We start from the raw sequence: 72,089 nt of genomic DNA, 5'->3' as shown, positions 1-72,089 counted from the left end.
AATCTCCCTAGATGCTGAAAAAGCATTTGACAAAATTCAACATCCATTCATGTTTAAAGTATTGGAGAGATCAGGAATACAAGGCACATATCTAAACATAGTAAAGGCGATATACAGCAAGCCTATAGCCAACATCAAACTAAACGGAGAGAAACTTAAAGCAATCCCACTGAAATCAGGGACAAGACAAGGCTGCCCACTCTCTCCATATCACTTCAACATAGTGCTGGAAGTCCTTGTTAAAGCAATAAGACAGTTGAAGGAGATCAAGGGGATACAAATTGGAAAAGAAGAAGTCAAATTATCACTATTTGCAGATGATATGATAGTATACATGAGTGATCCCAAAAACTCTACCAGGGAACTCCTACACCATCATCCAAACAAAGTGACTGCCTACAGATTGGGAAAGAATCTTCACCAACCCTTTATCTGACAGAGGACTCATATCCAGTATATATAAAGAACTAAAGAAGCTGAAAAGCAGCAAACCAAGTAATCCACTTAAAAAATGGGGTACAGAGCTAAACAGAGAATTCTCTGTAGAGGAATATCGAATGGCAGATAAATAATTAAAAAATGTTCAACCCCATTAGCCATTAGGGAAATGCAAATCAAAACAACCCTGAGATTTCACCTTACACCCATGAGAATGGCCAAGATCAAAAACTCAAGTGACAACACATGCTGGAGAGGTTGTGAAGAAAGGGGAACCCTTCTCCACTGCTGGTGGGAATGTAAACTTGTACAACCACTCTGGAAATAAACCTGGCGCTTTCTCAGACAACTAGGAATAGCGCTTCCCCAAGATCTAGCCACACCACTCCTAGGCATATATCCAAAAGAGGCTCAAGTATACAAAAAGGACATTAGCTCAACCATGTTTGTAGCAACTTTATTTGTAATAGCCAGAACCTGGAAACAACCCAGATGCCCCTCAACTGAAGAGTGGATGCAGAAATTGTGGTACATCTATACAATGGAATATTACTCAGCAATGAAAAATAAGGAAATCATGAAATTTGCAGGTAAATGATGGGACCTGGAAAGGATCATCCTGAGTGAGTTGTCCCAGAAGCAAAAAGACACACATGGTATATACTCACTCATATAGACATACAACATAGGACAAACCCACTAAAATCTGTGCATCTAAAGAAACTAAGCAAGAGAGAGGACCCTAACTAAAACGGTCAATCCCCATCCTGAAAGGCAAAGAGGATGGACATCAGAAGAAGAAGAAAACAGGAAACAAGCTAGGAACCTACCACAGAGGGCCTCTGAAAGCCTCTGCCATGCAGACTATCAAAGCAGATGCTGAGCCTGATGGGCAACTGTTGGGCAGAGTGAATGGAATTTTATGTAAGAAGTGGGAAATAGTAAGAGCTGGAGAGGACAGGGTCTCCACAAGGAGAGCAACAGAACAAGAAAATTTGAACACAGGGAACTTCCCAGAGACTCATACTCCAACCAAGGACTATTCATGGAGATAACCTAGAACCTCTGCACAGGTGTAGCCCATGGCAGTTCAGTGTCCATGTGGGTTACATAATAATAGGAAGAGGGATTGTCTCTGACATAATCTGATTGGCCTGCTCTTTTATCACCTCCCCCTGGGGTGGAGCAGCCTTACCAGGCCACAGTAGAGGATAATGCAGCCACTTTTGATGTGAACTGATAGACTAAGATCAGAAAGGAGAGGAGAACCTCCCCTATCAGTGGACTTGGGGAGTAGCATGCATGCAGAAAGGGGAGGGAGGGTGGAATCAGGAGGGCAGGAAGGAGGGGCTTATGGGGGGATACAAAATGAATAAAGTGTAATTAATAACAAATGACCCTGAGATTTCACCTTACACCCATCAGAATGGCCAAGATGAAAAACTCAAGTGATAACACATGCTGGAGAGGTTGTGGAGAAAGGAGAACTCTCCTCCATTCCTGGTGGGAATGTAAACTTGTACAACCACTTTGTAAATCAATTTGGTGCTTTCTCAGACAATTAGGAGCAGTGCTACCTCATTATCCAGCTATACCACTCCTAGGCATATATATCCACAATTGCTGAAGTATACAACAAGGAGATTTGTTCAACCATGTTAGTAGCAGCTTTATTCATAATAGCCAGAAGCTGGAAACAACCTAGGTGTCCCTCAATGGAGGAATGAATACAGAAATTGTGCTTCATTTACATAATGGAATACTACCCAGCAATTAAAAAAAAAGAAATCATGAAATTTGCAGGCAAGTGGTGGGATCTAGAAAAGATCATTCTAAGTGAAGTATCCCAGAAGGAGAAAGACAAACATGGTATATACTCGCTTATATAGACCTACAAGATATGATAAACATAATGAAATCTACACACCTAAATCTACACATAATCAAGAAAGTGGACACGGGCGAAGATGATCAATCCTCATTTAGAAAGACAAATGGGATGTGCATTGAAGGTATGACAGGACTCCACTGCAAAAAGCATCTGAAAGACTCTACCCAGCAGTGTTTCAAAGCAGACACTAAGACTCATAACCAAACCCTCGGCAGAGTGTAGGGAATCATATGAAAAAAGGGGAGTTAGTATGATATGGAAAGGATAGGAGCTCTACAAGGACCAAATATATCTGGGCACAGGGTCTTTTCTGAGACTGACACTCAACCAAGGACCATCTATGGATATAACCTAGAACTTCTGCTCGGATGTGACCCCTTGGTATCTCAGTAACCAAGTAGTTTTCCAAAGTAAGGGGAACAAGGACTATTTCTAAAAGGATCTCAAGGTCAGGCTCCTTGACTGCCTCCCCCCCAGGGGAGGACCAGTCCTGTTAGGCCACAGAGGAGGACTCTACAGCCAGCCCTGAAGATACCTGATAAAACAGGGTCAAATGAAAGGGGACGAGGTCCTCCCCTATCAGTGGACTTGGAAAGGGGCAGGGAGGAGACCAGGGAGGGAGTGGGGGTTGGGGAGGGAATGAGGGAGTGGGATACAGCTGGGACACAGAGTTAACAAAATGTAACTAAAAAGAAAAATAAAATTAAAAAAATCAGGACATTATGGCTTCACCAGCAATCCCCAAAATCAATGGATATTTTAACTCATCAGAAACACAGTAAAATTATTTTAAAACTATGCTTATCGAGTTATTAGAGTCACAAAAACAGGAAATGAACAAAACTCTCAAAGAATTAGGCACACAAATAGAGGCACATAAAGAGGAAATGAATTAAAAAAATAGATGCCATCATAGAGAGACAGGAATCCACATTCAAACAGATGAAGGAATGATGCAATACATGAAAACAGAATTAGAATCAGTAAAGAAAATGCAAACAGAAAACCCTGGAGTTGGAGAACTTAGAGAAAAGATCAGGAACGACAAAGGTAAGCATCATCAACAGAATACATGATATGGAAGAGATAATCTCAGGCACTGAAGATAAAATTGCAGAAATTCACCCATTTCTTAAAGAAAAAGTAAAATCAGAAAAGTCCCAAACACAAAACATCCAAGAAATCAAGGACACCATGAAAAGACAAAATCCAAGAATGGGAATAGATGAAAAAGAAGATTCCAGGCACCAAAGTCCAAAAAATATTTTCAAGAAAATCATAGAAAAAAAATTTCCCAACTTAAAGAAAGAGATGTCAAATATACAAGAGACATGCAGAACACCAAATAGACTAGACCAGAAAGGAAACTCCTCATGTCACATAATAGTCAAAACACTAAATCCACAGAACAAAGAAAAAAATATTAAAAGCAGCAAGGGAAAAAAGGTGAAGTAACATACAAAGGCAGACCTATCAGAATCACACCAGACTTCTCAACAGAAGCCATGAAAGCCAGAAGCTCCTGGAAAGATGTCACGCAGACTCTAAGAGAACAGAGATGTCAAACAAGACTACTATACTCAGCAAAGCTTTCAATCAACATAGACGTTGAAAACAAAATATTACATGACAAAACTCAACTTAAAAATTATCTACCTAGCAACCCAGCCCTATAGAAGATACTAGAAGAAAAACTCCAATTTAATGAAATCAATTACACCCAAGAAAACACAAGACATAGATAACCTCACAACAAAAAAATCAAAAGAAAACAAGCACACAAACACACTATTACCACCAACTCCACAATAAAAGGAACTAATATCCATTAGTTACTACAATCTATCAACATCAATGGACTCAACTCTACAATAAAAAGACACAGATAAACAAAATGGTTGCAGAAACAGAATCCAACATTCTGCTGCACCCAAGAAACACACCTTTGCAACAATGACAAACACTACCTCAGAGTAAAGGGCTGAAAAAAGATTTATCAAGCAAATGGACCCAGAAAACAAGCTGGAGTAGCTATCCTAGTATATAATAAAACAGACTTTCAAACAAAATTAATCAAAAAAGATGAGGAGGGACGCTTCATTCTCATCAAAGGAAAAAATCACCATGAGGACATCACAATCCTGAACATCTGTGCCCAAACACAAGAGTACCTGCATTCATAAATGAAACATTATTAAAGCTCAAATGACACATTATTCCCAACACCATAATAGTGGGAGACCTCAACACTCTACTCTCACCAAGGGACAGATCATCTAAACAGAAGCTAAATAGGGAAATAATGACACTTACAAAGATCCTGAATCAAATGGACCTAATAGATGTCTACAGAAACTTTCACCCAAACTCAAAAGAGTATACCTTCTTCTCAGCACCCACGGAACCAACAGATACAAGAAGATTGAAGTAATCCCTCGTATCCTATCAGACAACTATGGCTTAAAACTAGACCTCAACAATAACAGAAATAACAAAAAGCCTATGCATGCAAGGAAACTAACCACCTCTCTACTCAACTATAGCTGGATCAAGGAAGAAATAAAAAAGAAATTAGAGACTTCCTACAATTCAATGAAAATGAAGGCACAACTTACCCAAATTTATGGGACACAATGAAAGCAATGCTAAGAGGAAAGTTCATAGCACTAAGTGCCTTCAGAAAGAAGTTTGAGACTTCTCATACAAGCAACTTAACAGCACACCTGAAAGCCTTAGGGAAAAAAAGAAGCAGACACACTCAAGAGCAGTAGACAGCTGGAAATAATCAAACTCAGGGCTGAAATCAATAAATTAGAAACAAATAAAACAATTTAAAGAATCAAGGAAAACAAGAGCTGGTTCTTTGAGAAAATCAACAAGATAGACAAACCCTTAGGCAGATGGAAACTATCCAAATCAGAAAAATTAGAAACAAAAAGGGGGACATAATGGCAGACACTGTGGAAATTCAAAGACTCATTAGATCTTACTTGGAAAGCCTATACACCACAAAAATTGAAATGGACAATTATCTTGATAGATTCCATTTACTGAAACTAAACCAAGATCAGGTAAATAGATTAAATTGTCCTACATCCCTCAAGGAAATAGAAGCAGTCAACAAAAGTCTCCCTGAAAAACAAACAAACAAACAAACAAACAAACAAAAAACCCAAACAAACAAACAAACAAACAAAAACAAACCCAGGGCCTGATGGTTTCAGCACAGAATTCTACTAGACCTTCAAAGAAGAGCTGATACTCTTCAAACTATTCCACAAAATAGGAACAGAAGGAACATTATCAAACTCATTCTATGAGGCCACAGAAACCTTCATACCTAAATCACACAAAGACCCAACAAAAAGGGAGAATTTCAAACCTATTTCTCTTATGAACATTGATGAAAGAATACTCAATAAAATACTTACAAACCGAATCCAAGAACACATAAAAGATACCATCCACCATTACCAAGCAGGCTTCATCCCACACATGCAGGGGTGGTTTAATATATAAAAATCCATCAATGTAATCCACCACATAAACAAACAGAAGGAAATAAAACCACATGATCATCTTCTTAGATGCTGAGAAAGCATTTGACAAAATCCAACCCCCATCCATAAAGTTGTGGAGAGATCTGGGATACAAGGTACATGCCTAAACAAAGTAAAGGCAATATACAGAAAGCCTATAGCCAACATCAAACTAAATGGAGAGAAACTTAAATCAATCCCACTGAAATCAGTGGGGAAGGCTGGTCACTCTCTCCATATCTCTTCAACATAGTACTTGAAGTCCTAGAAAGAGCCATAAGACAGCTAAAGGAGATCAAGGGAACACACATTGGGAAAGAAGAAACCTAAGTATCATTATTTGCAGATGATGTGATAGTATACACGAGTGACCCCAAAAATTCAAGCAGAGAATTCCTTCAGCTGATAAACACCTTCAGCAAAGTAGCTGGATACAAAATTAACTAAAAAAAAATCAGTAGCCCTCCTGTATACAAAAGACAATAGGGCTGAGAGAGAAATTAAGGAAACATCCTTTACAATAGCCACAAATAACATAAAGTACCTTGGTATGACTGTTACCAAGCATGTGAAAGACCTGTATGAAAAAAACTTCAAGTCTCTGAAGAAAAAAATTGAAGAAGATATCAGAAGATGGGAACAACTCCCTTGCTCATGAATCGGTAAGATTAACATAGTGAAAATGGCCATCCTACCAAAAGCAATCTACAGATTCAATGCAATTCCCATCAAATTACCAACAAAATTCTTTACAGAACTTGAAAGAACAATTCTCAATTTCATATGAAAAAAAAGTCAGTATTGCTAAAACAATTCTGTACAATAACATCATCTGGAGGCATCTCCATCCCTGATCTCAAGCTGTAGTATAGAGCAACAGTAGTAAAAACTGGCATAGACACAGAATGGCTGATCAATGGAATCAGATAGAAGACCCAGAAATAAACCCACACACTTATGGACACCTGATTTTTGACAAAGATGCCAAAACCATACAATGGAAAAAAGATAGCATCTTCAATAAATGGTGCTGGTCTAACTGCATTTCTACATGTAGAAAAATTCAAATAGATCCATACTTATCACCCTGCACAAAACTAAAGTCCAAGTGGATCAAAGATATCAACATAAAACCAAACACACTAAATCTCTTAGAAGAGTAGGGAAAAGCCTTGACCTCATTGGTACAGGAGACCACCTCCTGAACAGAACACCAACAGCACAGGCTCTAAGATCAACAATCAATAAATGGGACCTCATGCAACTGAAAAACAAAGGACACTATCGTCAGAACAAAACAACAGCCTACAGATTGGGAAAGGATCTTCACCAACCTTATATCTAACAGAGGGCAAATATCCAGAATATACAAGGAACTTAACAAGTTAAACACCAACAAACCAACTAATCCAATTAAAACACGGGATACAGAGTTAAAGAGAATTCTCAATAGAGGAACAGCAAATGGCAGAGAAACACTTAAGGAAATGCTCAATGTCCTTAGTCATAAGGGAGATGCAAATCAAAACAATGCTAAGATTTCACCTTACATCCATCAGAATGGCTAAGATCAAAAACTCATGTGACAACATATGCTGGAGAGGATGTGGGGAAAGGTGAACCCTCCTCCATTGCTGGTGGGAATGTAAACTTGTACAACCACTTTGTAAATCAATTTGGTGCATTCTCAGACAATTAGGAGCAGTGCTACCTCATTATCCAGCTATACCACTCCTAGGCATATATATCCAAAATTGCTGAAGTATACAACAAGGAGATTTGTTCAACCGTGTTAGTAGCAGCTTTACTCATAATAGCCAGAAGCTGGAAACAACCTAGGTGTCCCTCAATGGAGGAATGAATACAGAAATTGTGCTTCATTTACATAATGGAATACTACCCAGCAATTAAAAAAAAAAGAAATCATGAAATTTGCAGGCAAATGGTGGGAACTAGAAAAGATCATCCTGAGTGAGGTATCCCAGAAGCAGAAGACACACATGCTATATACTCACATATAAGTGGATATCAGCCATATAATACAGGATAAACATATTAAATCTGTACACCTAAAGAAGTTAAACAACTAAGAAGACCCTAGGGAAGATGCTCAATCCTCACTCAGAAGGACAAGTGTGATAGGCATGGAAGCAGGAGAAGACAGGGAACAGGACAGGAGCCTAACACAGACAGCCTCTGAAAGACTCTACTGATCTAAGTATCAAAGCAGAGGCTGAAATTCATAGCCAAACTCTGGGCAGAGTGCAGGGAATCTTAAGAAAGATGGGGGAGATAGAAAGACCTGGAGGGGACAGGAGCTCCAAAAGGAGACCAACAGAGCTGTAAAAATTGAGCTCTGGGGGCCCTGAGGAGAATGATACCTCAACCAAGGACAATGCATGAAGAGAACCTTAAACTCCAGCTCAGATGTAGCCCATAGACTCAGTCTCCAAATGGGGTCCCTAGTAAGGGGAGAAGTGAATTTCTCTGGCATGAACTCAGTGGCAGTCTCTCTGATCACCTCTGCCTGGGGTGTGCAGCCTTGTCAGTCCACAAAGGAAGACAATGCAACTGGTCCTGATGAGATCTGATAGGCTAGGGTCAAATAGAAGGGGAAGAGAATCTCTCCTATCAGTGAACTTGAGGATGGAAATAGGGGGAGAAAAGGGAGAGGGAGAGTGGATTTGGGAGGAGATGAGGGAGGGGGCCACAGTCGGCATGCAAATTCAATAAAGTTTAATAAATGATAATAATTTTTTAAAAATATGCTAACATGTACCAAAAAAAAAAAAAACCATTCAGAGATAGCAGATAAGTACATGGGAGGAGACTCTATATCAATGACATTAGGAAAACAAAAGTTCAAATAACAGGACATCACTACAGAAACATAAAGCAGAATAGCTGGAGTCTAAGAGACTGTTACCACCAACTGCTGAGAAGGACATGGAGCACCAAGACCCTCATTCCTGGAGTGTGGGAATGAAAATTATACTTTCATCTTAGAAGATAGTTTGGCAGCATATTGCAAAATCAAGCACACCCTTGCTATGTCACCCAGATGTCACTGTTTGTTAGTATTTATCAAATGAGCTGAAAACTTAAGTCCACACAAAAACTTGGACAGGAGTGTTTATTGCAACTTTTTACATCACTTCTCAAAACCTGAAGTGATGGAGATCCTCCATTTCGTGAAGCTGAGAAGGACTGATGCAACCACAAATTAGAATATTAGTCAATACCAAAAGAAAATGATCATTGAAAACCCATGAAAAGGCATTGAGAAAACTTAAACACATTCAGCACAGAATCCAAGTTGGAAAACTCTTACTTTACAACATTTTGAAAAAGCCAAAGCATGCAGACAGTGAAAAAATTAATGATAAATGATTTTCAGAGATCCAGGGGGAAAAAGAGGGAGATACATAAATACATTGAGAACATTTGGGGTCCAGGGAACTACTTTCTGGTACTCCAAAATGGATGCATGTCACAATAAATTGATCTAAATATCTATAGTGTAGAGTATATAGAGGGAATCATAATTAAAGTGATGGACTAAGGCAAATGTTTAATACTGAAGCTCAGTAAGAAATGGGCGACTCTGGATGTGGTGATATTGAGGAAAGATTTGCACAATTGTGAGAGTACTCTGTGCCTTTTAACTTTTTTCCAGTGGATTTAAAATTATTTTAAACTCAGCTTTTCAGAGGACCACTTACCCTGAAGATGATAAAACCTATAATAGAGTTAGGAGAAGTAAGAGAGCACAGTATTATTTGATACTCAAAGACAAATGGAATCTTAGAGATGATTCTTGATTATCTGACTTGTGACCATTGTGGTAGCTCAGAAACAGTGGGGAATGGATCATCTTTTTAGTCCAGAATGTAAAAGCATTTGGGAAAATATGGGTCCCAATCTAATGCACTTGAAAGTTTTTATGTTCTTTATAGCTTTAAATGTGAAAAATAAAACAGTAATTCAAAATACATAATAATGTCTATAAACTTGGGAGTGGAAATATTTAAATAAAAGAAAAGTGCTACCCAGAACAATGGAAACTATTAACAGATGAGGCAAAGTTAAAAATTAGTAACATTTGTTTCACAAAGACAATATAATAAGGTAAAATAGAAGGCATAGACTGAAAAAATTATCTGTAATATGCATATGCAAAAAGGGTGCTATACTAAGAATATAGATTCTTCTGCAGACCAACAAGCCACCAGACAAAAAGCCTCAGACAGGAAAATGTCTAAAAGAGCTCACCATGAGAATGCATGTGAATGGTCATTAACATGTGAAAGTTTCCATAGTTTCATTAACCACCAGGGAAATGCTAACTAAATTTATACTGCAGTACTTGTACCAACTAGAGTGGTTAAAACTGGAAAGACAACATCAAATGTTGACAAGATTATAGAGCAACTGGAATTCTCATGCACTGCTGGAAATACTTCTTCATATTCTTGGGAATGGAGCTCAAACCACTGAGTACACCAGGTAAGCAGTCTATGGTTGAAATGTATCACTATATCCAACTTTTAAAGAATTGTCTTAGAGACACTGACAACTCACTCTCTATTTCACACAGGCCAAGAGTTTGTGATCTCCCATATGTGTCTTCCCAGAGATGGGACTACAGGGGTGAACCACCAGGGGTGGCTCAGTACAGCATCTACTTTTGAAAAAAAAAATATTTCTCAGTGTTTGTCAATGCTAAATGTATTTTCACACTTTGACCTACAGCAAGCAACTCTGATACATCTGATATATGCATATTTTATGAACAGGAACTGTGAAAGGTTGTTCATAGGAGAGAGATTAAAAATTCAACCCTGGGCCCCCGCTGTGGTGGTGCACCCTTTTAATTCCAGCACTCAGGAGGCAGAGGCAGGAAGAGTTTTGTGAGTTCCAGGTCAGCCTGATCTACACAGTAAGTTCTGGGACAGCCAAGGCTATGAGGAGAGATCCTGTCTCAAAGAAAAACAAACAAACAAACAAACAAATGAAACTCAAACCTGGAATCCTCCAACTTTCTTTGATGGAGTATATGCATACAAATACTAACACAAGCACATGGAGCAATGATACAAACAATGGAGACAGCACACCATAGATGAGCTTACCAGAAAAAAAGTAATGTAGAAGAATACTGTAGCACAGAAATATTCTGGTTTCACTTTATGGAGTTTCTAAGAAAGACAAAATATCCTATGGTAATAAAAGTCAGTACAGTGCCTCAGCAGTAACTAGTGAATGACAAGGGGAACATTTTTTTATTTAGTTATTTCTTTATCTAGATTTTGCTTGTTGGACTGTATTAAATTGCTGATCCTTTATTATTTTGTACACATAAGACAGGGGCCCTATTTCATATGTGTGTTACATTTCAAGAAAAGTAATTTGGAAATATCCAAATATTTTGTAGATATCCATAACATTGGATTTATGTATGCAAAACGGCTTTCTTTAAGATCAATACGCCATTTTGTTTATGTAAAAAGCTACCTTTCACTGACAATTAGCTTAGCAAATGTGTTGGAATTTTGGGTTGCAAAGACCGGAAGATACTTCTGTATCTTCAAGGGTGTTTAAACACAGCAGGGCTGGAACTGCGAACAAAATGTACATTATGTGCAACACTAGAATAGTACACACGGTGGCGCTGCAGTCTAAGGATTTGTATAACAGGGGTCTCCCAGGATGCCCAGGACGCCATTCCTGGGAATCAAAAGGCTGGGTGTTCCCTGAAAGGAGGGGGCATTTACGTAAGATCTGGGGGAAAGGACTCCTGAAAACAATTCAGTAGGATTTAATTCGCGATTATTTCACCAAACCATCTGTGTGGATTGATTCAACAAGATTTAGAAGCAGCGTCCTCTGGATCGCAATGGAGGCAGCACCAGCAAAAACGCCAGAGACAAGGCAAGTTGTTTTTCTCACTATGTTGTTGCTATGGCGGGGATATGGCTCTGAGGCAATTCGATATTCCATGCCAGAAGAGACTGAGAGTGGCTACTTGGTGGCTAACCTGGCAAAAGATCTGGGGCTCAGGGCAGGGGAACTGGCCACTAGAGGGGCTCGAATCCATCACAGAGGAAGCAAAGAGCACTTGCAGCTGGATGCTGAGACTGGGATTCTGTTCTTGAAGGAGAAACTAGACCGCGAGGTGCTGTGTGGGGAGACAGATCCCTGTGTGCTGCACTTCCAGGTCATTCTGGAAAACCCTGTGCAGTTCCTTCAAATGGACCTGCAGCTCACAGACATAAACGACCATTCTCCAGAATTTCCTCACAAGGAAATGCTCCTAAAAATTCAAGAAAGTGCCCATCCAGGCACTGTGTTTCCTCTGAAGGCAGCTGAGGACCCTGACATAGGGAGCAATGCTGTTCAGAACTACACAGTCAGCCCCAACCTCCATTTCCACGTTGTTACTCACAGTCGCCCAGATGGCAGCAAAAACCCAGAGCTGGTGCTGGACAGAGCCCTGGACAGGGAGGAGCAGCCTGAGCTCACTTTAACCCTCACTGCTCTGGATGGGGGGACCCCTCCCAGGTCTGGGACCACCACAGTGCGCATTGAGGTGGTGGACATCAATGATAATGCCCCCCAGTTTGTACAGTCGCTTTATGAGGTGCAGGTCCCTGAGAACAGCCCCCTCAATGCCTTGGTTGTCAGGGTCTCTGCCACAGACTTAGATGCTGGGATACATGGTGATGTATCCTACTCTCTGTTCCAAGGTGGTAGAGCATCTCAACCATTTGTAATAGATGAAACCACAGGAGAAATCCGTCTTAAAAGGGCATTGGATTTTGAGACAACTCCATATTACAACATGGAAATTGTGGCCACAGACCCTGGAGGCCTTTCAGGCAAATGCAGTGTAGCTATACAGGTGGTGGATGTGAATGACAATGCCCCTAAACTCACCATATCGTCGCTCACTAGCTCCATCCCAGAAAACACTCCTGATGCTGTAGTTGTTGTTTTCAGTGTTTCTGACCCAGATTCTGGAGATAATGGAAGGATGGTGTGTTCTATTCCGAACGAACTTCCATTTCTTTTGAAGCCAACTTTTGAGAATTATTACACTTTAGTGACAGAGGGGCCACTGGACAGAGAGAGCAGAGCTGAGTACAACATCACCATCACTGTCTCCGACATGGGCACACCCAGGCTCACAACCCAGCACACCATAACAGTGCAGGTGTCCGACATCAACGACAATGCCCCCGCCTTCACCCAATCCTCCTACACCCTGTCTGTCCGCGAGAACAACAGCCCTGCCCTGCACATAGGCACCATCAGAGCCACAGACTCAGACTCTGGCTCCAATGCCCACATCACCTACTCGCTGCTGCCGCCCGATGACCCGCAGCTGTCTCTCAACTCTCTAGTCTCCATCAATGCAAATAATGGGCAGCTGTTCGCGCTCAGGGCGCTGGACTATGAGGTCATGCAGAACTTCGAGTTCCGCGTGGCCGCCTCAGACCAAGGCTCCCCTGCACTCAGCAGCCAGGCGCTGGTGCGCGTGCTGGTGCTGGATAACAATGACAATGTGCCCTTCGTGCTCTACCCTCTGCAGAACGCCTCTGTGCCCTGCACTGAGCTGCTGCCCAGGGCAGCGGAGCCTGGCTACCTGGTCACCAAGGTGGTGGCAGTGGACCGCGACTCTGGCCAGAATGCCTGGCTGTCATTCCAGCTGCTCAAGGCCACGGAGCCAGGGCTGTTCAGCGTGTGGGCGCACAATGGCGAGGTACGCACCACCAGGCTGCTGAGTGAGCGCGATGCCCCCAAGCACAGGCTGCTGCTGCTGGTCAGGGACAATGGCGATCCTCAGCGCTCTGCCAGTGTCACTCTGCATGTGCTGCTGGTGGATGGCTTCTCCCAGCCCTACCTGCCTCTGCCAGAGGTGGCGCTCGACCCCACAAATGAAGATGAGGTGCTCACACTCTATCTGGTCATAGCCTTGGCATCTGTGTCTTCTCTCTTTCTCTTGTCTGTTCTGCTATTCGTGGGGGTGAGGCTGTGCAGGAGAACCAGGGCAGCGTCTCTTGGTGTTTGCTCTTTGCCTGAGGGAAATTTTCCTGGCCACCTGGTGGATGTCAGTGGCACTGGGACCTTGTCTCAGAGCTACCAGTATGAGGTGTGTCTGACTGAAGACTCTGGGGCCACAGATTTTAAATTCCTGAACCCCTTTAGTCCTAATAATCTGTTTCAGGACCCCTAGCTAAATTTCTGTGTCAGGAAGACCTGGGATTCGATAAATGAATCAGAATTTGTTTCTTGGTTATTGTTATTTTGCATTCAATAATCTTTTCTTGCCACATTATATTTCCAAGGTTTTTTTTTTTTATTATTTCATTATTTCTAATGGTGAATTTTCCTTTTTTGGTTCTGTGTTTCCTATTTTATCAATCCAACTTTAATGCATCATTTCCTTTCACTAAATTTGGAGGAGAATAAATAACTTTTGGTTGTGTTTCTATGGTCATTTCAAATAGTTCTTGGGAATAATTTCTTCCTCTGCCTTTATAACTATATTTGGAAATTCACCCTCCTCAAATTGTATTGTTTTGAGGCTGGGCCCATAACTTGCTAAGTTGTATTCACTTTGTTTTTCACTTCACTGCTGTATATTAACTGTTCAAAGTACAGTGTTCTTTGTGACATTTTCAGAGATGTACATACCACCCTTGGTAACATTCACCTACTATTACCTTCCATATTCCTGATGTTTTCTTTCCATCACACTCTTGAATGCCCATCTTGCTTTCATGTGTTTCTTGTATTAGAGTGTATTTAGCTAAATGACCTGAAATTTCATATATGATCCTGAAAAACGACAATTTTGTTCTTCTTTTTGCCTGAGAAAAGCAACTTCATTGCATATGCATGTGTTTTTCTCACCCACACTTCTGTTATAGTGAAGCAGCTTTGTCTATAGCTAATGAGGTGTGAGCATAAGGTACATTCATCTGACATATTTTTATATGTTTTGTACACGTATGACAGTGGAGAGTTTATTATTTTCTGCTGACTTCCAAAATAGTATTTTAAGGTTTTATTTGCTTACAGACAAGCCAAAACGGCCACTAAAATGTACCGGACATAATCTTTCTTGACCTAAGGCTTTGTGAGACACGAGTGTTCGTCTATTCTGTATAAGGAGGTGTTTAATGAAGCATGTTGTGAGATGATCATTTGATTTGTAAATGCTGGATGTAAATGAGGGTATGTTAAACTTTCAACAAAATATGCAGATGAATGCCTTATAAGTGTTTCAGTCTTTTATTATTAATACTTACTTGACATAACTAAGGTGACTCAGGAGAAACGATTTTGTTGAGTCTTATCAATGGATTCCTTTCTTCTTATTTCCATCTGTCATGATGTAGCATTATTTGGGGATGAATACTGTCAACTCACAGTAGTATTGCACCTACAACGTTGTAGTTAAATGGTGTACTAATATAGTAATTTATAATTGGAAAAACAGTAACATTGAGGAAGTTTAAATTTTCTTCACCTGAAAAGAACATGTCAAAACAACCAGAATCACAAAATACGGCTTTTTTTGAGTGAAACTTAGGAAAAAGAACTTTCACAGAAACCATTCGTTGAATTTATTTAAAAATATGTTTTCATATTTTATCATTCAGATATATTAATATTTAATACTTGAAAGTCATTGTTTAAAGACAAATAATAGAACTTATCAAACATTGAAGAGTTTGGGAAACCCCAGAAAGACAAGAATTTAAGGTGGATATGTCCTCAATCAGCAATAAGTGTAGTTGTATCTTTAGACTCATATTTAAGTGCTTGAAGAACTGGGAGAACCACTTTCCATGCAGGAAGGTCCCCAATACCAAAAACATTATGTACATGATAATTGAAAGCATGAATTCTGAATAATCAGAGAAAAAATCTTTCCAAGTTCAGCCTAAATACTTTGTATAAAAATTTTTAATTGGATTTTTATCATTTTCTACTTACCTTTATTTTCACAGAAATTATGTCATTAATATAAGACAATTATTTTTGAAAGGCACTACACCGTATGAAATCAGACTAAAATAGGAAGGGCTGATCATCCATTTACAACTTGAAAACAAAATATGAGATTCTGTCAGTAAGGTGCACCTGTGTGTATGTGTGTGTGTGTGTGTGTGTTCAAGAACTGGGGCCTAAGGTATACAAGACATGCATTCTATCACAAAGCTAAAACCCCAACTCCAGACTCTATTAGAAATTGAATTTGACATAGCCAATCTTTATGTTACCCCTATACATTTGGAAAAAGTAGGCAGAAAATTTCCAAGCCAAAGAGATAACCTGGACTGAATTTGAAGACAAAGAACAACCAGTCTTGATTCAAAACAGTTTTTGTTTTCTGGCAGTTAGAAATAATTTATCCATTTATTTGAATTGCTTTCCAAAACCATTGCTATTACTTATTTCTTGAGATAACTTCTTATTCAGTTCTGTCTGTGTAGCCTAGACTGGCCTCCAAGTCTGCTACTAAAGCCTGGGATTACAGCTGTACCACTATGCCTTGTTCCCAGGACCTCTTTACATGGAGATTTTACTAAGTGCAGGACTCAGGGGAGATGCTATGTGTATAGCAGTAACTACTGGTGCACTTTGGGGCATTTACAAACTGCAAGTCTGACGTCAGTAAAAGAGACGACTTTGTCTATCAATTCTCTTGTGACAAGTTTACTAATGTACAAACTGACATTACCGATATTTCAATTTTTGAAGAAGAAATAAAATTAAAGTTTTGAATCCCCTTACTCCTAAATAACTTCAGTAAACTCTAAATAATCTGAAAATGCTCTTTTGGTTTTATCCATAGCTGAGCTTGTAGCACATCATTCAATGCTTCACTCAAAGCGACTGTTCGATTTGCGTTATTGAATAATTGAAAATGAATGACTGAATATCTATCAATGAACTTGAAATCCATAAACTTTCTGAGGCCATAAAAATTATCTCAAACTTGTCTACTTGTCATCAAATTCAAAAGAACTATCCTTATTCAGAAAAGGGAACAACCATTTAATTTTGTCAGAATAATACCAATCCCTATGGAGCCACTGAAAACTCAGAGAACTGTAAAATGATACATTAGTCTCTAATTTAGTTACATAGTGAGCTTATTCATGTCTTTGATCCTAGTGACTGGGAGAGTTTAAATGCAAGATATTTCTGTTCACCCAATTAATTGCCAGAAATCTCTATTTAAATTCTATGGTCTCTAACTGGTTCTTCTATTGACCTCAGTTATTGTTTACAGCATAAAAATTAAAGAAAAATTTCAAGGGGCTGGAGAGATGGCTCAGAGGTTAGGAGCACTGGCTCCTCTTCCAGAGGTCCTGAGTTCAATTCCCAGCAACTGCATGGCGGCTCACAACCATCTCTAATGAAAGCTGGTGCCCTCTTCTGGCATTGAGGTATACATGCAGGCAGAACACTGTATATATAATCAAATAAATAAATCTTTAAAAAAAAAAGAAAAAGAAAAATTTCGAGATCGATCCCACCACTTGCCTGCAAATTTCATGATTTCCTTGTTTTAAATTGCTGAGTAGTATTCCATTGTGTGAATGTACCACAGTTTCTACTGAGGGACATCTGGGTTGTTTCCAGGTTCTGGCTATTACAAACAAGGCTGCTACAAACATGGTCGAGCAAATGCCCTTGTTGTGTACTTGAGCATCTTTTGGATATATGCCTAGGAATGGTATAGCTAGATCTTGAGGAATCACTATTCCTAATTGTCTGAGAAAACACCAGATTGATTTCCAAAGTGGTTGTACAAGTTTATATTCCCACCAGCAATGGAGGAAGGTTTCTCTTTCTCTACGTACTCTACAGCATGTGTTGTCACTTGAGTTTTTGATCTTAGCCATTCTGATGGAGGTAAGGTTAAATCTCAGGGTTGTTTTGATTTGCATTTCCCTCGCAGCTAAAAATGTTGAGCATTTCTTTAAGTGTTTCTCAACCATTCTATATTCCTCTACAAAGAATTCTCTGTTTAACTCTGTACCCCATTTTAAATTGGATTACTTGATTTGTTGCTTTTTAACTTCTTAAGTTCTTTATATATTCTGGATATTAGCCCTCTGTCAGATATCAGTTTTGTGCAGGGTGATAAATATGTATCTATTTGCATTTTCTCCATGTAGACATCCAGTTAGGCCAGCCCCATTTGTTGAAGATGCTACATCACCTTCAGTTTCTACAAAGTTATCAATTTAAAAAAATTTAATTATTTTCTTAAAAACCCACATTTCAATTTCAATAATTATAATTACACAGTAGTTTTGTTATGTGTAATGATGGACCCCTCAGAAAAAGCTCATAACACATCTCAACACTAAATTTTCAGTACATATGAGTTTTGTTACCCAAAAGTGTCAAGCAGGGGCAGGGGCTGACTCTGTATTGAGCAAATGCAAACAGCAAACATCAGATGTTTCCGTAGGAGTAGGATTTTAAGGAGAAAGGGGGATGGAAGTATTGTTGGGATGACTTGCTATGTCCTGGTTGGACTCATTAGCCAAATGATGAATTTTGATAGTTAGACCTTGGTTTTTGTCCCAGGCATGAGCTAGTGGCCAAATAAGAGAATAGACCTTGGGATCTAGTTTTAAGAATGCACTCTAACAACAGCTCAGGCTCTAAGATCAACAATTAATAAAGGGGACCTCTTGAAACTGAAAAGCTTATTTAAGGCAAAGGACACTGTTGATATAATGTTCTTGTGGAATGTATACACATTTTACCCTTGTTCCTTAAAATGTTTATTACTCTACCCCACGATCTGGTTTCAATCCTGACATTGCATTGTGTTGTTTATTCCTAGCATCACCTGTCTCAAATTTGTGTATAATGCCACCATTTGTTATCTGTGTTGCCAATAAAAACAACCAGCCAATGCTGAGCAAGGAAGAAAATGGGGTGGGACATCCTGGACCATAGGGGAAGAGAACGAAGGAGAGGAAGAAGAGATCCAAGAGGGAAGGACCAGGAAACATCAGAGAAATGAACCTGGCCTAAGATATGACTAAAAAGGAAGTAAAATGTGGAAAATCTGAATGGGAGGAAGCTATGCAAGCTTGGAGGTTAGGATGGAGTAATTATTGCCTAGCATTGTGCTCTAGGTTAATTAAATAAATCCTAGTCTCTGTGTGGTGATTTGGGTATACAACTGGTTTAGGAATAAACACTTTAACTAAAAGATAAATCAATATTAAATATTAAAAATCATCAACAGGACACTGTCAATAGAATGAAATTACAGTCTAAAGACTGGGAAAATATCTTCATCAATCCTACATTTGACAAAGGGCTAATATCCAAAATATATAATGAATTCAAAAAAATCAAACAATAATAAACAAAATAACCCAATTTTAAAATGGGGCAAAGAACTAAACAGAGAATTCTTAACAGAGGAATCTTGAATGGCAGAGAAGTACTTAAAGAAATGTTCAGCCTACTTAGTTATCAGGGAAATGAAAATCCAAACCTCTCTGAGATTTCATCTCACACCAGTCAGAATGCCTACGATCAAAATCTCAAGTGACAACACATGCTGGTGAGGATGTGGTAGGAGTGCAAACTTGTTCAACCACTTGGGAAATCAATCTGGTGCTTTCTCAGAAAGTTGGGAATGGCTCTTCCTCAGGATTCAGCTATACCACCCCTGGGTATATACCCAAACGATGCTACACCATACAACAAGGATGTATTGCTCAGCTATGTTCATAGCACGTTTATTTGTAATAACCAGAATCTGGAAACAACCTAGATGATTCTCAATTAGAGAATGAATAAAGAACCTGGGGCACACTTACACAATGGGGATACTACTCGGCTATTAAAAATAAGGAAATCATGAACGTTGCAGGAAAATGGATGGAACTAGAAAAGATTGCCCTGAGTGAGATACCTCAGACCCAGAAAGACACAAGTGGTATGTACGCGCTTATAACTGGATTTTAGCCATATACTATAGGATAAACATTCTAAAAGCACAGACCCAAAGAAGACAAGTGACAAAGAGAATCCAAGGGGGGGATGCAGGAAGCTCACATGGAAGGGAAAATAGAATAGACAGAGGTAGTGGTCAAAGAGAGGGAACAAAGTAGGAGAGGGGGCACAGAGATATATGAGGGTGGAGGTCATTCCTGGGGAGAGTGGGGTAAGAGGACAGAAGGCCGGTAGAGAAAAGAGATTGAGGGTGGGAGCATCTTTGGATACTTAAGTCAGGGTAGGCTCCTGGGAGGATATGAGGGGGTCTCAAGCAGAGATCCCTAGTAGCAGAGACCGTGGAGACTGAAGAGAACACCCTGTAACTAGTTTCTACAAGTTTCCTAGTAGAGGGAGGGAAACACCAACCTACCCACTAAATTTTTGAGCCAAATACTATCCTGCCTACAAGATTTGCAGGGATAAAGGTAGAGTAGAGGTTGAGGGAATGTCCAACCAATGCCTGGCCCAACCAAAGACCCACTTTATGGGAAAGTGCCAACCCCTGACACTGTGAAGAATACTCAGCTATTCCTGCAAACAGGAGCCTATCAGAGTTGTGCTCTGAGAGGATCTATCCAGCAATGCCTCAAAACAGATGCTGAGATACACAGCCAAACATTGTCTGATGCGTAGGGAGTCTTGTGGAAAGGTGGGAGGAAAATATAAAAGGGCCTGGAGATGACAGGAAATCCATAAGAAGACCAACAGAGCCAACTAACCAAGGCCCAGAAGGGCTTGCTGAGGCTGAAGCATCAACCAAGGATGGTGCATGAAATGGACCTAGACCCGGCCCCCCTCCCCTTACAAAGATACAACCAATGAACTTCATGTGGGTCCTCAAGTAAGCAAAGCAGGGACTGCATCTGACATGGATTGCCTGCCAGCTGTTTGATCACTTCCCCCTGGTGGGACTTGCCTTGCCAGGCCACAGGGGAAGAGGACATACTCTGTCCTGATGTGACTTGATGAGCTGCAGTGGATGGAAAGAAGGACTCTCTTTCCTGAGGAATAGGGGAGGGGGAGAAGGAGGGATAGTAGGACTGGGAGGTGAGGAGGGATGGGGCTATAACCAGATGTAAAGTGAATTTCAAAAATAGGTTTTTTTTTTTTTTTTTAGAATGTAATCTAATGGTTTAGCAATGGAAAAGACAAGACCTGGCAGCCCCATGTTTGCTATGCTCAGGCCTTTATAATTCATAGACTTAGGAATTAAAGCCTTTTTCTACTGCTCTCTGTCATTCGGTACTGTTGATTGAAAGTGTGGTGTCAGCCAGATTCTCAGTCTTTATATGCAAAACCCTTTCCTTCTATACTTAATTTCCTCAGAAGCAGAGAAGTGGTAAATCTCATTTTCTTTTAGATTATTTCATTTATTCATCACATTTTTATGTTTTCTATTTCAGAACCTGAGATTCATGTAACAAACTACATTACCTCTCTGTTTTTCTTCTTCTTCTTCTTCTTCTTCTTCTTCTTCTTCTTCTTCTTCTTCTTCTTCTTCTTCTTCTTCTTCTTCTTCTTCTTCTTGCTCTTCCTCCTCCTCTTCCTCTTCCTCCTCCTCTTCCTCCTCTCCTCCTCCTCCTCCTCCTCCTCCTCCTCCTCCTCCTCCTCTTCTTCTTCTTCTTCTTCTTCTTCTTCTTCTTTTCTTCTCCTTTAAACATTTCCACTTGGCATATTGTCATAGCAACTCGTGCTTACTTCACAATTGCTGTTTCCTACTTTTGATTTCTCTTTCAGTGGCAGTCTTTCAGTGTAGTTACGAATCTCTGTTTCCTAGGGGAGAGAACAAACATTGAACCTGTCTAGTCCTTTTTTTATGGCCTCAGTCATGATGTTTTTAGTTAATTACCATCGTTTGGAAGTTCCTTCATACTCTCCTGGCTTTAATTGTCTTTAAAAGAGAGATTGGAGGTCTCATGGTAATTTGTACTCAGGTTTTAGTGGATCCAAGTCTTAATTAAGGAGGTTGTCTCACGCACCCATTGTCAATACCAAGGGAGGTGTCTAGTCTTACTCCAACTTTGATAAGACAATTTTTGTTGATATCCATGGAATGCCAGCCCTTTTCTGAAGAGAAATGGAGTAGTAGATGGGAGCAGAGGTGTGGTGGTGGAGGACTTGGAGAAATAGGAGGAGAAACTGAGGTTTGGGTGTTAAGAAGGGGAAAGAGAGAGCAAGAAAGAGAGAAGAAAGAAAGAAAAAGAAGAAAGAAAGAAAGAAAGAAAGAAAGAAAGAAAGAAAGAAAGAAAGAAAGAAAGAAAGGCTGGTTCAACCTTGTCAAACATCGGTAGAAGTTTCGAGGTTCTATTCAAATTCTAAAAATGTGTTTGACCTAGGTCCAACCCACCTTGGGGCTTACGATTCTGCATTTGCTTTATGAAGCCAAATTTTCAGAAAATGTCACCTTCTTCACAGCTATTATGGTGTCTTTTAATGTGTTAGACATGTGAACCTGTGAAACTATTTTTATAAAGTAATTGATGAGTGAAAACCACATGGAGAGCTGTGTGTAGCACATGCTTTTAATCCCAATATTCAGGAGGCAGATAAAAGTGGATCTTTGGGTGTTAGAAGCTTTCCTAGTCTACATAATGAGTTCCAGGACAGCTAGGGCTACATGAAGAAACCCTGTATCAAAACAAAACACACACACACACACGCACGCATACTGACTTCAGACAATAAATGCACAATTTTGATAATATTCAGCAACAGTAACATAAAACCTAAAATTCCTGTTCTGAATGAGCAGTTGCTATATTTAGACTCTATTTAAATCATAAAATTAACTTGATCCTCCAAAGGCAATTCTTCCCTAATTGAATTTTTGTTTTAGTTTGCTTTCCGTAGTGTGCAGTATTCCGTTTGCAGATATGTCACTTGGGTGGCCAGCTGATTAATCTGATCTACGCAGCAGCATCTGTGCATTGGTGTATTTCAAAAGGTAACTCCCTTTGTAGTAACATATACTAATGACACAAACTGCTGCTATTAAACATGTAACTTTACTTTTTTAGGACAGTGAGAAATAACTTGTAGAAATATGATTTTCTGTTTTACCTACCTGATTTTTAAAAACTTAAAAGTATATGTAGGAAGACAAGCTGTCTTCTAGTTTGTGTTAATGATTCTTCATATACACGGTAGTGAGTGACCTTACCAATTATGTGATATAAGGCAATAACAATGTTGGCAAAGAAAAAAACTACATACATTTTAAATGTGAAATTAATTTGGAAAATAAAAAGGTGTTTTTTGGACATTAAGGTATTTTGGCTTACAACTAGAACTATAACAGTTTCCCCAAGAAGACACAGGGTGGCGCTGCAGGCTAAGGTTGTGATTAATAAGCAGGAAAATACCCGGAATTGCTCCTTGCAATACAAAACAAAAGACCCAGGCACAAAAGAGCTTTGCCAGCACTACGGAGCTATGGAGGGCTTTGGGCAAGGATATAATGGATTAATGTAAGATTAAGAGCAACGTTGTGAAGATTCCTCTAAAGAAAAAATTAGAGTTCAGTGTTTCAAAGCGTTTGGAGACTGCTAAAGGATTGGATGCAAGCATTCACTGCCCCATCATGGAGAAGCTGGAGAGAATTCACCCAAACAGGCAAGTAATGGCTTTTATTTTTATGATGGTATTGGTTCAAGTTTGCAGTGAGGCGACAATTCGGTACTCTGTCTTGGAGGAAACAGAAAGTGGCTCCTTTGTAGCCCATCTGGCCAAGGATCTGGGACTGGGATCTGGGGAGCTGGCTGTCAGGTCTGCAAGGGTGGTGTCTGATGATTTCAAGCAGCGGTTGCTGCTGGATCCTGAGACTGGAGATTTGCTTCTGAGGGAGAAACTAGATCGGGAAGAGCTGTGTGGCTCTGTGGACCCTTGTGTGCTGCATTTCCAGGTGTCTCTTGAAAAGCCAGTGCAATATTTTCAAGGAGAACTATTGATCCAGGACATAAATGACCATTCGCCAGAATTCAAAGATGGAAAATTGCTCTTGAAAATACCAGAAAACAGTCAGCCAGGAGCACGGTTTTCAATGAAATTAGCCCAGGATTTGGATGTAGGCAGCAATGGGATTCAACAATACACAGTCAGCCCCAACTCTCATTTTCATGTCCTCACTCGAAATAATAGTGAAGGAAAGAAATACCCAGAGTTGGTGCAGGACAGAGCCCTGGACAGAGAGGAGCAGGAAGAACTGAGCTTAACCCTCATAGCAGTGGATGGAGGGTCTCCTCCTAGGTCAGGTACAACCATGGTTCGAATCCTGATCCTGGACATCAATGACAATGCTCCTGAATTTGTGAACACTCCCTATGAGGTGCAGGTCCTGGAGTGTAGTCCCCCAGACTCCCCAGTCCTGACTGTCTCAGCAAGAGATGCAGATGCTGGCAACTTTGGGAGAGTCTCCTATGGCTTGTTCCAGGCATCAGATGAAATCCAACAAACTTTCTCAATAAACGAAGTAACAGGAGAAATTAGACTGAAAAGGGAGTTGGATTTTGAAAAAATTAAATCTTACCGTGTAGAGGTTGAGGCCACGGACGGAGGAGGGCTTTCTGGAAAAGGCACTGTGGTGATAGAGGTGGTGGATGTGAACGACAACGCCCCAGAGCTGACCATATCCTCACTGACCAGCTCAGTCCCGGAAAATGCTCCTGAGACCATAATCAGCATCTTCAGAGTTGGAGACAGGGATTCCGGAGAGAATGGAAAGGTGGTCTGTTCTATTCCAGAAGAGCTGCCATTCATTTTAAAATCCACGTTCAAGAATTTCTACACCCTGGTGACAGAGAGCCCTCTGGACAGAGAGAGCAGAGCTGACTACAACATCACCATCACGGTCTCCGACATGGGCTCACCCAGGCTCACAACCCAGCACACCATAACAGTGCAGGTGTCCGACATCAACGACAACGCCCCCGCCTTCACCCAATCCTCCTACACCCTGTCTGTCCGCGAGAACAACAGCCCCGCCCTGCACATAGGCACCATCAGAGCCACGGACTCAGACTCTGGCTCCAATGCCCACATCACCTACTCGCTACTGCCATCACATGACCCGCAGCTGGCCCTCGCCTCGTTCATCTCCCTCAACGCGGACAATGGGCAGCTGTTCGCACTCAGGACGCTGGACTATGAGGTCATGCAGAACTTCGAGTTTCGCGTGGCCGCCTCAGACCAAGGCTCCCCTGCACTCAGCAGCCAGGCGCTGGTGCGCGTGCTGGTGCTGGACGACAATGACAATGCGCCCTTCGTGCTCTACCCTCTGCAGAACGCCTCTGCGCCCTGCACTGAGCTGCTGCCCAGGGCGGCGGAGCCTGGCTACCTGGTCACCAAGGTGGTGGCCGTGGACTGCGACTCTGGCCAGAATGCCTGGCTGTCATTCCAGCTGCTCAAGGCCACGGAGCCAGGGCTGTTCAGCGTGTGGGCGCACAATGGCGAGGTGCGCACCACCAGGCTGCTGAGTGAGCGCGATGCCCCCAAGCACAGGCTGCTGCTGCTGGTCAGGGACAGTGGCGATCCTCAGCGCTCTGCCAGTGTCACTCTGCATGTGCTGCTGGTGGATGGCTTCTCCCAGCCCTACCTGCCTCTGCCAGAGGTGGCGCGCGACCCCGCTCAGGATGATGAAGACATGCTTACACTGTACCTGGTCATTGCCTTGGCGTCTGTGTCTTCACTCTTCCTCTTGTCTGTGCTCTTGTTCGTGGGGGTGAGGCTGTGCAGGAGGACCAGAGAGGCTTCTCTGGGTGTCTGCTCTGTGCCTGAGGGACACTTTCCTGGCCACCTGGTGGATATCAGCGGCGCAGAAACCCTGTCCCAGAACTACCAGTATGAGGTGTGTCTGACAGGAGACTCTGGGACTGGTGAGTTCAAATTCCTCAAACCCGTGATCCCCAGTCTGTTGGTTCAGGACGCTGGGAGGGAAATTAAGGAAAGTCCCCACTACAGGGATAGCTTTGTATTCAGCTAAGTATTCTAAATTGTCCAGTAAATCTTAAGCAAAAATATGACCCTTATATAGATACATGTAATGTTGACTAGCTTTTTTTTTTTAAAGGAACTGCCTTGTGTGCATGTCTCCAACTTCTCTCCTTTTTGCTATTGGTATTAGGCATGTTTAGGAGGTCATTATACCTCAATGAAGAATGTGTTTTCCTAATATTTGATGTATATTGTGACTGATATCCTTATAACTACAAACAACTCAAGCAGTATAAATTTTGTTTTAATGACTTTCATTTTAATGTTCATAAGAAAATTTGAATTTCTGTGTAATTGTCACACTGGTTTTAAGCTTACTCCTTTATCTTTTAGAGGTTACAATGCTAATTTTTTTTATTTACCCTTAGCTTACTTGTTTCTCCCAAATTCATGTCAACACAGGCTTCGCAAGAGCACTCAATTGTGACACCTGTTGTGAGCATCATTAGTTAATGTTAGCGCTTGTTTTATTATGTGTTTGATAGTGTTCCAAAAATTTAACAAAATTGGAAAAGAAGAGAATCTACAATTTGTTATCCCTTTCATGAAATAAAATTGTTAATCCACTGCTAAGCATGATCTTTTAAAAAATGTATAATCCTAATCTGGCTTGACTTCCACCCAAGCCTTCAAAGATAAGGTGGTATCAGGTTTATCCTTTCCTCCCTCACCCTGGGGAAGGAGCTTGATGCTGGGTTTTCCTGCAGCTTGCCCTGTCTTCCAGCAGAAGAAAACTTCTTCTGTATTCTGACAGTCTTGTTCAGTTCTTGTTATTGTGACTTCACATTCTTGTGTCATTTGGTAGTTATGGATGGTTTTTTAAATCAACAGTAGAGGCCCCGTTGCTATTTTTCTTTCTTCTTTGATGTTTAATGTAATTAATTTATTTTTAACTTAAATGTTTTTTTCTTCTTCTTCTTCTTCTTCTTCTTCTTCTTCTTCTTCTTCTTCTTCTTCTGTCTTTTGAGACAATATTTTTCCGTGTAGCTTTGGCTGTCCTGGATCTCACCCTGTATACCAGACTGGCCTCATGCTCACAGAGATCTGCCTGTCTCTGCCTCTAGAGTTTTGGGATAAAAAGAGTGCACCACTACTGCCTGGTTTTAACTTAAAGTTTCAATTGAATGAAGTTGCCCTTCCAGAAAATAAGTATTGTTTTGTTCATGATTGAACAGAAGTCCAGTTATTGAATTGTAATTGCTTTATGTTAGGTTTAATGGGCCTAGTAAGCACTTTGTGTGGTTCTATCCAGCTATATTTATGTAGATATGTTTGTAAAATTGTCAGTAAAAATGACTTAGAAAATGAGGAATTAAAAGGTCTTCTTTAGGTGGGCATGGTGGCACATACCCTTAATCCCGAGAACCTGGCAGATCTCTTGCAGTTCAAGGCCAGTCTGGTCTTCAATAGTGAGCTCCACATCAGCCAATACTACATGATGAGACCATGTCTCCAAATGTAGTCATAACAATGGAACATGTGTTGCCTTACTCTGCAGAAGCGAAAGTGTAGAGTCAGAAATGAAATCTTTAAGTCTCTATTCAGAGAGCTGGCCATCTGAGAAGGCACTTTACAAAACCACCTTGTGTCTCACATCTAGGTGGCAGATTACATAGGAGGAAGGTGAGAGTGAAGCAGCCAGTCATTCTGAGTTTAGCCTCATTCTCTGGGTAGGTGGTCAGTCACAGTTTTAGAGTTGTGTGGTTTTATCTTTCTCGTCATCATCACCTGAATTCTTCCCTCAGGCTGTAGATAGCAGGCTCAGGTGCTTCTTGTGCCAAGTCTATTTAGACTTGCTGGAATTAGCTTTCTACTCATCCAGAGGTAGACAATGAGGGCATGGCAACAGAACAAGCAGGTGGCCATGTAAGATTGCCAATCTATCCATAATGTGTGAGTACAGACTCCTTTTCACAACATGGGGAACAAACAGTGCTTTTGTACAGACTGTGTATGAAAGTGTCCCTACTAATCATCCCTGTTCCCTGTCACTTGAAGTTTGCATGAATGATCTCATAAGATAAAGCAACATAAAGGCAGGTGAAAGGTCAGAAGCCATCACTCTTCAACCACAGAAAAGACACTGTGTGTTGAGAATTGGGTGGACTTGGATTTCTGAGAATAAAATTTCATGGTGGTGAGAAATGAGTCCTATTGTCTGTTTTGCTCACAAAGAAATTTGCTGAGCTTGAGCAAACAACAGGTTGGTTGTTCACAGAGACAGAGCAAATCAGTAAACTTTGGTAGATTGAAGATTCCAGCTGAAGAACACTTCCCTCTCCCAGGAAACTCACTAACGGAAGACATGCACAGTTAAAAACCAAAATCCTGAATGCAGCGGCAGGAGCATCTCTGGAATCCAACAAGGACGTTCGCTCAACTATGTTCATAGCACCTTTATTTGTAATAGCCAGAATCTGGAAACAACCTAGATGTCCCACAATGAAGGAACAGATACAGAAATTGCGGCACATCTATACACTGCTACTTCACTATTAAAAACAAGGACATCATGAAAGTTGCAGGCAAATGGATGGAACTAGAAGAGATCATTCCGGGTGAGGTAACCAAGAAACAGAAAGAAAGGCATGGTATACACTCACTAACAAGCGGATATTAGCCGAATAACATAGGACAGCTATCTACAGACCTAAAGAAGCTAAACAATAAAGAAGACACTAGGCAGGATGCTTAAATCTTATTCAGAAGGGCAAACAGGATAGACACCAGAAGTGGTGGAAGAGAGGAAACAGGATGGGAGTCTACTATAGAAGGTCCTCTGAAATGCTGGACTCAAGAGGGGATTGAAGTAGATGTTGAGACTGAGGGCCAAACTTTGAACAGAGTGCAGGGAATCTTATGGAAGAAGAGGGGTTGAAACTAGAGGGACATGGAGGGGACAGGAGTCCCACAAGGAGACCAACAAAACTAAAAGATCTGGGCCCAGAGGGTCCTGCAGAGACTGATGCACCAATGGACGGCCATGCATGGAGATGACCTAGACCCCCTGCTCAGATGTGGCTGATTGGCAGCTCAGTCTCCATGTGGATCTCAGAGTGAGGGGAGCAGGGGCTGCTTCTATCATGAACCCAGTTGCCTGCTCTCTGATCACTCACTCCTGATGATGCAGCCTTGCCAGGCCATGGAGGAAGAGGATTCATGCAGTCCTGATGAGACTTGACAAGCTGTGGGCAGATGGCAATAGTGGAGAACTCCTCCTTTCAGTGGACTAGGGGAAGGGGATAGGGGAAGAGAAAGGAAGGGTGGGACTTAGGGAGTTGGGGGAGAGGGTTTCAATCGGGATATATAACGAATCAATTGTGAAGAAATAATAAAAAAGAAATCAGTGCCATGTGAAAGTGCTCCAATGATCATTAGCAAACAATATGCACAGGTGGTCAGTATGGGCATGAAAAGCTGTTACACATTGTATGTCATTCATGAAATGCCGATTCAAATAACATCGAGATGGCGCAACGTAACTACTAGAATGTACAAATTGCAGAACACCAACAGCGCCAAATGCGGTGATGGAGCACCAAAAACTCTGCTTCATGGGTGATGGAAATGGCAACTGATGTAGCCATTTTGGAAGACAGTTGGGTAGTTTCTTGCAACATTGAGTGTATTCTTACTATGTGATCCAGCAGTCATACCCCTTAGTATTCATGCAGAGGAATGGAAAACACATCCAGACAAAAACTTAAGCATGGATGTTTCTGGAAAGGTCATTCATAGATGTCAAATTTTAAAGTAACAGAGATTCCTCAGTGGTTCAATGGATAAGTGCATTGTGGTGGAAGCAGAAAACGAAGTGTTTAACGTCAAAAAGAGCTATCACCTCATAGAAGGGCATTGCAAGAACTTAAGTGCATAGTAAGTACACACAGCCAAACTAAGATTCTATATTCTTTTATTCCTACATGACATTTTGGAAAATGCTGTACTGACAGTAAAAAAAAAAAAAAAAAATCAATGATTTCTAGAAATTCAGGAGAGGAAGGGAGAAATAGGTAGATTTAAAGGATTTGGAGGTCAAGAAACTACTCTGTCCAAAGCTACAGAATATACAATATCAAAAGAAAAATGTAGTTTAAAATTTGGTCTTGGTGATAAAGATGTGTAAATGGAATGTGGAAAGATTGCTTGGAAATGAGCACTTGCCATTCTTTCAAAAGACCTGAGTTCAGTTCCTAACACCTACACTAGAGAGCATGTTAATTCCAGCTCCAAGGAATCTAGTACCCTGTTCCCAGAGAGATGAATGGGTCCTCCTAACCTTTTGAGCCCTCCTTGTTACTTAGTGTCTCTGGGTCTGTGGACTGTAGCATGGTTATCCTTTATTTTATAGCTAACATCCATTTCTAAATGAGTACATACCATGTTTGTCTTTCTGGATCTGGTTTACCTCACCCAGGATAAGTTTTGCTAGTTTTCATCCATTTGCCTACAAATTTCCTGATGTTATTTGCTTTAGGGCTGAGTAATACTCCATTGTATAAATGCATCACATTCTCTTTATCCATTCTTCAGTTGAGGGACATCTAGGTTGTTTTCATAGCTATTACAAATAAAGCTACTACAAACATAGTTGAGCAAGTGTTCTTGTGGTGTGTTATCACATTTTCATGCACAGTAATCCAATTCCTAGAAATAAGTTCAAAATAAACACAAAATACAGCAAAATGGCAAATGCAATAATTTTCATGGAATTACATTTTAACAAAGTTCAAAACTAAAAACTAATGTAGTTCACCAACTGGAGTGGACAAAATGAATCAAGGCACACTTCTCCAGGGGAGTAATATGAAACAATGAGAAGAAAACTAGTAAGAAAATCATATCACAAATAACTTCACAAAGTCAATGTTGTACGGCAGACAATTAGCACAAGAGAATACTCTAGACACATATTTCATAAAAGTTCTAACAGAGAAGGAGTGATGTGCTATGATAACATTTAATATGCTGCTTTTGTAGAGAAAGTTGGTCACTAAATAATGGTCAGAGAGAGCATGGTGGATTTTGGTATAGTTTAGCTTTTCTTTAGGTTCTGCTTATAGGAACATATTAACCATGGAAAAATATTCCCATTGTGTCCATTTTGAATGTATTTTCTCCATCAAAACAAAAATAAATTGTATAAACTTCAATTATTTCTGGGTAAAGTTAGCAGAAACATTCAATTTAATAAATTATAAGCCCATAAAAAGGCAGTTCATATTTTCAAAAGAATTTTATAAGATCACTATAAAATATTAGTATGCTATATTCTTTCACTTAGTTTTAGCTCAGCAGAGGTATGCTTAGCACTACTGGTATTTAGGAACTGACATAAAATAAGCTACAGGGTGCAGCTACAGCTCAAAGGTAGGGTTAGAATTCGTGACAAACTATATGCAATCATGAAAAGCGACGCTTGGTGGCGGTGTCTACTAAGAATGAGAATAACGGGCTCAGCAGATACCCAGGAAGTCGCAAGAGCTGGAAATCAGAATGCTGTCTGCTCCCTAGAAGAAGAAGAAAGTATTTAAGTGTGAGCTAGGAAAGAAATCTCCAGGACAGTGAGGCATTAAGGAAGACTTAATTCGGGAATCTATCACCAATCTTTGTGGATTGAAGACAACTGGAAGAAGCAGTGCCCACTGGACTGGATCTGAAAAATGGAGACAGCACCAGTAAAATGGACAGAGAAAAGGCAAGTCGTTTTTCTCGCTATCTTGTTGCTTTTGTGGGAGTCTGGCTCTGAGGCAATTCTATATTCCATGCCAGAAGAGACTGAGAGTGGCTACTTGCTGACTGATTTGGCAAAAGATCTGGGATTCAGCATTGGGGAAATGGCCACTAGAGGGGCTCGAATCCATCACAGAGGAAACAAAGAGCTCTTGCAGCTGGATGCAGAGACAGGAAATTTGTTCTTGAAGGAGAAACTGGACCGTGAGGCTCTGTGTGGGGAAACAGAACCCTGTGTGCTGCACTTCCAGATCATTCTGGAAAACCCTGTGCAGTTCTTCCAAACTGACCTGCAGCTCACAGACATAAATGACCATTCTCCAGAGTTCCCTCACAGGGAAATGCTTCTAAAAATACCTGAGAGCGCCCAGCCAGGCACTGTGTTTCCCCTGAAGGCAGCTGAGGACCCTGACATAGGGAACAATGCTGTTCAGAACTACACAGTCAGCCCCAACCTCCATTTCCATGTTGTTACTCACAATCCTGCAGATGGCAGCAAAAACCCAGAGCTGGTGCTGGACAGAGCCCTGGACAGGGAGGAGCAGCCTGAGCTCACTTTAACCCTCACTGCTCTGGATGGGGGGACCCCTCCCAGGTCTGGGACCACCACAGTGCGCATTGAGGTGGTGGACATCAATGATAATGCCCCCCAGTTTGTACAGTCGCTCTATGAGGTGCAGGTCCCTGAGAACAGCCCCCTCAATGCCTTGGTTGTCAGGGTCTCTGCCAAAGACTTAGATGCTGGGATGAATGGGAAAGTAGCCTACTCTCTGTTCCAAGGTGGTAGAGCATCTCAACCATTTGTAATAGATGAAACCACAGGAGAAATTCATCTGAGAAAAGAGTTGGATTTTGAGACAACTCCATATTATAAGATAGAAATTGTAGCCACAGACACTGGAGGCTTTTCAGGCAAATGCAGTGTAGCTATACAGGTGGTGGATGTGAATGACAATGCCCCTAAACTCACCATATCGTCGCTCACTAGCTCCATCCCAGAAAACACTCCTGATGCTGTAGTTGCTGTTTTCAGCGTTTCTGACCCAGATTCGGGGGATAATGGAAGGATGGTGTGTTCTATTGAGAATGAACTTCCGTTTCTTTTAAAGCCAACTTTTGAGAATTATTACACTTTAGTGACAGAAGGAGCACTAGACAGAGAGAGCAGAGCCGAGTACAACATCACCATCACTGTCTCCGACATGGGCACACCCAGGCTCACAACCCAGCACACCATAGCAGTGCAGGTGTCCGACATCAACGACAACGCCCCCGCCTTCACCCAATCCTCCTACACCCTGTCTGTCCGCGAGAACAACAGCCCCGGTCTGAACATAGGCACCATCAGAGCCACAGACTCAGACTCTGGCTCCAATGCCCACATCACCTACTCGCTGCTGCCGACCAATGACCCGCAGCTGGCCCTCACCTCTCCGGTCTCCATCAACACTGATAACGGGCAGCTGTTCGCGCTCAGAGCACTGGACTACGAGGCTCTAAAGTCCTTCGAGTTCCGCGTGGCTGCCACAGACCAAGGCTCTCCTGCACTCAGCAGCCAGGCGCTGGTGCGCGTCCTGGTGCTGGACGACAATGATAATGCGCCCTTCGTGCTCTACCCTCTGCAGAACGCCTCTGCGCCCTGCACTGAGCTGCTGCCCAGGGCAGCGGAGCCTGGATACCTGGTCACGAAGGTGGTGGCTGTGGACCGAGACTCTGGCCAGAACGCCTGGCTGTCGTTCCAGCTGCTCAAGGCCACGGAGCCAGGGCTATTCAGCGTGTGGGCACACAATGGCGAGGTGCGCACCACCAGGCTGCTGAGTGAGCGCGATGCCCCCAAGCACAGGCTGCTGCTGCTGGTCAAGGACAATGGTGATCCTCAGCGCTCTGCCAGTGTCACTCTGCATGTGCTGCTGGTGGATGGCTTCTCCCAGCCCTACCTGCCTCTGCCAGAGGTGGCGCGCGACCCCGCACAGGATGATGAAGATGTGCTCACGCTGTACCTGGTCATTGCCTTGGCATCTGTGTCTTCACTCTTCCTCTTGTCTGTGCTGCTGTTCGTTGGGGTGAGGCTGTGCAGGAGAGCCAGGGCGGCCCCTCTGGGTGTCTGCTCTGTGCCTGAAGGTCACTTTCCTAGTCACCTGGTGGATATCAGCGGCACTGGGACTCTGTCCCAGAGCTACCAGTATGAGGTGTGTCTGACAGGAGACTCTGGGACTGGTGAGTTCAAATTCCTCAAACCCGTGATTCCCAAGCCATTGTTTCAGAACCCTGAGAGAGAAGTTAAAGAAGGTTCCCACTGCAGGGATAGCTTTGTATTCAGTTAATGTTTCAATTGTGTCAGTGAATATGCTTTTTGGCAAATCTATGGCAATATGGTTCTTTTTAAAAAGTGAATCATTTTATCTAAGTATTGAAAATGTAATCAAAGTTTATGCATTTTATTTCATTACTAAAATGTGTTGTTTTGGATTTATTTCTTGGTATTATTTAGTTTAATTTTTGCACTTAGTAGTTTCAAGTATAATGAAGATTAAGAACACAATTTCTGTATATTACAACTTATGCTTTACTTTAACTCAAGCATTACAGAACAAAATGTATTTTACTTTACCTGTCTTTGAGTTTTTGTTTTTGTTTTTGTTTTGTTTTCTTTTGTTGACACAGGGTCTCGCTATGTAACTCTGGTGAGCATAGAACTAACTGTAGAGTCCATGCTGGCCTCAAGCTCATAGACTTCCATCTGTCTCTGCCTCCCAATTGTGGGCTACTTTCCCTTTTTGCCACATAATTCCAACGTTTATTTCCAAGGTGTTTGCATCTTTTTCATGTTATTTTATTGCTATTATTAAATGTAGGGCCTCTTACATTCTAACTGTAGCTTTATTGCTTTTGCATATTAAATATATGACCTGTTACATGCTAACTGTAACTTTTTTCCTTTATTTTATTTCCTACTTTGTGTGGGTTCTTCTTCTGTCTGCTAACAAGATCTTCTCTGGATCAGCTCAGCTTCTCCTGGCAAAACTGCCTTCTCTTATTTTCACTGTGATCAATCTCTTCTCCTCTCTAGAACTACTCAATCTTCTTTCTTTTTTTTTGTCATTAATAGCCATATACATAATGCTATCTCCCTACATTAGAAATAGACCAGCAGATTTATTTCTTTTATTTTTTATTGCCACATACTTCAACATGGTTTAATTTTTATTTTATTTTTATTTTTATTATTAGTTATATTCTATTAACTCTGTATCCCAGCTGTATCCCTCGCCCTCATTCCATCCCAATCCCACCCTTCCTCCCTCATCTTCTCCCTGCCCCTTTCCAAGTCCACTGATAGGGAAGGACCTCTTCCCCTTTTATCTGACCCTGTTTTATCAGGTGTTTTCAGGACTGGCTGCAAAGTCCTCCTCTGTGGCCTAGCAGGGCTGCTCCTCCCTTGGAGGGGTGGGGAGGTCAAAAAGCCTGCCATTGAGTTCATGTCAGAAATAGTCCCTGTTCCCCTTACTAGGGAAACCCACTTGGATACTGAGCTACCACGGGCTACATCCGAGCAGAGGTTCTAGGTTGTATCCATATGTGGTCCTTTGCTGGATAAACAGACTCATAGAAGACTTCTGTGCCCAGATAGATATATTTGGTCCTTGTGGAGCTCCTAAACTCTCCATGTCATACTAACTCCCCCTTCTTTCATATGTTTCCCTGCACCCTGCCGAAGGTTTGGTTATGAGTCTTAGTATCTGCTTTGATACACTGCTAGGTAGAGTCTTTCAGAGGCCCTCTGTGGTAGGCTCCTTTCCTGTTAATTGTTTTCTCTTACTTCCAATACCCATTCCATTCGTCTTTCTAAGTGAGGATTGATCATCTTACCCCGGGTCTTCTTTCTTGTTTATCTTCTTTAGGTGTATAGATCTCATTATGTTTATCACATCTTATACGTCTATATAAGTGAGTATATACCATCTGTGTCTTTCTCCTTCTGGGATACCTCCCTCAGAATGATCTTTTCTAGATCCCACCATTTCCTGCAAATTTCATGATTTCCTCATTTTTGATTGTTGAGTAGTATTCCATTGTGTAAAAACACCACAATTTCTTCCAGCATCAACTATCTTCTCTAACCCTACTCTCTGACCCCACTCTTCTCCTGCCAACTGGACTCTTCTCTTCTTCTCTTCTCTCTCTCCAACCCTACTCCTCTGGCTCCTGGAACCTACTCTCCTGCCACATAGATGCCACTCCTCCTCTGCCAGCCTCTGCTGGCTTTTTATATCCTCTCCTGCTCCCCAAAGTCCAGGAGGTAACTGACATTAAAGGTCATAGGCTCAAGCAGTTCTAATGGTTAAGCCTCCACAAAGAGTCAGTTGACTAGCCATTGTGGCTTCTATAGAAAGCCAGACACAAAAATACATCAATGTTATTCACTTGTAAATTTAATTTTTGCCTCTGATCATTAACAACTGTCGGCCAGAACACGTATTTTCCAGTACTTTCAAACCCTCCTGATCCTGCTAATGGAGCAGCTTTGTCTTTGATATAGGGAAATAGTAACAAGTGAGCTTACATAAAAAAATTAAATTTGGAAAAAACTATTGCCTTTAGAAATGCCTTGTTCAGTTTTGTTTCAAAAGTCTATATTTTCCACAATTAAAGCACCAGACCTTTGATATCAGAGACTTCTATCTATAGCTTGACCTATTATATTAGCATTGTATATGTTAAAACCAATATTGTTTATCCATTCGTCCGTGGGTGATGCCCATGCCTTTATTGGTTTAATAAATTTTTACACTCTGTATTTGCATTTTCAAATGCCAAGTTCTCTATCAACAGCTGTATTTTCAGGGTCCAATATGGTCTTATTTACTGCTGAGATTCATCTTTATTAAAAAATCAGTGAAGGCTTTCCCTGAGCCTTGTCTAATTTTTTCTAAGTGATGTAGACTCCTTTCCTGGTTACTCAACTTTGTCTCAAGCTCTTAAAGCTGCTAAATGACCTTGTTCTAAGATTGCATCTTCAAAGTAAACCTGCTCTTCTACATCAGTATGCCGACCTTCACCTATCAACTGCTCCCTCACTATATTAATTCCCTTTGCTTTATTTTGCTATTCCAAATTATTGACTTTGCTTCACTATGAAAACCATTGAAACTGAGGGCCAGACTCTAATACGGAGGTTACCAATCCCCTCCGAACTTAGGGAATAATTCTATTTTGAGTGGCCCAATTATTTAGTATTTGTTTCACATAGGGTAAATGCATCCCATAAGCCATCATTGCCTCTTTAAAAGGTTTTAGGCTTATCATTTCTGAAAGGATGCCATCTTATTTCATCATAACTTTGTGGATTCTCCCCATTAGCAGGCATATGATGAATAACTACTGGAAATGCTGGTGGTGATTTGGGGACCCAGGACTGTCTGTCCTCAATAGACGTCATGGGTTTAACGCTGCCTCCTGATAAAGGCTGTCTTATCTGACAATCCTCTTCCTCTTTCATTTCTTTGACTTGATTGCCCTTTGACACAGTTCATTCCCCTCTTTCTACCTTTGGAAAACTCCCTATCTGTGGTTCAGTCACTGAGAGTGAACCTATTTGTTCTCCCTTGATGTTTTTCTTCCTTTGTTTTGTTTTTGTTGTTTTGTTGATTTTCAAGTTTCTCTATTTCCACCTATAGTTTTTTCCAGTTGCTGAGTCAGGTGTTTTTCTGATTTTTGATCCCCATGCTTCTTTAATTTCACCCTTTCAAGTAGTTAAGCCAGTCTTTCCTCTGTTTTCTGATTTCCAAAATCCTCTAATTCCACCTGCATTTTCAGATGGGTCAGTCAGTGTTTTATAAACAAAATAGCCCAGAATGAGGAAAAGGAGAAAACAAACTGCTGCTAAAAACCATGTGAGGCTTGTACCAACGACAGCCTCAGCAAATGCCCTGTAAGATTTTTGAAACAAAGTATCCATCCCTTCTTTTCCCTACTTTTGCTCTAATGTACTTGAAATCAAGCCTCCTATTCTGCCTAGCCACATCGGTGGGCATTTATCTGTTAAAGCTTCTTTCCTCCTACAGACCACTTGCCTCATATTGGGTGCCAATTGTATATGGTTTTTTTTCCTTTACTTTCTTTAGCTACTTTGTGTGGTTTCTTTGTGACTTCTGTTTCTTTTCTTCCTTTTTCTTTTATATTTTTGAGGTTGAGATGATTTTATTACACACAGTCAGACTTTTTATACCTTTATCAGAAACAGAATACAGTGGAGGTTGCCAGGATCAACACAATTGTGGTTGCCGGGGTACTATGACATACGTAAGCTCTACGGGCTATACAAGATTAATGTCTAAAACTAACTGTACTGTCAAGCGGCTTCTTTTTCTGTCTTCTAACAATAGCACAGATTCTTCTGGCTCAACTGCCTTCTCTTATTTTCCCTGTGTTCAGTTTCTTCTCTAGCCCCTAGTCAGTCTTCTTTCTTCCGGCATCAACTGTCTTCTCTAACCCTACTCTCTGACCCCAGTCTTCTGCCAGATAGATCCTACTCTTCTCTTTTCTCTTTTCAATCCTACTTCTCTGTCTCCAGGACCCTACTCTCCTGCCACATGGCTGTTACTCCTCTACTTGTTTTTGATATCCTGTCCTGTTCCCAGAAGTCCATGTGGCAACCATCACTAAAAGCCATAATGTCAAGAAATTCTAAATGCCAAACATTCCCAAAGAGTCAGTTGCCTAGTCATTGTGGTTCCCTTAAGAGGGCAGGCACAAAAATAAACCCCACTATAGCTAACCATATATTCTATTCGTGAGCACTTTAATCACAACTGAAATTCTTTTTAGTTACAGTGCATCGACAAGTGCAAAACAATTAGCATACTTGTCTTTTGAATTATAAAGAATCACTGTATTAAGATATTAAGACACTAGAGCTGTGACCTTTTTCATCTTATGAAAGCCACATGTTAGATGTTATCTGCAGTATTCTGCTCACCACAAATCTAGCACTTTTTTTCCGTAAATTATATTAGGTTTTCAATATTCTCATTTGTAAATATTAAAGAGATAACCTTACATCTTAGTGATTTGTCATCTCTATCTCTAAATATAAGAGACTGAGGGTATAATCACTGGTAAACCATGGACAACTGTCAGGCCTGAGGTGCATTTCCAACTACCAAAACGAAACAAGCACATTGAAAAATAACATAATCCTGTTAAATGATTGCTTGACACAATCCTGTGTAAAAACTACTCTGAATAACAGAAGCAACTACTAAAGCCTCCAAAGAATCAGAACCTTTGATGGTCTCATATTCTGATTGTGCTCATATGTTTGTTCTACAAATAAAACTGTAAATGTAGCCTTTGTGAGTCTTGTGCTCATCTCAGTTGCCAACTTGAGATCTAGAACATCTGGGTACACCTATGAAACATCATGCTGCTTAGGTCAACTGAGGATGGAAGACCAGCCATGGAAGACCACTGTGGGTGGCCCCACTCCCTGGGCTGGGGTCCTGGACTGTGTCAGGAGGAGGAAGTGGACTGAACACAGGTGTTCATCGCTTTCTTCTTCCTGCCTGAAGATGCAGTGTGGCCAGTTTCTTCAAGCTTCTGTCTGTCACCTTCATTATCATGGTGTAATCCTGAACTGGGAGCCAACACAATCCCTTTCTTCCATAACTTGCTTTAATTGTGGTATTATATCCTCTGAGTAGGAAACATAAGTGAGACAGATTGCATGTTGCATGGCATTGGATAGCATATTCAGGGACTTGTGCATTCGAAGCATGCTGGTCACTGTGGCCCTATCTCTGGTTTCTATTAATACATATGTTTTCTTTGATTTTCCTGCAGCTTCACCTCACCTTTCAAAAGACACAGGAAATTTCTGGAAATTTCAATATTCTATTTGATTCTGGTTGTTACTTCTCAAAATGTTCACTTTATATTGTTTTGTAGATATTAAAAGCAAAAGAATTCTTTTTGTGATATTTAATTATCTCCTGTTTACTATTTCATGTAACCTTGAAGTACACTTAGTTGATTTAATGTTTCAATTGTTCTGACTATTGCATAATAGAAAAAATTATTGGTTCTTAATTGATTTGAACAATCATAAATTTAAACTAACTAAAATTTACTTATATTCAATGACCTAAATAAGCTTATTATGTGATTTATAAGTAGGTATGTTTAAATAATACAAGTGCAGGAACACTTTGTTGAACTTTTGGCAGGTTATGAACAGTAGAAGTGTTGGGTTAACAATGTAATATCTTTATTCATATGTTGAACTTTTTAGTTAGTATATATCATTGTACAAAGTAATGCATTTTTATGATATTTTCATGCATGTACATAATATATAAACATTGGTCATGATTTCACTTTGTTTTAAATATCAGGTGTCATTCCTCTGGAGTTTAAGTATTTGCATCATTCTATGATTAATGTTTATCCCTCCTAAGGATGTAATGAAATATAAAAAAATATCCTGACCATTTCTTATCCTTAATAATGTAATTTTTGTTATTCAGTTTTAAAATTGAAGTGAGAGATGTAAAAATGAAGAAAAGTAAGTTCAAATACATTGCATGCGGGTTGATGTCCCAGGTCCCGCCTCTGAGAAAAAGGTATCGGACGGGTCTGATGCTCTTTGGGTGGATGACACCTAAATGAACATCTGTACAAAGTCCCAATTTATTTCTAATATCAGAGATCAGACCTCTACTCTTGCCTGATGCGTCTAAAACAAAAAGGGGGAACTGTAGAGAGCTGCGGAATGCTATGCCTTAAAGATGGAGCTGGTTTCCGCCTTCCACCTTCCCGATGGTGAGTGCTCTCTGTCACGAACAACTCCACATTTGGCTAAGGCTGAGGATCTGGCTTGCTTCCATGTATGTGGACCTATCTGCATTGCCCCCGTGGCACGCCTGGGTCGGCTACCCAGAGGCTATTTAAGCTGTGGGCTGGCTTTCCCCGGGGTCCGAGGATTGTTCAATGTTCCTGAATAAACTGCATTGGAAAAAAAAAAATAAAAAAATTAAAAAATTAAAAAAGAAAAAAAAAAAGAAGACTTACACATGACAGACAATTCTAATTACACATCTATTATGTGTTAAGATGACTATTCTGGCGTGTGTCCATTACTCAGGATGCCCTCCTGAACTGGGGAAAAAAGCTGTTGTAGCCCAACAATAGGGCATTTGGCTCATAGGTGCAAGACCTTATGTTCATTCACCATGGCATTATGAAGAGAAAAATTCCCTCTCTTCCTTCATGATCAAAACTCTAAACATATATTTTAAAACATGAAGTTAATGATTATTTTTGTTTGGTAGAATTCCCTTCCAACTTAGATGGATTACTTGACATCAGAAAACAACTATAAAAACCCTGACTAAATGTCATAAATTATCTCCTTAAAACCAACAGGAAGCTGATATTTTGTAAGAACTGAATCCTACAGACAGTTTTCTCAAAGAATAATGAACAGATTCATGATAGAGCCAACATTAATTCAGTCACCTCTGACAGAAATGAGGACTCAAGCATACAGCCAGTCTTCTTTCCAGGGCACTTGTCAACTCAGCCCCCCAGGAGAGAAGACTAAGACTGTAACGGGAAAACTCTCTGAAGGCAGAATGAGATTTTGTACAAAGTGCAAAGAGTAGAGGTTGGGACTGGCCTGGATAACTCATGCTTTCAACTTGAAACAAGTCAAGGTCAGATGCTTGTAAGGTCTTGAGAGAATCCTGACAATGCTCAGCAGCTGTTTGGATTAGAGCGACTGTTCTACATATTTCATTATCCAACTAAGAGCAAAGGGTGAGCTCCTCATAGAAGAACATAAATGTCCAACCATTGGTAGGTGCATGCCACAAAACTCGATAATATAAAGAAAACCAAGAAGAGAAAACAGCCCAATTACCTGTTGAAATTCACTAACAATGTCATTAAAATAAATATTTTTGAAACATGAACCAATTATACAAATAAAGAAAAAGAGAGTTTCTTAAAAGAATTGAAGTCTAAGACTAAAAGGCAATTCCATAATAGAAATATGTCTGTCATAAAACTCCATGAATGACAAAACATCATAACAATAAATGAATATAAAATTAGTGGAAAGAAGGCATGTTGATATGAGATACCTAAAATAAATACAAAAAATAAAATAAAAGGCTTGAAAACATGGCTCAGAGGTTAAGAACAAGTGCCTAGGAGTTCGGTTTTAAGCACCCACCCCTATCAGGGGGATCACGATGCCTTTAACTTCAGATCTGAAGAATCTAACATTCTTTTCAAGACATTCACACCCTCATGACGTACATTCTCATGCACACAAGCAGAAAATAATTAAAAACACAAATGTATGTACCTTCTTCTCAGCACCTCATGGAACTTCTCTGAAATTGACCATAAAGTCTGGCAGAAAGCAAGCCTTAGCAGGTACAAGAAGATTGAAATAACCCCTTGTATCCTCTTAGACCACTATGGTCTAAAACTAGACTTTAACAATAATAGAAATAGCAAAAAGCCTATAAATACATGGAAACTGAACAACTCTCTATGTCATAACAGCTGGGTCAGAAAAGAAATAAAAAAAATTACAGACTTCTAGAATTCAATGAAAACGAAGGCACAACTTACTCAGACTTATGGGGCATAATGAAAGCAGTGCTAACAGGAAAGTTCATAGCACCAAATGCCTTCATAAAGAAATATGAGAAATCTCATACAAGCAATTTAATGGCACACCTGAAAGTACTAGAAGAAAAAAGAAGCAGACACATTCAAGAGGAGTAGACAGCTGTTAATAATCAAACTCAGAACTGAAATCAACAAATCAAAAAACACGGAGAACAATTCAAAGAATAAAGCTAACCAAGAGCTAGTCCTTTGAGAAAATCAGCAAGATAGACAAACCCTTTCCCAAACTAACTAAAGGGCAGAGAGACGCTATCCAAATCAACAAAATCAGAAATGAAAAGGGAGACATAACAACAGACACTGAGGAAATCAAAAGAATCATTAGGTCCTACTTCAAAAGCCTATATGCCACATAATTTTAAAAATCTAAATGAAATGGACAATTTTCTTGATAGATTCCATATACCAAAGTTGAATCAAGATCAGGTAAATAAATTAAATAGTCCCATATTCCATAAGAAAATGGAAGCTATCATCAAAAGTCTCCCATCCAAAAAAAGCAAAGGGTCAGATGGTTTCAGTGAAGAAATCTATCCGACCTTCAAAGAAAAGCTAATTCCAATATTCTTCAAACTATTCACAAAATAGAAAAAGAAGGAACATTACCAAATTCATTCTATGAGGCCACAGTCACGTTGATATCTAAACCACAGAAAGACCCAACAAAGAACAAGAATCTCTGACCAATCTCTTATATGAACACTGACACAAAAATACTCAATACTCAGAAACCAAATCCAAGAACTCATCAAAGATATCATCCACCATGACCAAATACACTTCATCCCAGGCAGGCAGGAGTGTTTCATTATATGGAAATCCATCAATGTGATCCACCATATAAACAAATGAAAGAGAAAAAAAAAAACATGATCATCTCCTTAGATGCTGAAAAAGCATTTGACAAAATCCAATTCAGGTTTAAAATTTTGGATAGATCAGGAATAAAAGGCACATACCTAAACATAATAAAGACAACATACAGCAAGCCTATAGCCAATATCAAACTAAAAGGAGAGAAACTTCAATCAATCCCACTGAAATCAGTGACAAAGCATGGCTGCCCACTCTCTCTTTATCTCTTCAATATGGTACTGGAAGTTCTAGCTAGAGCAATAAGACAACTAAAGGGGATCAAGGGATACAAATTAGAAAGTATCACTATTCACAGATGATACGATAGTATATGTGAGTGACCCCAAAAGTTCCCAGGGATTTTACAGTTCTCTGGCTCTGTGGGAATACACAAAGAAGACTGTTATTTGATAACAAAAGAAATGAGCTATCTGTCTACAGAAAGCCATTGAGAAACTTAAGTGCACATTTGTAAGCCATAAAACCTCAGCTGAAAAAAAAACCTCAATAGTGTAAAATTCTGACTATAGAGGCAGAAAATTTGTCAGTGATTTCCAAATAATCCAACAAAAAAGGAGAGAAAAATAATAGATTTAGAAGATGGGAAAAGAGTGAAAATATGATATTCAGGAAAATTATGTGCACGTGGGATTAAATTTATCCATGCCTATAGGCAGCAAGAGGGAACCTTATTTGAAATATGGACTCAGGGATGCATATGCAGGCTTATCCACTGTAAAAAATGTACCTGTATGAGAGCTTGACCTATAATGACAAAGGCTGCACATGGTGTGGAGAGAAAGAGAGGGTATGTTAGAAATATCTGCACTTCCCAGTCATTTTCTGTGATTCTAAAAATACTCATTAAAAAAGGCATGTTTATTTCAAAAAATGACACTTTCCTTTCAACAAAATCTGTAATGAGTCTGAAGTAATGAAAACAACAGAGTACTAGATGACCATGAGAGAGAGAAGTGGAACACGGGGGCAGACATGTAACCACCTTGCTTTGGGACGGGGTAACCCATCAGGAGCGGGCAGGCACATTCCTTTGTAACATGGTGTGAAGGCATTTGGAAGTCAAGAATACCAACCTAACGCATTCAAAACATGGTTCGAGTGTATGATATGTTTGTGTCTGAAAGGGAAATTTTAAAAATGTACACACATTTTTTATGAACTCCAGTAATGGAAATTTAAAAGTGCTAAACAAAACTGAAAGGTATTAACAAATAAAACTAAACACAATCGACATGTTTTGTTGATCAAAGCACAATTATCAACAAAATTTAAGACACACAGTGGGAGATATTTCAGCATATATATCTGAAAAAGAGATTATAGACAGAATGTATGAGATTTTTTTTTTCAAAACGACAACAAACAGAAGCTCCATATCAGGAAAAATATATGAGACATGAACAAGCACCTCGAAACAATATAACCTGATGACCCATAAATATGGAAATGTGCATAAATTCATGAGTGACACACAAGCGCTAAAAATTTACACTATGGAGTCACCACACACTCAAGTGCAAAAAATTGGGAGGACAACCCCAAATGCTTAGAGGGATATGACGCAACTGGAATGCTCATGCTTCGACAGTTTTAGTAAAACTAAACATGAAAAAAAAATATTAGTCTTGTGGAGAAGTAAAGTGACCAAAGAGTAGAAGGCTAAGGTTCTCTTTGAATTTGGCCTATTTTAAATACTATATAAGTGAAGCTAAAAAAAATAAATAAATAAAATAAAACATACAAATTCATTGAGTTATGTAATTATGACTTTTTCTTCCTTTCTGGATGTATGGTATGTTGCAAAGCAAATATAGAATGTATAAATCAATTTTGTAAACCAAGATAAGAAACTGAATTCATATACTCAGTACTCTTATGGGAAAAGATTAATTTATTCTTATAGCAAAAAAAAAAAAAGAATTAGTTCAACAAAATTACATTTAGAACTTTCAGTTGCTGAGAACTGACCTTACAATTCAGGTTGCAAGTGTAAATTACGACAATATTGAAAACATCAAGGTTAAAATGTGGAGTGAAATGGGAAAAGGAACTGCAAGATCAAATAAGGACGCTTGGTGGCGCTGCAGGGTAAGAATATCAAGATTGGATTCTGCGGATGCCCAGGAAGCCATCTCATTAACCCGACAGTCAGAACTTTGGAAGGAAGCTTCTCAAAGAGGAGGTAATTGGGTAGGGTTTATGGAAGAATTTGGGGGGAAAAGCATCTCCAAAATCGGATGGGAGTGGATTGAAATCGCCTTGAAGAAGCAGCACCCTCTGGGCTGAATCTGAACAATGGAGACAGCACCAGCAAAGACGCCACAGCAAAGGCAAGTCGTTTTTCTTGTTATCTTGCTGCTTTTGTGGGAGGCTGGTTCTGAGGCAATTCGATATTCCATGCCAGAAGAGACTGAGAGTGGCTACTTGGTGGCTAACCTGTCAAAAGATCTGGGGCTCAAGGTTGGGGAGCTGGCCACTAGAGGCGCGCAAATCCACTATAAAGAAAACAAAGAGCTCTTACAGCTGGATGCTGAGACTGGGATTCTGTTCTTGAAAGAAAAGCTAGATCGCGAGGAGCTGTGTGGGGGGACAGATCCCTGTGTGCTGCACTTCCAGATCATAATGGAAAACCCTGTGCAGTTCTTCCAAACTGACTTGCAGCTCACAGATATAAACGACCATTCTCCAGAGTTCCCCCAGAGGGAAATGCTTCTAACAATCCCTGAGAGCGCCCAGCCAGGCACTGTGTTTCCTCTGAAGGCAGCGGAGGACCCTGACATAGGGAGCAATGCTGTTCAGAACTACACAGTCAGCCCCAACCTCCATTTCCACGTTGTTACTCACAGTCGCCCAGATGGCAGCAAAAACCCAGAGCTGGTGCTGGACAGAGCCCTGGACAGGGAGGAGCAGCCTGAGCTCACTTTAACCCTCACTGCTCTGGATGGGGGGACCCCTCCCAGGTCTGGGACCACCACAGTGCGCATTGAGGTGGTGGACATCAATGATAACGCCCCCCAGTTTGTACAGTCGCTCTATGAGGTGCAGGTCCCTGAGAACAGCCCCCTCAATGCCTTGGTTGTCAGGGTCTCTGCCACAGACTTAGATGCTGGAATCTATGGGAATGTAGCCTACTCTCTGTTCCAAGGCAGTGAAGTACCTCAACCATTTGTAATAGATGAAACCACAGGAGAAATTCGATTGAGAAAAGAGTTGGATTTCGAGGTAACCAGCTTTTACAATATAGAAATCGCAGCCACAGATGGAGGAGGATTTTCAGGCAAATGCAGTGTTCTTGTTAAGGTGTTGGATGTGAATGACAATGCTCCTGCGTTGATGGTCAGGAAGCTCACAATACAAGTCCCAGAAAATTCCCCAGAGACTGTAGTTGCTGTTTTCAGTGTTTCTGACCCAGATTCTGGAGATAATGGAAGGATGGTGTGTTCTATTCCAAATGAACTTCCGTTTCTTTTGAAGTCAACTTTTGAGAATTATTACACTTTAGTGACAGAAGGAGCACTGGACAGAGAGAGCAGAGCCGAGTACAACATCACCATCACCGTCTCCGACATGGGCTCACCCAGGCTCACAATCCAGCACACCATAGCAGTGCAGGTGTCCGACATCAATGACAACGCCCCCGCCTTCACCCAATCCTCCTACACCCTGTCTGTCCGCGAGAACAACAGCCCCGCCCTGCACATAGGCACCATCAGAGCCACAGACTCAGACTCAGGCTCCAATGCCCATATCACCTACTCGCTGCTGCCATCACAGGACCCGCAGCTGGACCTCATCTCGCTCATCTCCATCAATTCAGATAATGGGCAGCTGTTCGCGCTCAGGTCCCTGGACTACGAGGCTCTAAAGTCCTTCGAGTTCCTCGTGGCCGCCACAGACCAAGGCTCCCCCGCACTCAGCAGCCAGGCGCTGGTGCATGTGCTGGTGCTGGATGACAATGACAATGCACCCTTCGTGCTCTACCCTCTGCAGAACGCCTCTGCGCCCTGCACTGAGCTGCTGCCCAGGGCGGCTGAGCCTGGCTACCTGGTCACCAAGGTGGTGGCAGTGGACCGCGACTCTGGCCAGAATGCCTGGCTGTCATTCCAGCTGCTCAAGGCCACGGAGCCAGGGCTGTTCAGCGTGTGGGCGCACAATGGCGAGGTGCGCACCACCAGGCTGCTGAGTGAGCGCGATGCCCCCAAGCACAGGCTGCTGCTGCTGGTCAAGGACAATGGTGATCCTCAGCGCTCTGCCAGTGTCACTCTGCATGTGCTGCTGGTGGATGGCTTCTCCCAGCCCTACCTGCCTCTGCCAGAGGTGGCGCGCGACCCCGCACAGGATGATGAAGATGTGCTCACGCTGTACCTGGTCATTGCCTTGGCGTCTGTGTCTTCACTCTTCCTCTTGTCTGTGCTGTTGTTCGTGGGATTGAGGCTGTGCAGGAAGGCCAGGGAGTCCTCACTAGGGGTCTGCTCTGTGCCTGAGGGACACTTTCCTGGCCACTTAGTGGATATCAGCGGCACTGGGACTCTGTCCCAGAGCTACCAGTATGAGGTGTGTCTGACAGGAGACTCTGGGACTGGTGAGTTCAAATTCCTCAAACCTATGATTCCCAAGTCATTGTTTCAGAACCCTGAGAGAGAAGTTAAAGAAGGTTCCCACTGCAGGGATAGCTTTGTATTCAGTTAATGTTTCAATTGTGTCTGTGAATATGTGTTTTTGGCAAATCTATGGTAAAATGGTTCTCTTTAAAAAGTGAATCATTTTATCTAAGTATTGACAATGTAATCAACGTTTATGCAGTTTACTTTATTACTTCAATGTGGTGGTATTTTTGTTTATTTCTTGCTATCCCCTGCACTTAGTAGTTTCAAGTATAATGAAGATTAAGAACCCAATTTCTGTATATTACAACTTATGTTTTACTTTAACTCAAGTATTACAGAACAAAATGTATTTTACTTTACCTGTCTTTGAGTTTTTGTTTTTCTTTTTTGTTGTTGTTGTTGTTGTTATTTGCTTTTTGAAACAGGGTCTCACTATGTAACTATGGCGCTCATAGAACTAACTCTAGAGGCCAGGTTGGCCTCAAGGTGATAGACATCCATCTGTCTCTGCCTCCCAATTGCGGGTTACTCTCTCTTTTTGCCACATAATTACAACATTTATTTCCAAGGTGTTCCCATTTTTTCATATACTGTAATTGCTATTATTAAATGTAGGGCCTATTATATTCTAACTGTAGCTTTATTGGTTTGCATATTAAATATATGACCTGTTACATGCTAACTGTAACTTTTTTCCTTTATTTTATTTCCTACTTTGTGTGGGTTCTTCTAATGGTCTCCTAACAAGATCTTCTCTGGCTCAGCGCAGCTTCTCCTGACAGAACTGCCTTCCCTTATTTTCACTGTGATCAGACTCTTCTTTTCTCTAGAACTACTCAATCTTCTTTCTTCCTGCATCAACTATCTTCTCTGACCCTACTCTTCCCCTGCCAGCTGGACCCTTCTCTTTTTCTCTTCTTTCTCTCCAGCCCTACTCCTCTGGCTCCTGGAACCTTCTCTCCTGCCACATAGATGCCACTCCTCCTCTGCCAGCCTCTGCTGGCTTTTTATATCCTTTCCTGTTCCCTGAAGTCAAGTCAAGGAGGTAACTGACACTAAAGGTCATAGGCTCAAGCAGTTCTAATGGTTAAGCCTCCGCAAAGAGTCAGTTGACTAGCCATTGTGGGTCCTACAGAAGGTCAGGCACAAAAATACATCATACTACATTTCCCCCATTTGTTTTAGCTACTAATTTTGAAGCAGCCATTTTGAATCTGCTTCTCCATTCTTTCCAATGTTGTTTCCAGAGTTCTCTGGTGACTGATGATCTTTCTGTTGATCTCTGTGGATTCCAGAACTATCTTATCTTTAGCATCTTGTGTTCTGAAGTTCCTCATTGAAGTCTCCTAATCTCCACCCCCTGCTCTGTCAATCTTTGGCTTGTAGTTCCTAGTTGGACATACAGGATGTGGTATTCAGCATACTCTTAAAGTCCTGTTCTTAGGTATGTTGTTGCTCTGCATTGTGGGTGGCTCTGTATCATCCAACATCTAGCAACATTTCCTGGAATTTTTTAAAATAACAAATACAAGGGAATTTCATGAGCACATAGACTCTTTTTTATTTTTCGTTTTGAACTTCCAGCTTACTCTACTACCAGCTGCTCAAGTGCCTGTAATTTTTCTTTAGTTAAGGGCCATTGCTCTACCCACACAGTCATGTTAGTCAACCAGTTTAAAAGTAGGGCCATTGGTATGATCTCAGCAGTGTCCCCCTTATAAATTTTGAAACTCAGTCCCTATTGTGCCTTGTTTTTAGACAACATGCACAGTTTGTGATTGTTCTGATTGATTTTTTAAATACCTTCCCCAGAAGCATCTTTCATTTCACTACCTACTTTAAGGATTATCTCTGGTATTGGGATAATATTAATCTGAGTTTCCTACTGCCCTAATAAATCTCATTCCCATAAATTTATGGCTATGTCAGCCACAAAAGGCCTTAACATTCCTAATTGACCTTCTGGTCCCATGCATTTAAGCCACCACACACTTTGTTTTATCTGTGATAACCTTCCAATTCCAAGAAACTGAGTATAAACCCTTTAGAGTGGTCATTCTAGATTCTAAGAGTTTTGTGAAATAATGGATACATCCGTTCGTATATCCACCAAACCTTATATTTCAATGTTATTCACTTGTAACTTTAATTTTTGCCTCTGATCATTAACAACTGTCGGCCAGAACACACATTTTTTAGTACTTTCAAATCCTCCTGATCCTTCTACTGGAGCAGCTTTGGCTTTGATATAGGGAAACAGTAACAAGTGAGCTTACATTAAACAACAACAACAACAAACTTAAAAAACCATTGCCTTTAGAAATGCCTTGTTCACAGTTTTGTTTCAAAAGTCTACATTTTCCTCAATTAAAGCACTAGACCTTTGATACCAGAGACTTCTACCTACCTATATAGCTTGAGCTATTATATTAGCATTGTGTATTAAAACCAATATTGTTTATACTCTTTATCCATTCATCCATGGGTGATGCCCATGCCTTTAATGGTCTAATATAGTTTTCTAATCTGTATTTGCTTTTTCAGATGCCAGGGTCTCTATCAACAGCTATCTTTTCAGGGTACAATATGGTCTTGTTTACTGCTGAGATTCGTCTTTATTAAAAAATCAGTGAAGGCTTCCCCTGAGTCTTGTCTAATTCTTTTAAAGTGATGTGGACTTCTTTCCTGGCAACAGGAAATACAGCGGTTACCAATCCCCTCCAGCCATAGGGAATAATTCTATTTTGAGTGGCCTAATTATTTAGTATTTGTTTCATATAGGGTAAGCGCATCCCATAAGCCATCATTGCCTCTTTAAAAGGTCTTATCATTTCTGAAAGGATGCCATCTTATTTCATCATAACTTTGTGGATTCTCCCCATTAGCAGGCATATGATGTATAACTACTGGAAATACTGGTGGTGATTTGTGGACCCAGGACTGTCTGTCCTCAATAGATGTCATGGGTTTAAAGCTGCCTCCTGATAAAGGCTGTCTTATCTGACAATCCTCCTCCTCCTTCATTTCTTTGACTTGATTGCCCTTTGACACAGTTCATTCCCCTCTTTCTACCTTGGGAAAACTCCCTATCTGTGGTTCAGTCACTGAGAGTGAACCTATTTGTTCTCCCTTGATGTTTTTCTTCCTTTGTTTTGTTTTTGTTGTTTTGTTGATTTTCAAGTTTCTCTATGCCCACCCATAGTTTTTTCCAGTTGCTCAGTCAGTATAATTTTTTCCTGAGTTTTTTTCCCAAGCTTCTTTATTTTCACCCTTTCAAGTAGTTAAGCCAGTCTTTCCTTTGTTTTCTGATTTCCAAATTCCTCTAATTCCACCTGCATTTTCACATGGGTCAGTCAGTGTTTTATAAACAAAATAGCCCAAAATGAGGAAATGGAGAAAAACAAACTGCTGCTAAAAACCATGTGAGGCTTGTACCAACAACAGCCTCAGCAAATGCCCTGTAAGATTTTTGAAACAAAGTATCCATCCCACCTCTTCCCTACTTTGCTCTAATGTACTTGAAATTAAGCCTCCTATTCTGCCTAGCCAAATTGGTGGGCATTTATCTGTTAAAGCTTCTTTCCTCCTACAGACCACTTGCCTCATATTGGGTGTCAGTTGTAGATTTATTTTCCCTTTACTTTCTTTAGCTGCTTTGTGGGGTTTCTTTGTGGCTTCTGTTTATTTTCTTTCTTTTTCTTTTTCTTTTTATTTTTTATTTTTGAGGCTGAGACGACTTATTATTCTATTGCATAGAATCAGACTTTTATACCTTTATCAGAAACAGAATACGGTGGAGGTTGCCAGGATCAACGCAATTGTGGTTGCCAGGATACTACTACATGTGTCAGCTCTATGCGCTATACAAGATTAATGTCTAAAACTAACTGTCCTGTCAAGCAGCTTCCTTTTCTGTCTTCTAACAATATCTTCTCTGATTTAGCACAGCTTCTCCTGGATCAACTGCCTTCTCTTATTTTCCCTGTGTTCAGTTTCTTCTCTAGCCCCTACTCAGTCTTCTTCTGGCATCAACTGTCTTCTCTAACCCTACTCTCTGAACCCAGTCTTCTGCCAGATAGATCCTACTCTTCTCTTTTCTCTCTACAATACTGCTTCTCTGTCTCCAGGACCCTATTCTCCTGCCACATGACTGTTACTCCTCTACTTGTTTTTGATATCCTGTCCTGTTCCCAGAAGTCCAAGAGGCAACCATCACTAAAAGGCATAATGTCAAGGAATTCTAAATGCCAAACATTCCCAAAGAGTCAGTTGCCTAGTCATTGTGGTTCCCTTAAGAGGGCAGGCACAAAACTAAACCCCACTATAGCTAACCATATATTCTATTCGTGAGCACTTTAATCACAACTGAAATTCTTTTTAGCTACAGTGCATCGACAAGTGTAAAACTATTAGCATACTTGCCTTTTGAATTATAAAGAATCACTGTATTAAGATATTAAGACACTAGAGCTGTGACCTTTTTCTTCTTATGAAAGCCACATGTTAGATGTTATCTGCAGTATTCTGCTCACCACATATTTAGCACATTATTTCATAAATTATATTAGTTTTTCAACAATCTCATTTGTAAATATTAGAGATAACATTACATCTTAGTGATTTGTTATCTCTGTCTCTAAATATAAGAGACTGAGGATATAATCAGTGGTAAACCATGGACAACTGTCAGGCCTGAAGTGCATTTCCAACTACCAAAACGAAACAAGCACATTGAAAAATAACATAATCCTGTTAAATGATTGCTTGACACAATCCTGTGTAAAAACTACTCTGAATAACAGAAGCAACTACTGAAGCCTCCAAAGAATCAGAACCTTTGATGGTCTCATATTCTGATTGTGCTCATATGTTTGTTCTACAAATAGAAGTACAAATGTAGCCTTTGTGAGTCTTGTGCTCATCTCAGTTGCCAACTTGAGATCTAGAACATCTGGGTACACCTATGAAACATCATGCTGCTTAGGTCAACTGAGGATGGAAGACCAGCCATGGAAGACCACTGTGGCTGGCCCTACTCCCTGGGCTGGGGTCCTGGACTGTATCAGGAGAAGGAAGTGGACTGAACACAGGTGTTCATCACTTTCTTCTTCCTGCCTGAAGATGCAGTGTGGCCAGTTTCTTCAAGCTTCTGTCTGTCACCTTCCTTATCATGGTGTAATCCTGAACTGGGAGCCAACACAATCCCTTTCTTCCATAACTTGCTTTAATTGTGGTATTATATCCTCTGAGTAGGAAACATAAGTAAGACAGATTGCATGTTGCATGGCATTGAATAGCATACCCAGAGACTTGTGCATTCGAAGCATGCTGGTCACTGTGGCCCTATCTCTGGTTCATAATAATACATAAGTTTTCTTTCTTTGGTTTTCCTGCAGCTTCTCCTCACCTTTCAAAAGACACAGGAAATTTCTGGAAATTTCAATATTCTATTTGATTCTGGTTGTTACTTCTGAAAATGTTCACTTTATATTGTTTTGTAGATATGAAAAGCAAAAGAATTCTTTTTGTGATATTTAATTATCTTCTGTTTGCTATTTCATGTAACCTTGAAGTACACTCAGTTGATTTAATGTTTCAATTGTTCTGACTATTGCATAATAGAAAAAAATTATTGGTTCTTAATTGATTTGAACAATCATGAATTTAAACTAATTGAAATTTACTTATATTCAGTGACATAAATAAGCTTATTATGTGATTAATAACTAGGTAAATTTAAATAATACAACTGTAAGAACACTTTGTTGAACTTTTGGCAGATTATGAACAGTAGAAGAGTTGAGTTTATGATGTAATATCTTTATTCATATGTTGAACTTTTTAGTTAGTATATATCATTGTACAAAACAATGCATTTTTATGATATTTTCATGCATGTACATAATATATAATCATTGGTCATGGTAACACTTTGTTTTAAATATCAAGTGCCATTCCTCTGGAGTTTAAGTATTTGTACTTTTCCATTGTTAATATATTCCCTCCTAAGAATGTAATGAAATATAAAAAAAAATCTTGACCCTTTCTTATCCTTATAATGTAATTTTGGTTATTCAGTTTTAAAATTGAAGTGAGAGATGTAAAAGTAAAGAAAAGTAAGTTCAAATACATATATTAAGAAGACTTACACATGACAGACAATTCTAATGACACATCCTTTATGTGCCAAGATGACTATTCTGGCGTGTTGTCCATTACTCAGGATGCCCTCCTGAACTGGGGAAAAAAGCTGTTGTAGCATTTGCTTCATAGGTGCAAAGCCCTACATTCATTCACCAGAGCATTATGAAGAGAAAAATTCTATCTCTTCCTTCATGATCAAAAGTCTAAAAATATATTTTAAAACATGAAGTTAATGATTATTTTTGTTTGGTAGAATTCCCTTCCACCTTAGATGGATTACTTGACATCAGAAAACAACCATAAAAACCCTGACTAAATGTCATAAATTACCTCCTTAAAACCAACAGGAAGCTGATTTTGTAAGAACTGAATCCTACAGACAGTTTTCTCAAAGAATAATGAACAGATTCATGATAAAGCCAACATTAATTCAGTCACCTCTGACAGAAATGAGGACTCAAGCATACAGCCAGTTTTCTTTCCAGGGCACTTGTCAACTCATCCCCCCAGGAGAGAAGACTAAGACTGTGACGGGAAAACTCTCTGAAGGCAGAATGAGATTTTGTACAAAGTGCAAAGAGTAGAGGTTGGGACTGGCCTGGATAATTCATGCTTTCAACTTGAAACAAGTCAAGGTCAGATGCTTGTAAGGTCTTGAGAGAATCCAGACACAGCTCAGCTGCTGTTTGGATTAGAGCGACTGTTCTACATATTGCGTTATCCAGCCAAGAGCAAAGGGTGAGCTCCTCATAGAAGAACATAAATGTCCAACAATTGGTAAGTGCATGTCACAAAACTCGATAATATAAAGAAAACCAAGAGGAGGAAACATAGCCCAATTACCTGTTGAAATTTACTAACAATGTCATTAAAATAAGAATGGTTAATTCTTTTGAAACATGGACCAAATACACAAATAAATAAAAAGAGAGTTTCTTAAAGAATTGAAGTCTAAGACTAAAAGGCAATTCCATAATAATACTGCTTCTGTCATAAAACTCTATGAATGGCAAAACATAATAGAAATAAATGAATATAGAATTAGTGGACAGAAGGCATGTTGATATGAGATACCTAAAATAAACACAAAAAAGATAACATAAAAAGCTTGAAAACATGGCTCAGAGGTTAAAAGCAAATGCACAGGAGTTCAGTTTTATGCACCCACCCCTGTCAGGTGGATCACGATGCCTTTAACTTTGGATCTGAAGGATCTAACACCCTTTTCAAGACATACACACCCTCATGACATACATTCTCATGTACACAAGCTGAAAATAATTAAAAACACAAACGTATATACCTTCTTCCCAGCACCTCATGGAAGCTTCTCCAAAACTGAACATAAAGCAAGCCTCAACAGGTACAAGAAGATTGAAATAACCCCTTGTATCCTATCCGACCACCCTCATCTAAAACTAAACTTCAACAATAAGAGAAATAGCGAAAAGCCTTCACATACATGGAAACAGAACAGCTCTCTACTCACGATAGCTGGGTCAGGGAAGAAATAAAGAAATTAAAGACTTTCTAGAATTCAATGAAAACGAAGGCATGACTTACTCAGACTTATGGGGCATAATGAAATCAGTGCTAAGAGGATAGCTCATAGCACCAAGTGCCTTCAGAAAGAAAATCGAGAAATCTCATACAAGCAACTTAATGGCACACCTGAAAGTACTAGAAGAAAAAAGAAGCAGACACATTCAAGAGGAGTAGACAGCTGTTAATAATCAAACTCAGAACTGAAATCAACAATTCAAAAAACACAGAGAACAATTCAAAGAATCAAGGAAACCAAGAGCTAGTCCTTTGAGAAAATCAGCAAGATAAACAAACCCTTTCCCAAACTAACTAAAGGGCAGAGAGACGCTATCCAATCAACAAAATCAGAAATGAAAAGGGAGACATAACAACTGAGGAAATCCAAACCATCATTATGTCCTACTTGAGAAGCCTATATGCCACATAATTTGAAAATCTAGGTGAAATGGACAATTTTCTTGATAGAGTCCATATACCAAAGTTGAATCAAGATCAGGTAAATAAATTAAATATTCCCATATTCCATAAGAAAATGGAAGCTGTCATCAAAAGTCTCCCATCCAAAAGAAAGCAAAGGGTCAGATGGTTTCAGTGCAAAATTCTATCAGACCTTCAAGGAAGATCTAATTCCAATACTCTTCAAACTATTTCACAAAATAGAAAAAGAAGGAGCACTACCAAATTCATTCTATAAAGCCACAGTCACCTTGATACCTAAACCACACAAAGACCCAAAAAGAACAAGAATCTCTGACCAATCTCTTATATGAACACTGATACAAAAATAATACTCAGAAATCAAATCCAAGAACTCATCAAAGATATCATCCACCATGGCCAAATAGGCTTTATTCCAGGCAGGCAAGGGTGGTTCAATATATGGAAATCCATCAATGTAATCCACCATATGAACAAATAAAAGAGAAAGAAAAAACATGATCATCTCCTTAGATGTTGAAAAAGCATTTGACAAAATCCAACACCCATTCATATTTAAAGTTTTGGAGAGATCAGTGGTACAAGACACATACCTAAACATAGTAAAGGCAATATGCAGCAAGTCTATAGCCAACATCAAACTCAATGGAGAGAAACTTGAATCAATCCCACTGAAATCAGTGACAAGGCAAGACTGCCCACTCTCTCCGTATCGCTTCAACATAGTACTGGAAGTCCTAGCTAGAGAAATAAGACAGCTAAAGGAGATGAAGTGATACAAATAGGAAAGTATCACTATTTGCAGATAATATGATAGTATATGTGAGTGACCCCAAAAGTTCCCATGGATTTTACAGTCCTCTGTTTCTGTGGGAACACACAAAAGTGACTGTTACTTGATAACAAAAGAAATGAGCTATCAGGCTACAGAAAGCCATTGAGAAACTTAAGTGCACATTTGTAAGCCATAGAGCCTAAGCTGAAAAAAAAAACTCAATAGTGTAAAATTCTGACTAGAAAGGCAAAAAATCTGTCAGTGATTTCCAAATATTCCAATAGAAAGGGAGAAAGAAAATGATAGATTTAGAGGATGGGAAGACAGTGAAACTATGATATTTGAAAAGAAACAAGTGCACATGGGATTAATATCCATGCCTATAGGCAGCAAGAGGGAACCTTAGTTTCAAAGAAGGACTCAGTGATTAACATGCGGGCTCTTCCACTGAAAAAATGTACCCGTTTGAGAGATTGACCTGTAATGAGGAAGGTTGCACATGGTGTGGTGTCACCAGCCAGCAGTGACACCTGAATACCACCTGAGAGAGGGCTGGGGAGAGAGAGTGAGAGAGCAACACAGAGAAGGACACCTAGTTTACATGCCGATCAAAATGTCAGCTTAATGGACGTCAGGCTAACACTTCAGTAGGCAAAAAAGTACAAGCTGTTTCTTACACAGGCAATTTTACTTAGCCAAAACACAAGAGGGCTTACTCAAGGTTACACGGAACCTGCTGTCTGGTTACCATGGTTACATGGAATTTATCGTCTAATTCTCAGGTCCTGACCCCTCTGCTGCCAAGATCAATCTCTTAGCCACCAAGGTTTATACAGGAACAAGGACCAAGAGGCTGAATTCCCTTGTTGAGATGCACACGCCAATTTGCCAATAACTCCAAAAAGGCTGCCACAGTATGGGGGGGGGGGGGTATGTTAGAAATATCTGCACTTCCCAGTCATTTTCTGTGATTCTAAAAATACTCATTAAAAAAGGCATGTTTATTTCAAAAAAATGAGACTTTCCTCTCAACAAAATCTGTAATGAGTCTGTAGTAATGAAAACAACAGAGTACTAGATGACCATGAGAGAGAGAAGTGGAACACGGGGGCAGACGTGTAATCACCTTGCTTTGGGACAGTGAGAACCCATCAGGAGGGGCACATCCCCTTTGTAACATGGTGTGGAGGTATTTGGAAGTCAAGAATGCCAACCTAACTCATTCAAAACATATTTCAAGCATATGATATGTTTGTGTCTGAAAAGGAAATTTTTTAAATGTACACACATTTTTTTATGAACTTGAGTAATGGAAATTTAAAAGTGCTAAACAAAACTGAAACGTATTACCAAATTAAACTAAACACAATTGACATGTTTTGTTGATTAAAGCACAATTATCAACAAAATTTAAGACACACAGTGGGAGATATTTGAGCATATATATCTGAAAAAGAGATTATAGACAGAATGTATGAGATCTTTTTTCATACCTACAAGTAAACAGAAGCTTCATATCAGGAAATATATATATATGACATGAACAAGCACCTCGAAACAATATAACGTGATGACCCATAAACATGGAAGTGGGCATAAATTCATGAGTAACAGACAAGCGCTAATAAATTCACACTATGGAGTCACCACACACTCATTCAAGTGCAAAAAAATTGGGAGGACAACACCAAATGCTAACAGGGATATGAAGCAACTGGAACGCTCATGCTTCGACAGTTTTAGTAAAACTAAACATGAAAAAAATACTCATCTTTGGAGAAGTAAAGTGACCAAAGAGTAGAAGGCTAAGGTTCTCTTTGAATTTGGCCTATTTTAAAAAACTACGTAAGTGAAGCTAAAAAAATAAAACATACAAATTTGTTTAATTATGTAATTATGACTTTTTCTTCCTTTTGGATGTATGGTATGTTGCAAAACAAATATAGAATGTATAAATCAATTTTGTAAACCAAGACAATAAAGTGAATTCATATACTCAGTACTCTTATGGGAAAAGATTAATTTATTCTTATAGCAAAAAAAAATAGTTCACCAAAATTATATTTAGAACTTTCAGTTGCTAAGAACTGACCTTACAATTCAGGTTGCAAGTGTAAATTAAGATACTGAAAACATCAAGGTTAAAATGTGGAGTGAAATGAGAAAATGAACTGCAAGATCAAATAAGGACGCTTGGTGGCGCTGCAGGCTAAGAATATCAAGATTGGATTCTGCGGATGCCCAGGAAGCCATCTCATTAACCCGACAGTCAGAACTTTGGAAGGAAGCTTCTCAAAGAGGAGGTAATTGGGTAGGGTTTATGGAAGAATTTGGGGGAAAGGCATCTCCATAATCGGATTGAGTCTACTATCTTCACGGACCTTCATGAGTGGATTGAAATCGCCCTGAAGAAGCAGCACCCTCTGGGCTGAATCTGAACAATGGAGACAGCACCAGCAAAGACGCTACAGCAAAGGCAAGTCGTTTTTCTTGTTATCTTGCTGCTTTTGTGGGAGGCTGGCTCTGAGGCAATTCTATATTCCATGCCAGAAGAGACTGAGAGTGACTACTTGGTGGCTAACCTGTCAAAAGATCTGGGGCTCAAGGTTGGGGAGCTGGCCACTAGAGGCGCGCAAATCCACTATAAAGAAAACAAAGAGCTCTTGCAGCTGGATGCTGAGACTGGGATTCTGTTCTTGAAGGAGAAACTGGACCGCGAGGTGCTGTGTGGGGAGACAGATCCCTGTGTGCTGCACTTCCAGGTCATTCTGGAAAACCCTGTGCAGTTCTTCCAAACTGACTTGCAGCTCACAGATATAAACGACCATTCTCCAAAGTTCCCTCACAGGGAAATGCTCCTAAAAATCCCTGAGAGCGCCCATCCAGGAACTGTGTTTCCTCTGAAGGCAGCTGAGGACCCTGACATAGGGAGCAATGCTGTTCAGAACTACACAGTCAGCCCCAACCTCCATTTCCACGTTGTTACTCACAGTCGCCCAGATGGCAGCAAAAACCCAGAGCTGGTGCTGGACAGAGCCCTGGACAGGGAGGAGCAGCCTGAGCTCACTTTAACCCTCACTGCTCTGGATGGGGGGACCCCTCCCAGGTCTGGGACCACCACAGTGCGCATTGAAGTCGTGGACATCAATGATAACGCCCCCCAGTTTGTACAGTCGCTCTATGAGGTGCAGGTCCCTGAGAACAGCCCCCTCAATGCCTTGGTTGTCAGGGTCTCCGCCAGGGACTTAGATGCTGGGAAGAATGGGGATGTAGCCTACTCTCTGTTCCAAGGTGGTAGAGCATCTCAACCATTTGTAATAGATGAAACCACAGGAGAAATTCGGTTGAGCAAAGAGTTGGATTTTGAGGTAACCAGCTTTTACAACATAGAAATTGAAGCCACAGATGGAGGGGGCCTTTCAGGCAAGTGCACTGTGGCTGTACAGGTGTTGGATGTGAATGACAACGCTCCAGAGCTGATCATTAGGAAGCTCACAATACCCATCCCAGAAAATTCCCCAGAGACTGTAGTTGCTGTTTTCAGTGTTTCTGACCCAGATTCCAGGGACAATGGAAGGGTGGTGTGTTCTATTCCAAATGATCTCCCATTTCTCTTGAAACCTACTTTCAAGAACTATTACACCTTAGTGACAGAGGGGCCACTGGACAGAGAGAGCAGAGCCGAGTACAACATCACCATCACCGTCTCCGACATGGGCTCACCCAGGCTCACAACCCAGCACACCATAGCAGTGCAGGTGTCCGACATCAACGACAACGCCCCCGCCTTCACCCAATCCTCCTACACCCTGTCTGTCCGCGAGAACAACAGCCCCGCCCTGCACATAGGCACCATCAGAGCCACAGACTCAGACTCTGGCTCCAATGCCCACATCACCTACTCGCTGCTGCCGACCAATGACCCGCAGCTGGCCCTGGCTTCGCTCATCTCCATCAACGCAGATAACGGACAGCTGTTCGTGCTCAGAGCGCTGGACTATGAGGCCCTGCAGGCCTTCGAGTTCCTTGTGGCTGCAACAGACCAAGGCTCCCCTGCACTCAGCAGCCAGGCGCTGTTGCGCGTGTTGGTGCTGGATGACAATGACAATGCGCCCTTCGTGCTCTACCCTCTGCAGAACGCCTCTGCGCCCTGCACTGAGCTGCTGCCCAGGGCGGCAGAGCCCGGCTACCTGGTCACCAAGGTGGTGGCTGTGGACCGCGACTCTGGCCAGAACGCCTGGCTGTCATTCCAGCTGCTCAAGGCCACGGAGCCAGGGCTGTTCAGCGTGTGGGCGCACAATGGCGAGGTGCGCACCACCAGGCTGCTGAGTGAGCGCGATGCCCCCAAGCACAGGCTGCTGCTGCTGGTCAAGGACAATGGCGAGCCTCAGCGCTCTGCCAGTGTCACTCTGCATGTGCTGCTGGTGGATGGCTTCTCCCAGCCATACCTGCCTCTGCCAGAGGTGGCGCGCGACCCCGCGCAGGATGATGAAGATGTGCTCACGCTGTACCTGGTCATCGCCTTGGCGTCTGTGTCTTCACTCTTCCTCTTGTCTGTGCTGTTGTTTGTGGGGATAAGGCTGTGCAGGAGGGCCAGGGCGGCCTCTCTTGGTGGCTGCTCTGTGACTGATGGACGTTTTCCTGGCCACCTGGTGGATGTCAGCGGTACAGGAACCCTGTCCCAGAGCTACCAGTATGAGGTGTGTCTTAAGGGAGATACTGGAACAAGCGAATTTAATTTTCTTAAACCATTATTTCCTAACCTGCCGACCGAGGCAGCTACTGAAGAAAGGGAAAACCCTGTTGTGCGCAATAGCTTTGGATTCTATTAGCTTATTTTGAAGTGGCGTTTACCTTGTTTCTCCTTAACTCTCCCTGATATAGAATTTTATAGTGCATGAAACAATCCCGAGATATATGCTCAATTTATTTTTTTTGTTTTAAACCGAACTATTCAGGTGTGATTCTATTCTAGAATGTTTGAGTCTACTTCATAATGTTTGTTTATATTTCTATCCTCTTCTAATGCATGCTGTTTTTTAATTATTATATTTTTGCTCTTTTAAGTTCTGGTATTTGCTATAATGAATCAGAACTGCTTTCATTGTTAGTGGAGCCCTTTTTCTTATTTGAGATAGGCTCTGGCTGATATGGAATGGTTATGTACAGATTGACTTCAAATTTATGATGATCCTTCTGCTTCCATGGCCCTACATGATGGAACTATGAGCATGGTCAAGCAGGCTCAGGTAGGAGAGCTGCCTTAATAAAAATCAAATACTACTTGTATTTTCTGTGTATTCTAGCCACCTTGTTTCTTGACAGTCTACTTGATGCTAAGTTGAAAATGAAAACTGTTTTACAGAATTCTCTTTACATCATCGATGATGGAGTGAATAAAAATGATGTTGCAAACCTCATCCTAGAAAACAGTGGCACAGTCTTCTATGGACTGTTCTTCTTTGGGGGCTTTGTTTTATTTTGTTTTGTTGTTCCTGGGTTTATCCCAGTGGGGGAAAAAAGTTGAGCCTTTAACTCAAATTATAGTATGACAAAACAACAACAACCAGAACAGTGCAATGCATGCTGTCCCAGCGCTATCATTGTTCAACTAAATGTGTTTTCACAAAGTAAGAACACATTAGACCATCAGTGTGATGGGAAAATGAAGCATTACAAAAATTCCAGGTGCCACAAAAATGACTCTTTACAATTCCTATTGGCACAAGTATAGGAAACATACTGACTTCCAATTCTGAAGTCTTGCCTCTTTTGAGATTATGTAAATTTCTTGTAACAGTTCAGCTGCTTTTTTTTTTTTCAATGCAGTTTATTCAGGAACCTTGAACAATCCTCGGACCCTGGGGAAAGCCAGCCCACAGCTTAAATAGCCTCTGGGTAGCCAACCCAGGCGTGCCACGTGGGCAATGCAGATAGGTCCACATACATGGAAGCAAGCCAGATCCTCAGCCTTAGCCAAATGTGGAATTGTTCGTGACAGAGAGCACTCACCATCGGGAAGGTGGAAGGCGGAAACCAGCTCCATCTTTAAGGCATAGCATTCCGCAGCTCTCTACAGTTCCCCCTTTTTGTTTTAGACGCATCAGGCAAGAGTAGAGGTCTGATCTCTGATATTAGAAATAAATTGGGACTTTGTACAGATGTTCATTTAGGTGTCATCCACCCAAAGAGCATCAGACCCGTCCGATATCTTTTTCTCAGAGGCGGGACCTGGGGCATCAACCCGCACGCAATCAGACATGCTCTTCTCTGGGTCCAAAGCGGCTGACCCTGAGTGCAGTGCTTAGCCTCGCATCCTGAGCATAACATTTTAGCTTTTTATGGTAGCCAACTATGCTTGGGGAGAATGTCCTGCTTCAATGGCTGTAAAGGCCTGAATGATCATGGCTGCATCACACTGTTGTGAGACTCTAATCTTGCATATATACCACAGGCAAACCAAGGAGACCAACACCAGAAGGCCTGCTAACGCTCCCATGCCCGCCCATTCCTTCAGATGATTTATGGCTGCAGCAATCCATGATGATAATCCTGTGGCTAGTCCTGCATCCACTCTGGTAGAATTTACTGTGACAATGGCCACTCTCAGCTGCTCCATCGTAGTATCGAATTCTCCAGTCCAATTACCTAAAATATAGCTCGACAATTGTTTAGACAGATTTGCAGCACAGGAAAAATTCTCATGTTATATGCTAGTGACTCAAAGTCCAGCATATTTTCATTGACAGCCAAGTTGAGCGATTTGCCATTTGCTCCTGCACGAGGTCAATCCTCTGATTGAACAACATCAAGCTTCCTTTTAGTTGAGCATTAATTCCTTTATGTACAACTAAGGCATGAGCTACATTGGCTAAATGATTGTTCAGGGTCTGAGCAGTCTGCCCAGTATGACTCATGGCTAATGCCCGGTGGTAGCTCCAACAGCCGCCAATGAGATGGTAGTAACAATGGTGGCTGTAGTTCCAAGATCCCTTTTCTGTCTGAAGAGAGTCATAGCGTGAGGGGCATCAACGGGCACAGGCACCCAGCGAGACATGTGAGTAACCAGGGCATACCTAAATTCACTAGCATTCCGGCATTGGGCAAAAAAGCAAGTATCATTACCACAATTACTTGGCTCTATCTGGCTAATAATGAATAAAAATGGGGTGGGCTTATAGGAAATATTATGAGAAGCCTTAACCCCCTCGTTGGAACATCCTGCATCAGTTCTAGAACTAGCAGTGGTGGTGTCCGAGGTCTGAGTAGGTTCAGGAGACCATTGCCCCCAGGGGCGAGACCTGCTCCATGCCAATTGACTAACTCCATGTTTTCCTCCACTTTTGAAAGTCATTTAAGGTTCTTAAATTATTTTTTTCCCTTTTTTTTTAAATTTTTCATCAATTACACTTTATTCATTCTGCATCCCCCCATAAGCCCCTCCCTCCTCCCCTCCCAATCCTACCCTCCCTCCTCCCTCTGCTTGCATGCCACTCCCCAAGTCCACTAATAGGGGAGGTTCTCCTCTCCTTTCTGATCTTAGTCTGTCAGTTCACATCAAAAGTGGCTGCATTGTCCTCTACTATGGCCTGGTAAGGCTGCTCCCCCCCGGAGGGAGGTGATCAAAGAGCAGGACAATCAGATTATGTCAGAGGCAGTCCCTCTTTCCATTACTATGTAACCCAATTGGACTCTGAACTGCCCTGGGCTACATCTGTGCAGGGGTTCTGGGTTATCTCCATGAATAGTCCTTGGTTGGAGTATGAGTCTCTGGGAAGTTCCCTGTGTTCAAATTTTCTTGTTCTGTTGCTCTCCTTGTGGAGACCCTGTCCTCTCCAGCTCTTACTATTTCCCAGTTCTTACCTAAAATTCCATTCACTCTGCCCAACTGTTGCCCATCAGGCTCAGCATCTGCTTTGATAGTCTGAAGGGCAGAGGCTTTCAGAGGCCCTCTGTGGTAGGTTCCTAGGTTGTTTCCTGTTTTCTTCTTCTTCTGATGTCCATCCTCTTTGCCTTTCCGGATGGGGATTGGACATTTTAGTTAGTTTCTTTAGATGCACAGGTTTTAGTGGGTTTATCCTATGTTGTATGTCTGTATGAGTGAGTATATACCATGTGTGTCTTTTTGCTTCTGGGACAACTCACTCAGGATGATCCTTTCCAGATCCCACCATTTACCTGCAAATTTCATGATTTCCTTATTTTTCATTGCTGAGTAATATTCCATTGTGTAGATGTACCACAATTTCTGCATCCATTCTTCAGTTGAGGGGCATCTGGGTTGTTTCCAGCTTCTGGCTATTACAAATAAAGCTGCTACAAACATGGTTGAGCAAATGTCCTTTTTGTGTACTTGAGCCTCTTTTGGATATATGCCCAGTAGTGGTATGGCTGGATCTTGAGGAAGCGCTATTCCTAGTTGTCTGAGAAAGCGCCAGATTGCTTTCCAGAGTGGTTGTACAAGTTTACATTCCCACCAGCAGTGGAGAAGGGTTCCCCTTTCTCCACAACCTCTCCAGCATGTGTTGTCACTTGAGTTTTTGATCTTGGCCATTCTCATGGGTGTAAGGTGAAATCTCAGGGTTGTTTTGATTTGCATTTCCCTAATGGCTAGTGAGGTTGAGCATTTCTTTAAGTGCTTCTCTGCCATTCGGTATTCCTCTACAGAGAATTCTCTGTTTAGCTCTGTTCCCCATTTTTTAAGTGGATTACTTGGTTTGCTGCTTTTCAGCTTCTTTAGTTCTTTATATATACTGGATATGAGTCCTCTGTCAGATAAAGGGTTGGTGAAGATTCTTTCCCAATCTGTAGGTGGTCGCTTTGTTTTAATGACAGTGTCCTTTGCTTTACAGAAGCTTTTCAGTTTCATGAGGTCCCATTTATTGACTGTTGCTCTTAGAGCCTGTGCTGTTGGTGTTCTGTTCAGGAAGTTTTCCCCTGTACCAATGAGTTCTAGGGTATTTCCCACTATTTTTTCAAGCCGATTTAATGTGTCTGGTTTTATGTTGAGGTCTTTGATCCACTTGGACTTCAGTTTTGTGCAGGGTGACAAGTACGGATCTATTTTCATTTTTCTACATGTAGACATCCAGTTAGACCAGCACCATTTGTTGAAGATGCTATCTTTTTTCCATTGTATGGTTTTGGCGTCTTTGTCAAAGATCAGGTGTCCATAAGTGTGTGGGTTTATTTCTGGGTCCTCTGTTCAGTTCCATTGATCCACCATTCTGTTTCTATGCCAGTACTTACTATTTCCCAGTTCTTACCTAAAATTCCATTCACTCTGCCCAACTGTTGCCCATCAGGCTCAGCATCTGCTTTGATAGTCTGAAGGGCAGAGGCCTTTAAAAACTTTTGCTCTATAGTACAACTTAAGATCAGGGATGGAGATACCTCCGGAAGATCTTTTATCTTTTATTGTAGAGGATTGTTTTAGCAATTCTGGGTTTCTTGTTATTCCAGATGAAGTTGAGAATTTTTCTTTCCAGGTCTGTAAAGAATTGTGTTGGTAATTTGATGGGCATTGCATTGAATCTGTAGATTGCTTTTGGTAATATGGCCATTTTTACTATGTTAATCTTGCCAAGCCATGAGCATGGGAGATCTTTCCATCTTCTCATATCTTCTTCTAATTCTTTCTTCAGAGATTTGAAATTTTTTTCATACAAGTCTTTGACTTCCTTGGTTAGGGTTACTCCGAGGTACCTTATGTCATTTGTGGCTATTGTGAAGGGTGTTGTTTCCCTAATTTCTTTCTCAGCCCTTTTGTCTTTTGTATACAGGAGGGCTACTGATTTTTTTGAGTTAATTCTGTATCCGGCCACTTTGCTGAAGGTGTTTATCAGCTGTAGGAGTTCCCTGGTAGAGTTTTTGGGGTCACTCACGTATACTATCATATCATCTGCAAATAGTGATAATTTGACTTCTTCCTTTCCAATTTGTATCCCCTTGATCTCCTTCAACTGTCTTATTGCTCTAGCAAGGACTTCCAGCACTATGTTGAAGAGATATGGAGAGAGTGGGCAGCCTTGTCTTGTCCCTGATTTCAGTGGGATTGCTTTAAGTTTCTCTCCGTTCAGTTTGATGTTGGCTATAGGCTTGCTGTATATTGCCTTTACTATGTTTATATATGTGCCTTGTATCCCTGATCTCTCCGATACTTTGAACATGAATGGATGTTGGATTTTGTCTAAGGCTTTTTCAGCATCTAGGGAGATTATGATGTGGTTTTTTTCTTTCAGTTTGTTAATATGGTGGATCACATTGATGGATTTCCGTATATTGAACCACCCCTGCATACCTGGGATGAAGTCTACTTGGTCATAGTGGATAATATCTTTGATGTGTTCTTGGATTCGGTTTGCAAGTATTTTATTAAGTATTTTTGCATCAATGTTCATAAGGGAGATTGGCCGGAAATTCTCTTTCTTTGTTGAGTCTTTGTGAGGTTTAGGTATCAAGGTGACTGTGGCTTCATAGAATGAATTTGGTAATATTCATTCTGTTTCTATTTTGTGGAATAGTTTGAAGAGAATTGGTGTTAGCTCTTCTTTGAAGGTCTGGTAGAATTCTGCGCTGAAGCCATCTGGTCCTGGGCTTTTTTTGGATGGGAGACTTTTGATGACCGCTTCTATTTCTTTGGGGGATATAGGACTATTTAGTTGATTTACCTGGTCCTGATTCAGCTTTGGTAAGTCAAATCGATCAAGAAAATTGTCCATTTCATTTAGATTTTCAAATTTTGTGGCATATAGACTTTTGAAGTAAGTCCTAATGATTGTTTGGATTTCCTCAGTGTCTGTAGTTATAGCCCCCTTTTCATTTCTGATTTTGTTGATTTGGGTGGTGTCTCTCTGCCTTTTAGTTAGCCTGGCATAGGGTTTGTCGATCTTATTGATTTTCTCAAAGAACCAGCTCTTGGTTTCTTTGATTCTTTGAATTGTTTTATTTGTTTCTAATTGATTGATTTCAGCCCTGAGTTTGATTATTTCCAGCCGTCTACTCCTTCTTGGAGTGTCTGCTGCTTCTTTTTCTAGGGTTTTTAAGTGAGCCATTAGGGTGCTTGAATGAGCTGTCTCGAATTTCTTCTTGAAGGCACTTAGTGCTATGAACTTTCCTCTTAGCACTGCTTTCATTGTGTCCCACAAGTTCGGGTATGTTGTGTCTTCATTTTCATTGATTTCTAGAAAGACTTTAATTTCTTTCTTTATTTCTTCCCTGACCCAGCTGTCATTTAGTAACAAGTTGTTCAGTTTCCATGTGTGTGTAGGCTTTTTGTTATTTCTGTTATTGTTGAGGTCCAGCTTTATTCCATGGTGATCAGACAAGATACACGGGATTATTTCAATCTTCTTGTATCTGTTGAGGCTTGCTTTGTGACCAACTATATGTTCTATTTTGGAGAAGGTTCCATGAGGTGCTGAGAAGAAGGTAAATTCTTTTCTGTTTGGGTGTAAAGTTCTGTAAATGTCTGTTAGGTCCATTTGATTCATGACCTCTGTCAGAGACATTGTTTCTTTGTTTAATTTCTGTTTGGTTGACCTGTCCTTTGTTGAGAGTGGGGTGTTGAAGTCTCCCACTATTAATGTGTGTGGATCTATATGTGCTTTAAATTTTATCAATGTTTCTTTCACAATGTGGGTGCCCTTGTATTTGGGGCATAGATGTTCAGGATTGTGATGTCTTCCTGGTGGAATTTTCCCTTGATGAGTATGAAGTGTCCTTCCCCATCTCTTTTGATTAATTTTGGTTGAAAGTCTATTTTATCAGATATTAGAATGGCTACTCCTGCTTGCTTCTTGGATCTGTTTGCTTGGAAAGTCGTCTTCCAACCCTTTACCCTCAGGTAATATCTATCTTTGTGTCTTAGGTGTGTTTCTTGTATGCAACAGATTGCTGGGTTTTGTTTACGTATCCATTCTGTTAATCTGTGTCTTTTTATTGGAGAGTTGAGTCCATTGATGTTGAGAGAGATTAATGACCAGTGGCTGTTAGATCCCTTGATTTTGATGTTGGCTGTGGTCATACTGTTGTGTGCTTGGTTGCTTTTTGTTTTACTGAAATGAGGTTATTTATTTCCTGTGTTTTCTTGAATGTAGCTAGCTTTCTTGGGTTGTATTTTCCCTTCCAGTGTCTTCTGTAATGCTGGATTTGTTTGTAGGTATTGTTGAAATTTGTTTTTGTCATTGAATATCTTGTTTTCTCCGTCTATGAGGACTGAGAGTTTTGCGGGGTATAGTAGCCTTGGCTGACATCTGTGTTCTCTTAGGGTCTGCATGATATCCGTCCAGGCCCTTCTGGCTTTCATAGTCTCTGTTGAAAAGTCAGGTGTGATTCTAATGGGTTTGCCATTATATGTTACTTGGCCTTTTTCCCTTGCAGCTTTTAGAATTTTTTCTTTGTTCTGTATACTTACTGTTTTGATTATTATGTGGCGGGAGGATTTTCTTTTCTGGTCATATTTGTTGGGTGTTCTGTAGGCCTCATGTATTCTAATTGGCCTCTCCTTTAGCTTGGGGAAATTTTCTTCAATGATTTTGTTGAAAATATTTTCTGGGCCTTGGAGAAGGGAGTCTTCTTTTTCCTCTATACCTATTATTCTTAGGTTTTGTCTTTTCATATTGTCTTGCATTTCTTGGACGGTCTGTGTCACGAATTTTTCGGATTTAACATTTTCTTTGACAGATACATCGATTTCTTCCATTGTATCTTCTACACCTGAGATTCTTTCTTCCATCTCTTGTAGTCTGTTGGTTATGCTTATCTCTGTAGTTCCTGTTTTCTTCCCTAGATTCTTCCTTTCCATTATTTCTTCCATTTGTGTTTTCTTTAATTTTTCCAATTCTATCTTCAGTCTTGAGTTGTTTTGTTTACTTCCTTCACCTGTCTGATTGTACTTTCCTGTTTTTCTTTTAGTTCCTTCAACTCTGTTTCTATCATTTCATTCAGTGTTTTAAGCATTTCCTTTCTAAAGGTCATAAACTGTTTGGCTGCAGCTTCCTCTATTTCTTTACGGATGGCAATATTCTGTTTGAGTTTATCTTCCTCTATGTCTTTACGAATCTTATTTGTTTCCTCTGTTATCATCTTCATGAGCATACTTGTTAGGTCATCTTCTTGGATTTCAGTTATGGTGGGGTGTCCAGGGCTACTTGCCCCTGGGTAACTGGGTTCTGGAGATGCCATATTGCTCTGTCTTTTGTTGCTTGAGCTTTTACGCTGGCCTCTACCCATTGTGTTATCTTAGGTGTTTGGGGTTATTTTCTGGTGGTTCCTGGGGATCCTGTGGTGGAGAGAATCCCCTTTGCAGAAAGCTGGTTTTTCCTGAAGGATGTCTTCTCAGCTTTTTGGGTATAGTCCCTGGATGGCTGGTGTTTTTTCAGGAGTTGCTCACCTCAGGGATATAGACCTGAGTGGTAACTGTGGTCTTTGTTAGTCGAGAGGGTTCTCCTCTCACCCAGGGAAGTCCTGAGGGCAGCTGCCCTGTTTCTGGGTTTCTTGTTGTAAATTTAATGATCAGCTGCTGTGACCCAGTTGGACATCAGGCGCGCCTCAACTGTTTGTGCCTGTGTCTGGAGCACAGCTGAGTGCTGGCGCCTCGGCCCCACTAGACTGCTAGACTTTTTTTAGGGAAAGATTGGGTGATTTATGTCAGTACAGTTTCCTTCCTTCCCCGTGGATTCTCTGGAGACATGGACTCCCAGTGTCTTTTTTTGCCCTGGTGCACACTGCTCAGTGTCCACCAGCTGGCTGGCTGCAAAAACTGCCTGTGTCTGGAGCACAGCTGTGTGATGGCGGCTCAGTCTCTGCCAGCTGTCTGGTGCGCAGAAACTGCCTGTGTCTGCCTTTGCGGCTTTTGGGAGCCTGAGTGCCTCCCTAAGCTGGGTAATTTTCCGGGGACCTTTTCAGGTTAGGGGTGAGCTGAGTGCTCTGAGATCAGACCCGCTGTTTCTATCTCCGGCGGCGAATCAGGCGCGCAGGCAGGCAGGACTCTGTGCCGGAACCTGGGTCCCCAGCTCTGGCTCCAGGCTGGCTCCTGGGGTGCCCGTGGAACCCGCCCGAGTCTTTTCCAGGGGATGTCTGGGTGACCTAAGGCTGGTCCCAATCGTTTCCTGTACCCTGGGGTTATCTCTCGACTGAAAATTCCAGTCTCTGATAGTGTGGTGCACATGGTTCAGTCTGGGACCGTGACCAGAGACACTGGCTTGTGACTCTGGGCTGGGGCTGGGGCTGGCGGCCGGCAGCCAAGCGTCTGGCGGAACCGGGATCTCTTCCGCGGTTTAGCCGGGTGAGTTAAAAGCTGATTGAACCCCCCACCGTGGGGTAGCCTCTCACCTGGGAAACACAATGACTGTGTTTTATGGCTGAGAGTTCTGATTGCTGGTCACGGTGCTGATCCTGCTGTGCTGCTGCTCAGAATGAGAGTCCTCCCGGCGCCGCCATCTTGCCCCTCTCAGCTGCTTTTTTGTAAGGCTCCTTTCACTCTATATTGTGTTTATGAAATGCTTGGATAATATTGCTTTAATTTTAGTTCTTTTATTATTATTGACAAAAATTATTATTTTGGTTGAGTGTGCCACCATTTATTACTAAAATATTCATTTTCTTGGTATAAAGTTTGGTTGTTATAAATAATATTACGAACATTCTAACATATATATTTTATTTAGACGTATATTTGCATTTGTGATGAGTATTCACTTCTTGAGGGTAGAGTTGTATAAGTAAACTTTCAGTATGTATTTCCAACTAGATTTCCAAACTGGTAGCACCAACTTTACAGGCAGCAGTATCTGCATGTACAACTTTGTCCACATTCTTGCCAAAACCTCTTCTCATTGACAAACACTATGCATGTGTGTGTGTGTGTGTGTGTGTGTGTGTGTGTATACAATGTAGGCATGTGTAGACCAAGACATTTGTGTGGCAGTCAGAAGACAACCTTGGCATAGCCTTACACCTTTTCCCAGGATCCCATTGCTGGTTTTCTGTTGTATACACTGTATGACCCAGCTTCTAGGTATTCTCTTGTTTCTGCCTCCCATTCCCCTAGAGAGGAACTTGGCAATGTAGAAGCACCTGCCACAGATGTCCACTCATTATGTGAATTCTAAGAATGTGAACCAGGATCTTCATGCTTGTTCAGGCAAGCCTTTTTACCCATCAAAACATCTTCTCACCTCAAAAGCACTTTCAAACCTTTTTTAAAAAAAAAATTTATTAATTACTCTTTATTCACTTTGTATCCCCTCATAAACCCCTCCATCCTCCCCTCCCAATCCCACCTTCCCTCCCCTTTCTCCATGCATACCCTTCCCCAAGTTCTCCTTCCTTCTGATCCTAGTCTGTCACATCTCATCAGG

The 72,089-nt window shown here is 41.0% G+C and overlaps 5 protein-coding genes across 5 annotated transcripts; all 5 read left to right on the top strand.

Annotated features, from left to right (window-relative positions):
- Positions 1-11,465: 11,465 nt before the first annotated feature.
- Positions 11,466-18,840, top strand: LOC110541792 (protocadherin beta-6-like). The gene has a single exon (XM_021628487.2). It carries the CDS (start codon positions 11,765-11,767, stop codon positions 14,102-14,104), a length of 2,340 nt encoding a protein of 779 aa, XP_021484162.2. The 5' UTR covers positions 11,466-11,764; the 3' UTR covers positions 14,105-18,840.
- A 2,765-nt stretch (positions 18,841-21,605) lies between these two features.
- LOC110544565 (protocadherin beta-4-like) lies at positions 21,606-26,497 on the top strand. The gene has a single exon (XM_021630498.2). It carries the CDS (start codon positions 23,501-23,503, stop codon positions 25,895-25,897), a length of 2,397 nt encoding a protein of 798 aa, XP_021486173.2. The 5' UTR covers positions 21,606-23,500; the 3' UTR covers positions 25,898-26,497.
- A 4,586-nt stretch (positions 26,498-31,083) lies between these two features.
- On the top strand, positions 31,084-40,402 carry LOC132652328 (protocadherin beta-6-like). The gene is made up of 2 exons (XM_060377381.1): positions 31,084-33,858; positions 39,484-40,402. Exons 1-2 carry the CDS (start codon positions 31,572-31,574, stop codon positions 39,540-39,542), a joined length of 2,346 nt encoding a protein of 781 aa, XP_060233364.1. The 5' UTR covers positions 31,084-31,571; the 3' UTR covers positions 39,543-40,402.
- Positions 40,403-40,567: 165 nt separating this feature from the next.
- Positions 40,568-48,499, top strand: LOC110544786 (protocadherin beta-6-like). Its single transcript, XM_021630624.2, has one exon. The coding sequence runs from the start codon at positions 45,514-45,516 to the stop codon at positions 47,905-47,907; it is 2,394 nt and encodes a 797-aa protein (XP_021486299.2). The 5' UTR covers positions 40,568-45,513; the 3' UTR covers positions 47,908-48,499.
- A 10,309-nt stretch (positions 48,500-58,808) lies between these two features.
- On the top strand, positions 58,809-62,147 carry LOC110544571 (protocadherin-3-like). Its single transcript, XM_021630503.2, has one exon. It carries the CDS (start codon positions 59,169-59,171, stop codon positions 61,557-61,559), a length of 2,391 nt encoding a protein of 796 aa, XP_021486178.2. The 5' UTR covers positions 58,809-59,168; the 3' UTR covers positions 61,560-62,147.
- The last annotated feature ends 9,942 nt before the right edge of the window (positions 62,148-72,089 follow it).

Source organism: Meriones unguiculatus, chromosome 2, assembly GCF_030254825.1.
Source record: "Meriones unguiculatus strain TT.TT164.6M chromosome 2, Bangor_MerUng_6.1, whole genome shotgun sequence".
Lineage (NCBI taxonomy): Eukaryota > Metazoa > Chordata > Mammalia > Rodentia > Muridae > Meriones > Meriones unguiculatus.
Note: the sequence above shows the minus strand (reverse complement) of the source record. Positions and strands in the feature narration are given on the sequence as shown.

Coding starts and splice junctions, on each gene's coding strand:
- LOC110544565 (XM_021630498.2), top strand. CDS start 23,501: ATGGAGAAGCTGGAGAGAATTCACCCAAACAGGCAAGTAATGGCTTTT.
- LOC110544786 (XM_021630624.2), top strand. CDS start 45,514: ATGGAGACAGCACCAGCAAAGACGCCACAGCAAAGGCAAGTCGTTTTT.
- LOC110544571 (XM_021630503.2), top strand. CDS start 59,169: ATGGAGACAGCACCAGCAAAGACGCTACAGCAAAGGCAAGTCGTTTTT.
- LOC132652328 (XM_060377381.1), top strand. CDS start 31,572: ATGGAGACAGCACCAGTAAAATGGACAGAGAAAAGGCAAGTCGTTTTT. Junction 33,859..39,483: donor GACAGGAGACTCTGGGACTG/GTGAGTTCAAAT, acceptor ATTTTCCTGCAG/CTTCACCTCACCTTTCAAAA.
- LOC110541792 (XM_021628487.2), top strand. CDS start 11,765: ATGGAGGCAGCACCAGCAAAAACGCCAGAGACAAGGCAAGTTGTTTTT.